Source organism: Antechinus flavipes, chromosome 5, assembly GCF_016432865.1.
Source record: "Antechinus flavipes isolate AdamAnt ecotype Samford, QLD, Australia chromosome 5, AdamAnt_v2, whole genome shotgun sequence".
Classification (NCBI taxonomy): Eukaryota; Metazoa; Chordata; class Mammalia; order Dasyuromorphia; family Dasyuridae; genus Antechinus; species Antechinus flavipes.
Genome location: NC_067402.1, coordinates 141,621,221 through 141,693,309, shown reverse-complemented (window position 1 = coordinate 141,693,309; position 72,089 = coordinate 141,621,221). Strand labels below are relative to the sequence as shown.

Here is a 72,089-nt window from a genome sequence, read left to right as displayed (position 1 = left end):
AATTCACAACCTTTACCATGCTTAAAAGCAAAAATCAGTGACTCAGAAGAGCGTGATGGTAGGAAATTTCTAACAGATGAAATGAGCTTATCTTGGCAGCATCCTATTCCTTTAGAGATAGCCACACACAAAGATATGATTTTCTTTAAGAAAAATCAAAATATGTAATAAAAAACCCCACACATATAAAATAAATTGGGGAGAATCTTCCTTTATAAAATAATTCATGTAAGATTTCTTTTATATAGCTTTATTTCAAGTGATTCAATTAAAAAATAAAATAATAAACTACTCTTTGTAGCAATTACTTCAAGTGAGATTATACAGATATAAATAAATGCATAACAATACCTCATCATCAGAAAGCACAAATATTTATTTAAGAAGTGGGCAAATATTAAGCATGATCCCAAATTGGGGGGGGGGGGGAATAAATAATCAATAAAGTGTCAGACTTTCAGGATATTGTTGCAAAAAAACCTTGAATTTAATAGAAAAATCGACATATAAGATCTGGGGAAAATATCAGGTTAGCATCAAGGGATTCAATAAGGATAAACAGTTTATGCTTTTTCCCATGGAGATGTAAATCATATATCTAAGATTATCATTAATAAGTGGGTAATTTGAAAGAAATATGGGGGTAGAGTTGCATATGATGTGATTTTTAAAAAGCAAAACCATGTAGGAAAAGTTTTTTTTAAAAAAGTAATTAGATTATATGAATGAGATGTGAGAGCAAGAAGTGACAGAGAGGAATTAGATGGGGGGGGGGGGTGAGTTCTCAAATCATACGTTGGGAATGGGTTAAAGCGGAAATAATACATACATACATGTCTGTATAAAAGTCTTCTAAATTTATTAATAAGAGGGGGAGAGAATAGGATAAGAGAGAATATGGAATGATATGTAGATAAATGGGAGTGGGAAAAGGTATATAGATTAATGGGAATGGTATAAAGAGGGAGGGAAAGAGGGAAGGAAAACTGGGGAGAAAAGGTAAGGGAGGAATTCTTGGCATGCAGGTAATAGCAAGGTAAGGTAACAAGGGTAGAAGTAGAGGAATCAGCAGGATAGGAAATAAGAGAATCACATAATAATAATAATAATTAGGAGTAGAATTTATTAGAAAAAAAAACATGAGCAGTAATCATGGATCTCAGACAAAATTAAAGCTAAATTAGATTTAATCAAAAGAGAAAAACAGGAAACTACTATATATCAAGTGCATTAATCAATATTGTTTTAGACTATTTAAAACAACTTGATAGAATAAGGTTGAGATATTGCTGTGGTATAGAAAATGATGAATTGGTGAATTTAGAAAAATATGGAAAGACTTGAATCTAAGAAGGATGAGATTATCTACCTTCAGAGAAACAGAGGACAAAAAAGTATAGTACAATTTACAAAGATGTATCTGAAATGTATATGTGTATGATCATAGATATCTATGTGTATATATTATATAAAAAGACATCTGTGCTTAACTGTATAACCTGCTTGGGGGAAGAAAGGGGGAAAAAAAGAATAAAGTTAAAAAGTGCATAGCTGAGAGACAACCAGATAGTACAGTGTATAGAGTACCAGCCCTGAAGTCAGGAAGACCTGAGTTCAAATCTGATCTCAGACATTTAACACTTCCTGGCTGTGTGATCCTGGGCAAGTCACTTAACCCCAATTGCCTTAGGGGCAAAAAAAGCACATAGCTGTAAACAAAAGAAAACCTATAAGAAAGCAAAGGTGAACAGTTCTGAATAGAATGTATAGTATTTGTTATATATGCTTTCTTGAATTGGAATTTTATTTCATATTTTGAATTTTATATTGTTGTGTACATGATTTTTTACTATTTTGTATTTAATTTTTTGTATTTCTATTTTACAATTTATGAATTCTATTATATTTTATAAATAAAAAGATTTTAAATTCTATTTTAATTATTTTAAATAAATGCACTTTTAAAAATTTTTAAATGGGCAAATAAGCTCTAGAAGGTATAGGCTAGAATGAAAAGGAAGTCACCATCCTAATCAAGTGATATCTTTCTAAATAAGAGCCTAAGTAAAGCCATTCATCTTTAGGAAGCTGGTGTGAAGAATGGATTCAGGGTTTAGGCTCTTTGCACCTATTCCCAACAGAAGAAACAGCAGTTTTAATAACACTGTAATCATTACCTTGGATGACTTAAAAACAAGCCATAAAATTTTTTTCCTGATAGACTTTCAACTTTCTAGATGAAAGTTTTCCTTGATTGAATATGCACCATGGTTTTTCTACTTTTGGACTGGATAGAGGAGGACCATAAAGACAACCCAATTCTTTGTCTATAGTAGGTTCTTAATATTTGAAGCATTCTTAAAGGTCATCAGGGCATGGCTCAGTTCAAATATCACCTTCTAACAGATTGTCTTGATCTCCCAACTGATAGTGCCTCTCCTGTAAAATTATCTTGTATTTTTATTTTAAAGTATGTATGTCCCAGATTTCTGGGTCGGGCAGTGGAGTCAAGAGGACTTGAGTTCAAATATTACCTCAGACATTTCACTAGGTGTGATCCTGGGTGAGTCACTTAACCCTGTCTGCCTTAGTTCCTCCTCCATAAAATGAGCTGGAAAAGGAAATGCCAGTATATTTTCCAAGAAAACCCCAAATGGAGTCACAGAGTCAGACACAGATGAAACAACTCAGCAACAATGACAACAATTCACACACATATACAACACATACATGTTGTCTCCCCTAGTAGAATGTAAATTCCTCGAAGTCAGGGATTATTTGTTTTTTTTTTTTTTGTCCTGGTATTTCCAGTTCAGCACATAATTAGTGCTTAATAATTACTTATTGATTGATCATTTCCTTATCTGAGTAATGAAATTGGATTAAATCAAGGGTTCTTAATACTATTTTGGTCACAATCTGGCATATAGTAGGTACTTAATAAATGTTTAGTTAAACTATCGTATTCCTTCTCAGATTGATGTTTTTAAATGTATTCAACAAAATACACAAGGTTACAAAGGAGATCAATTACACTGAAGTGTAGCTATCAACTTTTTTTTTAATCCAGTTCTCATATTCCAAGTAAAGAACCTCTGGTTTATTTATATATATATTTTTATAATAACTTTTTATTGACAGAACCCATGCCAGGATAATTTTTTTACAACATTATCCCTTGCACTCGCTTCTGTTCCGATTTTTCCCCTCCCTCCCTCCACCCCCTCCCCCAGATGGCAAGCAGTCCTATATATGTTAAATATGTTGCAGTATATCCTAGATACAATATATGTGTGCAGAACCGAACAGTTCTCTTGTTGCACAGGGAGAATTGGATTCAGAAGGTAAAAATAACCTGGGAAGAAAAACAAAAATGCAAATAGTTTACATTCATTTCCCAGTGAAGAACCTCTGGTTTAAAAAAACAAAAAGCCCCCAACAGATGATATAAAAGGTCCCTTCCAGAGATATGGAAGATATGGATAAGTTTCATGTAATGAGAAGAATAGATGTGTTGTGATCTGCATTAATGCACAGGGATTTCCATATCAGTAAGAGCTCAACTCCTTCAAATTAAGAAGATCTAGAACTAGCACCAAATCAGCAAAAAAAAAAAAAATTAAATGTTGTTGAGAATATGGTCCTGACTCTAAGTACCATTTAAGTTCAGAGGAAAAAGGTATTTTCAATCAGACACTTATGAAGTGCACACTACTGCCTAGCACTGGAACAGGCACTAGCATTACAAAGACAAACACGAGACATTTCCAGCCTTCAAGGATCTTACATTCAACTAAAGGAATATAATCTTTTCATGGATATATATATACATATATATATATATACACAAATTCATAGATATATGCTTGTATGTATGCATTCATGTATAGTGGAAAACTAGCCAATGAGCCCAGTTCCCATTAGCTTTTGCAGAGTACCATCCTCTGTCCTTATTTGTCCTTCAGTCTTGAAGACCACCATGATATCGGGGAGATGATGCTATGATATGCATGTGATTTGCATTTTTTCCCCTCAGGAGCCTCTGGGTCCAGATATATATCAGGACTGCCTGAGGATACAGTCAGAGATTGTGGTCTCTTAAGTACAGTATTTCATGGATCTTAGTTTGACTGAGACAACACCCAATCTTGATCAAGGCTAGATAAGAAAGAAATGAGGCAAAGAATTGCTTTTTTTTAACCTAGTTAAAAACCAAAAAGTTATCCGTTTGGAAGGGGAAAAACCCCAATTATTATTATATCCTATGTTACATTAAAAAGAAATGCACAGTGAAGAGAGAAGGCAGTAATAGGTGAAAATACTCCTTGAATATTACTCTGGAGCTGGAACTTGAAGGAAGTCAAGATTTTAAAGAAGCAGAAGTAAACTAGAAAAAGATTAAAGGGATGGAGGATCTGAGCAAAAGTAGGGAGGTGAGAGATAGAACACTAAGGAGCCCAGTATAGCTGGAACATAGAATTCATGAGGGGAAGTAATATGCCATTAATCACTCTTAAAATAGGCTCTTTGTTGTTTAGTCATGTCTGACTCTTCTTGAGCCCATTTGGGATTTTCTAAGCAAAGATGCTGGAGTAATTTGCCATTTCCTTTTCCAATTCATTTTACAAAACAAACTGAGCCAAATAGGGTTAACTGTACTCAAAGTAACACAGCTAGGAAGTTATCTAAGGTTGGATTTGAACTGAGGAAGATTTGCCTCCTTGATTCCAGGACTCCGTGTCTATTTGCTGTGCCATCTAGCTGCTGTACGATAGACTACAGAAGAGCTCTAAATGCCAAAGAAAGGTGTTTATATTTTACCCTAAGAGCAACTTTTCAAAATATACTTTTTATAAATAAATAATTAATTAACATCAGAAATACTTCATTTCTTGTCTAGTAAAAATAGAACCATTACAGTACCTAAAATAAAGATTTTTGTTTTGAAAGACCTGTGAAGAAGCATGCACAATCAAACACACTCTGAAACATACATTCACACACTCAAAGAAAAACATTCAGAAACTGGCAAATTTAACAATGGAGTCTCATGTGTCCAATATAACTAAAGGATATCTTGCAAAATGTATTGTAGAGCCCACTACCAATATTAAGTTAATAGTACTAAAGAGTAAAAATAATTATGATTGACATTTAACTTTATGTGACATATCCATCTTTTTTGGAAAGAACTCCTGGAAATGATTCTATTTTGATGAATAAGAACCACCTACCTCTTCATAAAGCAGGTGAAGGTTAGTCTATAAAGCATAAAAAAAAAAAAATGAGTAATCCACAATGTTTAATATAGAAAGTAAATTGGGTGTAAGGAGCAAGCTGTTATCACTTCCTACTCTTCTGTGTTTTTAAAAAATGCCAAATTCAGAAACTTTTCCCTTTACCTATAAAGAGGTGTTGTTTACTCTAATAGAAATCTGTAAAGCTGCTAAATTAATGTCTGCATAACATTTGCTCTTCCTGGAGAGGCCTTGCTTGTCCCTAAGCTGTACACTCCCTTCAAAGTCCATCTCTTTAAAATATTCTTTCAGTGACACTATTTGGCAACAAACCACATTTTCACTGCCACACAATTGACTAAGAGGCATAGAAGATATAAGATTACCCTATGTCTCTTGTTTGTTGACTTTTCAAAAATATTTGTCCCAGTAGAATAAAATATAGCTTTATAGACTCTCTTTCAAAGAAGATCTCTCTCGTGCATGTATCAAAATTATGCACATATATCCTGACAGATGCAACCATGGAGATAATTTTGTTCAACAATCTGTTGAGAATCAGCATCAGACAAGGCAAAAACAAAGCCATAGATTCATCAGAGGATGCCTAGCACAGAATTAAATAGAAATATTCTTTATTAATGTTAAAGTTTCCCAATATTCCTCTTGGAAAGTGATATTGTATTAATCCCATCAAGCCTGCAAGCCAGATAACTGAAAAATCTCACCATTAAGTTAATTGTCACTCAAAAAAGATTGCCTGGTGAAAGTCAGTTAGTTCAATCCCATTTATTAAACTCTTATTATATACTAATTCCTTAGAATTTGTTTACACCTTCCCATCATGCTTTCCTTCCCCAGGAAACTCATCACTAGGAAACCTCTTCATGATGCAAGATTGAATCTGCCTGATATTCACATTTCATCAGTACTCTTTGTCCCTCTGATTGGATCCTAGGTCTGTAGGGCAAGCCATAAAGTCCAGAACCTCTCTTTAAAGAGTGAATTCAACATCCAACCATTCTGGAGAGCACTTTGGAACTATGCTCAAAAAGTTATCAAACTGTGCATCCCTGTAATGGGCTGAGGCTTGAGTTGATGCACTGAGGTCCCAAGCACATGAGGCTAAATAGTAATTGGACCATACTCTATTTATATAAATGCTTGGAGAAAGAATGGCCCCCGCCCACTCTTTGTGCAAGTCCTGATGTGTTGTATAGGAAATGACGTTTTTTGGTGGGTGGAGGCAGGGGAGTGAGAAGGGAAGTGGAAGGAGAGATTGCTGGCTGGTGTCTTGACAGAGCTGCTCGCAATGCCATTGGGACGGCCCTTCAGCTCAGATCTCTCTCTGTTAGCTGGCTTCCTATCGCAGCTGCCCATATTGCTATCACACTTTGGAACTATGCTCAAAATGTTATCAAACTGTGCATACTCTTTGATCCAGCAGTGCTACTACTGGGCTTATACCCCAAAGAGATTCTAAAGAAGGGAAAGGGATCTGTATGTGCAAGAATGTTTGTGGTAGCCCTGTTTGTAGTGGCCAGAAACTGGAAACTGAGTGGATGCCCATTAATTAGAGAATGGTTGAGTAAATTGTGGTATATGAATATTATGGAATATTATTGTTCTGTAAGAAATGACCTACAGGATGATTTCAGAAAGGCCTGGAGAGATTTACACGAACTGATGCTGAGTGAAATGAGCAGGGCCAGGAGATCATTATATATTTTATTACATTATACATTATATTATACATATACATAGTATACATATACATTATATACAAGAAGACTATATGATGATCAATTCTGATAGACCTGGCCATCTTCAGCAATGAGCAAATCAGTTCCAATGGAGCAGTAATGAACTGAACCAGCTACATCCAGTGAAAGAACTCTGGGAGATAACTAAGAACCATTACATTGAATTCCTAATCCCTATATTTTTGCTCACCTGCATTTTTTTATTTCCTTCAGAGGGTAATTGTACAATATTTCAGAGTCTGATTCTTTATGTACAGTAAAATAATGGTTTGGACATGTATACTTATTTTGTATTTAATTTATACTTTAATATATTTAACATGTATTTGTCATCCTGACATCTAGGGGAGGGGTGGGGGGGAAGAAGGAGAAAAATTGGAACAAAAGGTTGGCAAGTGTCAATGCTGTAAAATTACCCATACATATAACTTGTAAATAAAAAGCTATTAAAATTAAAAAAAAAAAAGTGAATTCAGTATAGTTTCCCACCACCTATACTGTATGTGGACTTCTTTGGAACTCACCAATATATGTTTTCCCATCTCTTTTTTAGTTTCCTTTTGTGTGTTGAGGGTAGAGACTATATTTTTACTCATAGCTGTATTTTCAGCTAATAGCACAGTGAAAACATAGTAGATGTTTAATAAGTGTTTATTGGCTGCTTTATTGGTGGCTGGGATAAAATATGGCAAAAAAAAAAAAAAAAGAAAGAAAGAAAAGAGAAAAAAAAGAGATAAAAGAAAGACAGTTCCTGTCTTCAAAGAGCTTACATCCTAATGTCACTCAGTGAACATGTATGATGCATCTGCTACATACCAGACACTGAGGATACCACCCCCTCCCCCCCCAAAAAAATAATAATAATTTAAAAAAAAAAAAAAGCAAAATATCCTGTGCTTTCAAGGGTCTCACATTTAAAGGGAAAAGACAACAAATAAAAAGAGTGAAATGAGATAAAGACCTGAGATGAGGAGGAGTGCACTTGGCTCCTTCCTTAAATGGACAATCTAGAAGTTCTCCAATAATCATCCTCTGTGCTCTCCAGTTAAAGGGTAGGGTCTCAAAGCTTGGGAGATGCTGAGGAGTGAGTTTCTAAGTCAATTCTATCTTTTACAGAGACAACAATCAAGTCCAGGAAATCTGCAGAGTGGCATATGATATGTAAAAAGGAAGCTGAGAAATGTAGGGAAAGGGAAAGGCATTCAAGGACACAGTTAGTGAGTAGGTCCAGGAAATGAGAGGTGGCTGTGTTTAAGTCCTTTCCCTATCTGGAGATTCTGGCAAGAACTCCCACTCTCAGTGAGGAAAGGAGGCTACAGGAACAGAAGGAGGAGATAGCACAAGGGTCAGGTGAAGTCTGAAGAATGAACAAGTGATATTATCTCATTATCTCATTGTAAAAACAACCAACCTGGAAAATATTTGTGAGAGAGATAGTTTTAAAATTATAAAACTACCTGAAAGCCATGATCAAAATAAGAGCTTTCACATCATCTTTCAAGAAATGATCCTGATATTCTGGAATCAGAGGGTAAAATAGAAATTGAAAGGATCCCCCAATCACCTCCTGAAAGAGATCCCAAAATGAAAACTCCCAGTAATATTATAAACAAATCTCAGAGTTTCTAGGTCAAGAAAAATATATTGCAAGCATCCAGAAACAAATAATTCAAGTATAATGGAGCAACCATCAGTATAACAAAAGATTTAGCAGCTTCTACATTAAAGGATTGGAGGGCTTGGAATATGATATTCTGAAGGGCAAAGGATTTAGGATTACAATCAAGAATCACCTACCTAGCAAAATTGAGTATTTGGGAAGTGGGGAGATAGGGGTGGAAATGAATAGTCGGTGAATTAAAAGATTTTCAAGCATTCTTGATGAAAAGACCAGAGCTGAATAGAAAAATGTAACTTTCATATAAGCGATTCTAGAGAAGCATTAAAAGATAACAGGAAAGGTAAATCATAAAGAATTTAATAAGATTAAACTATTTTCTATATGGGAAGATAATACTTGCAACTCATTTTTTTTTTTTCATTTTTAGGACAGTTAGAAGGAATACAAACACACACACACATACACACACACAGCATAGGGAGAAGTAGAATGGGGTAAATTATCATACATAAAAGAGTCAAGAAAAAGTGTTTGCAGGGGGAAAGGCGGGGAGGAAAGGTTAAGTGAGCAAAACTTATCCTCATCTGAAATGTCTCAAATAATAACATACTCAATTGGGTATAGAAACCCATTCTACCCTAGGGAAAGGAAGAGGGGAGAGATAAGAGAATAGATTGAGGAGGGGTGGTCAGAAGCAAAATACTTTTAAGGAGAGACAGGGTGCAAAGAAAGAGTGAATAGAATAAATGGGGGAAAATGCACTTGGCCAAGATTAATTGTAAAAAGGGAAAAGGACCTAAATGTGCAAAAATATTTGTAATAGTTTTTTTGTTTTGTTTTGTTTTGTTTTTTTTTGTGGCGGGAAGGAATTAAAAACTTAAGGGATGCCCTTGCACTGGAGAATTGCTGAATAAGTTGTGGTATATGAATGTAATGGAATATTATCATACTATAAAAAATGACGAGCAGGATGAATTCAGAAAAACCTGAAAGGACTTACATGCACTAATGTTGAGTGAAATGAGCAGAACCAAGAAAACATTGTACACACTAACAGAAAGATTGTTGAAAATAAATTATGATAGACTTAGCTCTTCTCAGCAATACAGTGATACAAAAGAATTCTAACAAACTTAAGATGGAAAATGCCATTCATAAACAGAAAAAAAACTACAGAGATTGAATCTTGATTGAAGCAAACTATTTTCCCTTTTTTTTCTTTCTTGTGGGGTTTTCTCTTATGTTCTGATTTTTCTTTCAAAACATTACTAATATGGAAATATGGTTAAAATGATTATACATGTGTATAATATGTATCAGATTGCTTGCTCTCTTGGGGAGGAAAGGAGGAAGGAAAATTTGGAATTGAGAATTTTACAACTATGAATGTTGAAAGTTATCTTTACATATAAGTGGAAAAATAATAAAATACTATTAAGTGGGGAAAATAAAATAAAATTAACAATTAGTTTTTTTAAAAAAAAGAATCTAAAGTCTTTCAACATGGTGAGTACTAGTTAGTTAATAGCATAATTAAAATGGTTGTATTTTAACAAACAAGAAAATGATGTGAAAATTATTCTTTCTTGTCTGTTTTATCAGCTTCAATGTTGTCTGGACCAGAAACCAAATCCTGTGGATTTTATCCTTTCATACTTAGAACTCCTGCTCTAGAGCTCAGTTATCCTGATTGGGGTTTGCCTTAGTTTCTCACTAGAGCGTAGGCTCTAGTTTCACTTCACTACCTGGCCTTTTCTTCACCAACTAATGCTTACATCAATAAAACAGAGAAAAAGCAAATCAGCAAATTTGGCATGTAACTAAAAAAATCTAGAAAAAGAACAAATTTTAAATGGCAATTAAACACCAAAATGGAAATCCTAAAAATAAAAGGAGATATTAATAAAATTGAAAGTAAGAAAACCATTTAACTAATAAACTAAACTAGGAACTGGTTTGTGTGTGTGTGTGTGTGTGTGTGTGTGAACCCAATAAAATAAATAAACGATTGAGTAATTTTACTTACTCCTTTTTAACATGTTAATTTTATTTAAAGGAAAGAAAGAATTTATCAGTATCAAAACATGAAAATGTAAGCCACCATCAATGAAGATGAAAATAAAGAATTTTACTTTTTTTTAGGAGCTATTTTGCCCAATTATATATCAATAAATTTAACAGTCTAAGTGAGATGGATGAATATTTACAAACATATAAATTACCCAGAAACAAAAAAGGAAATAGAAAACTTAAATAACCCTATCTTAGAAAAAAAAGAGTTTCTTTTTTTCTTGACACAGTTATGGTGCTGATATATATTACCTTAATGAATATTAATGCAAAAATTGTAAAGGAATACTAGAAATACTAGCAAGGAACACTAGTGTGTGTGTGTGTGTGTGTGTGTGTGTGTGTGTGTATCCCCAAAATCATATACTATGTATGAGTAAGTGGGATTTATATCACAAAGGAAGAGTTAATTCAATATTATGAAAACTACCAATACAATTGACCATATCAATATAAAACCCCAATGGAAATCATGATTATCTCAATAGATACAGAAAACATTTTTCACAAAATACAACATTCATTCCTATTAAAAACAAAACAAAACTAACACTAGAAAGCATAGGAGTAAATGAACCTTTCAATACAATGACAAGTAGTATCTATCTAAAATCATCAGCAAACATTATCTATGATAAGGATAAACTAGAAACTTTTCCAATAAGATAAAATGTGAAGCAAGGATGTCCCTTATCACCATGTTTACTTAATGTTGTACTAAAATTGCTATCACAATAAGAGAAGAAAAATAAAAAAGTAATTCAGATAAGCAATTAGGAAACAAAACTATCATTCTTTGCAAATGATATGATGGCATACTTGGAGGATCCTAGAAAATCAACTAAAAATTAGTTGAAATAAGTAACATCTTTAACAAAGTTGCAACATATAAAATAAACCCATAGATATAATCAGCATTTCCAGCAGCAAGAGATAGAAGGAAAAATTCCATTTAAAATAACTGTAGAACTCAGAAACATATGAAACCAATTACAAAACACTTTTCATACAAATAAAGTCAGATCTAAATAACTGGAAAAGTACTCATTGTTCATAGGCAAGATAAAAACAATATAATAAAAATGATGAGCCTACTTAAATTAATTAATTTATCCAGTCTATCACTCTATCAAAAATTATTTCATTGACATAGAAAAAATAAAAACAAAATTCACCTAGAACAAAAAGTCAAAAATATCAAAGGAATCAAAGAAAAATTATTGAAAGAAAGGTGATCTAACTGTACCAGGTCTCAAACTCTATCACAAAGTAGTAATCATCAAAACAATCTTGTGCTAGCTAAGAAATAGTAGTGGATTAATGCAACAGACTAGGTACACAATACACCATAATAAATGATCATAGTAATCTAGCGTTTGATTACCCAAAGACCCAAGCTTTGGAAACAAGACTTGATCATTTGACAAACATTACTGGGAAAATTAGTAAGCAGTCTGGCAGAGACTAGGCACAAACCAACATCTCACCACATATACCAAGATATGGTCAACATGGATACATGATTTAGACATGGGTAATCCCATAAACAAATTGGCAACATGGAAGGATTTACCTCTCAGCTCCATGAATAAATGAAGAGTTTATGACTAAATAAGAGATAGAAGGGATCACAGAAAGTAAAATTAGTAATTTGGATTACATGAAATGTAGCCAAAATTAAAAAGAAAGAAGGAAGAAGAATCTGAGATGGTGGAGTAGGTCACAAAATTCCAAACTCTCCAGATTTCCCTCACAAAAAAGACAAAATTTACCTCGGGGTGAATGTAGAACAGTCAAAATCAAATAAGAATTGAGGCCCAATGATGACCCTCCCGGGAAAATTGGAGATGATCCAAAGAAAGATACCTGGACTGGGGTTTAACCTGTGTGAAGTGTAAACTTCTCTAGACTAGTTCCATTGAAACAGTAAGTGATCTAGGTTTGGAGCTATCTGGGTTGGAATTTAGCCTTTTCTCCAGCCACAGGAACTTTCATCTGTCAGGCAAGACTGAAGCAACTCCCATGATAAGGAGTGCCAGGCCCCACTGTGCAGCTGAGACATGGCCCTGGGCAAGAAGGACCGAGTACACACTGAGAGCAGAAGCAGTAGGCAGGGATGCTGCTAGCTGTGGGCTCTTAAAGCAGGGTTGAGTTTTTGGTTTTTAGCTCTAAGCCAGAAGGGAGAACTGAATGAAGACTCCTCACCCTAGGACTAGAAGTGATTACACTAATGAGCTCTTATTTAAAAAAAAAAAAAAAAATGGAGGCAAAAGAGAAAGAATCCAACCACAAAAAGTTATTATTGAAATAGGAAAGACTCAGTTCATCTTCAGAGGAGGATATTGAAATAAAAAGCCTCTTCTATCCCATAGAGTAATATCAAATAGTTACCTGATCAAAAAAGAATTCATAGAACTTAAAAAAGACTTTTAAAAAATCAAATGAGAGAGATTGAGGAAAAACCAAAATAAATAAGAACAATCTAAGAAAAACAAGAAGAAAACCAACTAACTAGAAAAGGAGAGCCAGAATCTCAAGGAAGAAAATGATTCCTTGAAAACTAGAAGTGGGCAAGGGGGAAACCAGCAAAAGTTATGAAACCAAGAAATAATAAAACAAAATATAAAGAATGAAAAAATAGAAGAGAATGTGAGATATTTCATCAGAAAAACAAGAGATTTGGAGAAGAAATTAAAAGGAAATAACAAAATAAAGATATAACATAAAAATAAATTAAGGGCATGTAAAGATAATTGATAGCAATACCTTTTTTTTCCCAAAGAAATTCAAAAGGATACACTAAAAATAAAGGACAATTTTTTTACCTTCTTTAATATATGAAGGAACTTTAAAGTTCCTTTTAATTCTATATCTATTAGCCTATGACTTTTCATAAATTATTTAACAGATAAGCACAGAAAGAGTATTCTAATAGCAAAGAAGAACTCAGATTCTCTTAGAAATTTCTTTTTTGGTGTAGGTGACTTTTTGATATTTCACTTTTTACTTCCTAAAGCCTATCAGCAAAGTGGTCTGCTTCATTTATTACACTAAATCATCTAAAATCGTAATTGGCGATTTTTTAGATCATCTAAATAAGTAGGTAGGGAATCTCTCACTGATTTTCAGAATGTGATATGGATCATGCTTATAAGAAGAGATGTATGCACATAGGCACAAAATATCTGTGTCTAAGTATATAGATTATACTAGAACCACGAGTAGGGGAAGGGAAGCATTCAATCAATCAAAAAAAAAAAAAATTGAATAAGAACCTAATATGCACCAGGCCCCAGGAGAATGGGTGCGTGAGAACAATTTGTTCCAATTAATTTCTGTGAAGGTGGCTGAAGCAGGTCACTGTAGGTCCCTTAGAATTTAGTCAGATATGGAAGACACCAAGGTCATCCACTGCATCCCAAACCATTGCCAGTCATCCCAACTTTCGTCCTGTTTTAAGGAATCTGGAAGAAAGAGGCTGATAACTTTATGCAGCTCTGCCTCACTTAAATGCAATTCACAATCAAGTAAAGACATCATTTCTTAATGTTGTTATCTTATTTGAAATTGAAGAATAAAGGATAACAATAACTAAGACATAGCTGGTTTGTGATCTTTATTAGTAGAAGGAATTCCCTATTCTGATTAAATCATAAAATATATACATACATACATACATATATACATATACATACACACACACCCCATTATTGGTAGGAGAATACTATGGATTGAAGGACAATGTGGTCGAGTAGAAGGAGCAATTCAGAATCATAGGACCTAAATTTTTCTAATTTCTCTACTTACTACTTTGTGTCTTTGGACAATTCATTGGACTTCAGTTTCTATATAGAATGAGAAAACTGTGTTAGATCATTCCAAGATCCCTTATAGTTTTAATTTCTATTTGCCTATTTTTTTTTTGTGAATTGTAAAAAATTTTCTGCCTACAAAGCCTTCTGAAAACATTCAAAACTTCTTTTTCTATTTCTCTTTCTGTTTCTCCCCTTCCCTTTTTGACTGTCTGCTTCTTTCTCTTTTAATTTGTAACTTTTTCCTAAGTGAATGAAAACTATTTTGGGGTTTCAGATAACTTAATAAAAATCTTATTTTTATTGGTATTTTTTGTTTTGATATTACTTTTCTTTCTGAATTCTTACTTCTTAACCAGTGAGCAATTTACTTGTTAGAAAGATTTCAAAAGAGAGAAAAAGCACTGAACTGACCTTTATTGTCCAAGTCATTCTGTTATCATTAGGACAAGTCTTAAATTTCTCCTCTGGAAATTGTCCTGTGCCATGTAGTCTGAAATCTCAATTTAAAGGATCACCATTTATATAGACAGCACGTACAGAGTATTTATTATACCAAGGTAATGTTGAATTCAGACGCCAAAACAAAGTATTCCTCCATTTAATTCATGAAACAGCAGGTGGTGCTAAAATACAGAATTTTACAGACCTAAATACCAGTTCAACAACCAGTTCCAATAAGGATGTTCCTCTTTCCTTTCCCTTCCTACCTCCTAATTCCAATGTGTTCTACTTTTGACCCTACATAGAGCAGTGTTCAATGTATTTTCTCCTTTTTCTATCCTAACTGTGCACATGAATAGAAATATGTAGATGAAGAAATATAGAGAATCAGAAATTTTAGGAAAAAGTGAACACCAGAGAAAAAATTTTATCACTTTTTCTCTATAGCTAAAGCTAAGTATTAACATATTGTGTTTGTTTGTTTGTGTGTGTGTGTGTGTGTGTGTGTTGTGCATACACAGAGAAAGATAGCCAAGCTGTGACTGATATTATCTTTTTTTAAATGAAGGGATCTGACTAAGTGATCTTTAGGGCACAGTTCTGAAATTATCTGATTCTGTTACCCAAACGCCAAAAAGGGGGGGAAAAAAAAATTCTCTTAGACTTTCCTTTTTGTCAACCGGCTTCACTTCACCTCTTGGTGCCAGTCTACCTGGGTAAGAAAGTCCAGAAAAAGATGGAATTTGGGAGAAAAGGCTTATATTCCCAAGCGGCTCTTATATGTTGAACATTCTCTTTATCTTGCCACCTCGAATTAGCCCCCTCCCCCAACTCCCACCCCCGCCCCCAGGTTTCCAAGCCTTGAGCCTATAGGGGAAACTCTGACTAACAACTATAGAAAAGCTAAAGGTGGGTCAGGTACACACTGCCTGGAAGGGAAGGAGGGGCAGGATTTTTCCCCCCTAGGCAGGGGAGTGGAAGAGGCCTTGGGTGGGGACTCCCTCCTTTTCAACCCAGAAATCTGTTTCTCCATAAATAAACACCCTACAGCCTCGTGCATACTAAATAAAAGCACCTTAGGGGCCTATCCCCAGGGACATTCCGGGAGGGGCAGTCTTAGGAGCAGGTGAGATCTCTGACTGTCCAGTAGAGAGCAGGGCTGCAGCAACCTTCGCGTAAGGTGGGTGGGTGAGAGGGAAAAAAGGTGAAGGGAGCTGAAATAAAAGCATCTCAGACTGTTCTGTCGAGTGAGTGCTGGCCACTTTCTTCCTGAACAAGCTAACCTGGACTAAAGCCGATGAGGTAGGAGGAGAAACCAGGGCCGGGGAAGTAGTACTGCTTTTGGAAGTAGGGTCCCAAGAGAGCGAGGACCCACAACTGGCGATTTTCTGGGGGGTTGACTTTCTTTGTCCGCTAACAGGTTCCAGGTCTGTCTCTTCCCTGGGGTGCACTATTCTCTGCTTGGGGCTTGAATTCATGGCTCCCTCTTAAGTTTGTGGGAGTGGGCTGAACGGTAACTTCTGAGTGCCGATTTTCCTTAACACTCCCCTTCTTATCCAGTCCCTTACCCCCGTACTTGTAGCCCGCTGGCTGACTCTTAGAAATTTCAGGACCCGGACAGCGCCTCGTTTGTCCAGAATGGGGAAGGGGACGCGAGCAAAACTATCCCGACTTTCTTGGAGGAGCGAGAGACTTAGCCTGCCAAAGAAGTGTGCTCTCGGTGCTGTCCCAGTTCCCCCGGGCCTTCCTTTTGGGGGGATGGTGTAAGGAGTAGGGAAGGAGGGGGAGGCCCCGGCTCTTTCGCTGCTCAGAACAGCGGCTCTGGAACGGTACTAAAGGATGGTCACTTTCTCTGGTTAGGTTCCTCTCCTCTTTCTCCCTCACTTCCCACCTCCTTTTTTCCTCTCCCAGGAATATGGCAGCTTCAGGCAGGTTGGACCCGGAGCTGCCGGAGTACAGAAACTATGTGGTTTCGAGGCCTGTCTACAACGAGCTCTCTTTTCTGGCGCAGTACGAGCGGCAGCTGCGCGAGCGCCGGACCGTCCGCGACAAACTGGTCAAATGCTGCAGGTAGCGGGACTTCATCCCCCATATCCCGCGCTGGGCGGCACTGCCGCACCTGGGTGCGGGAGAGGGAGTTCTGTGCTCAGTTCGCTGGATGATGTGAGCTAGAGAAGCTTCACGCGGGTGTGGGGCTAGCAGCCTTCCCAGATGAAAACTGGCTGGCTTTTGGCCTTCCAGTTATGTTTGCCCTTCTCATTCCACCTTACACACCGGTGTCTTGGCCGCAGGCTAAGTCTTTTGTTCTCTGTCTTAAATTTCATTCCGCGTCTTGCTGTTCCGGGATCTATTCTCACACCTTTCGGGTTCCCCTCTCCTCTTCCTCCTTTACCCCGCTTGCCGGTCCTCTCCTCTCCCCCCAGCACCCTTCTCTTGCTGTTTCCCACCACCTGAGTTTTCTCTTAAACAATGCTATCTTCTTTAGCCTGGTTTCCCTTCCTTTCTAAGGACCTGGAGAAGGTGGAAGGAGAGAAGGTTGAGGGTTTTTAAGAGAAATCCACCCCGAGGGAGGGGAGTCACTAGGATAATCACCTGACTGGGAGTCCTTGAGCCTAGGACTAAGTAAATTAAATAACAGTTCCCCCAGCTTTGAGTCTCTATCTACATTTTGTAGTTTGAGAATTTTTAGTATCTAAATAATACTATATAATTAGAAAGTGGTTCCAGAATCACAGGAAGGGATTTGAGACTAAAACTATCCAGTCAAACCCGGAAACTCCAATCGATGAATTAAATCTAAACATGCAATCCTTAAGCCAATGGAATAAATAGAAAAAACTGAACTATTGCCAGATTTTAAAAGAAAAGGAATGTTGCAAGGGACAATAACATGGAAGTCACTTAAGCTATTCATCAAGTTTAGAATCTTGTAAAAACTGACATAAAGGTAGTGTTTTGTGCCAAGATACACAAAGCAAGTTTACTTAAAGGGGAAAAGTAGGCGCCTGGGTTAGAAATGTCAAAACTTATTTCCTATTAGTGAAACGACCATAAACTATTGGAACTTTTTTTTAAAGAGAATATTAAAAAGAAAAGAAAAGAGGGAAATGAGGTACAATTGGAAGAGCCTTGGCTTTTTAGTCTCAGCCCTATTCAAATTCTTGATTTGTCACATATCACTTGTGTGAATCTGGGCAAGTCAAACATTTTCAGGCCTCAGTTTTCTCACTTATAAACTGTAAGGTCAGGAATGAATAGCTTACAGTATCTTTCCAGTCCTGAAATCATGATCTCATAAAAAGATACTTGCACATGTGTTTTCTAATACCCTACCTTCTGTTGAACTATCAATTCTAACATTCAAGGAGCCTGTGATTCCATGACTGAAGTAGTTCTTGACAAATGCATGATGAAAACTTCCGTGATCAAAAGGAAGATGTGGTGAAAACACATTTTTAATAGAGATTGGGTTATTATTTCTTCCTAATTTGGAAGACGGTTTTTTCTCAGAGTTAGATTAAAAACCTAATTTTCTCTCATTTTGGTAGTTGTTCCAGAAAAAGGACGGTTCGGCTACTAAAGTCCTTTTTCCCCATCTTGGAGTGGCTACCCAAATACCGAGTAAAAGAATGGCTACTTAGTGACACAATTTCTGGGATTAGCACTGGGTTTGTGGCCACTTTACAAGGTAAGGATTGACTTTTTAATGTCTGTTCATAGCAATCTCACAGAACTTAATATAATCACTGTAACTCTATACCCACAGTTAAGGAACTCAATTTTATCCTTAGAGATTTAAAAGAAAAATACAGAACACAAAAAAAGAGAAGCATTTCTAATCCAACCCAGCCTTATGGTCCTGCTACACAGAGACTATTAGGTAAACAATGTAAAGAGCAAAGTTTTCCAAGCATAGGTAATCATTTGAGGCTCACAACAAAACTGTGAGGTATTTCCATTAACTCCCATTTTACAAATGAGGAATCAGAGGCTGGGGAAGTTTAAATGATTTACTTGAAGCCACACAGCTAGTAAGAATAGAGGTGGTATTTTTAACTTACTTGGATCAACTCTTCCATTATTCCAAACTGCCTCAGAATTTTCCACTTACTCTCTTCCCCACCCTCATTCCTCATCTCTAGATAGATGTACTTCACTTGACCACCAGTCAAGTTGTTTCTGAAAAGTGAATTTATATAAAAACTAACCTTATTATCAATACTGGCCTTTTATTATAAATTTTAAAATGATTCCCATTGGAAGGGAGAAAAAAAAATCTGTTAAATGGGGAAAGACCTGTTATTTTTACTGGAGGATAAAGATCTCTGATTCTATGCTTGAATACATGCACATAAAAAAGTTGCTACTTTCTCTATTTTGAAGATGTCTAATAGCTAAGTCTGCAATATCACCTTTTGTCTCCAGAGTTACTACAAGAAAAGCACATTGAAAACCTCAAAAATGGAGATTTCATATCAATAGAAGTTGTTATTACTATTTTACCATATCCTAAAAATTCTACAAAGTTTTCAGGACATATAACAACAAAGTTTCAGTCTTGAATTAGTTCTCTAATTAAAATTCATTTAAATCAAATCTATCTACAAAAAAGATCATTGCAAAGTATTAGAATAGCAATGCTACCTGAGAAGAACATTTTTTGGTAGTCACTTTCCTATTCCACATGTTTTAGAATACTGAATTCTATATAATATTCTCTAGTATGAATGATATAAGGATAAAATTTCCATGTCATTTGATGCCATGAATTGCTAGATTTTTCTTCTTCACTTGATAAGTAGAATTGGGGAATTAAGCTAGAAAAAATTTTTGCCCCACCAGGAAACATTTAACCAATGATTAAATATACATGGAGGTGCTCCAGGTTCTGCACTGAGGTTCTGTGATGCATAGTCCCTCCAGGCACATGCTTGTGAGTGTGAACTGACCTGGGGAAGATGTCAAGATTGTACAAGAAAAAAACAAATTAAAAAAAAAAAAAAAAGACTGCAAAGATTTTTGGTATTCTTGGGATAATAGGACTGATGTAATCTAGAAAGGACCTTGTTTTTTGAGGCACATTTTTTTAACTCTTCTCACCCTATATAAGGAGTTTTCCCCACAGGTTTAGGCAGCATTTCTGTCATGTTCAATTGGGTGTTTTTCCTTTTTGCCTAGAGATAAAACTTTTTTCTCTATAGGAAGGACACTGGAACTGTAATTGGGCTCATAGAAGAGGATTGAGTTCAGTCACAAATGTGTGTTCATCTGCAAAATTGGTTAGACCATTTGAATTAAGTTAACTAATCAGTTCAAAGAATTGGATTAACTCCTCTAACTCCTTAACCAGTTAAATGATTAAATTTATTAATAATTTAGTCAATCAGTAGAATAGGTGATATATTTAAATGCAACCCATATTTTAGTCAGATTGGATTTTTTTTTAGTGATACAAATGATAGAAGATCATTCATGGAGTTAGGAGGAGGTGGGTTTAAATTTTAACTTTCACAGAGACACTGAATTCCAGAGCAACTTGGGTTCAAACCTTATCTCTAATTACTGACCTGTACAATCCCTCTGAGCTTCAGTTACTTCAATGTTTAAAATGAAGAGAGTTGAACCAAATAGTCTGTAAACTCCTGTCCAGCTCTAGATCCAGAATCTTATGAGCTCATGTACTGGTGTGGAAAGAGATAAGAGAAACCTTTTGTGGTGTTCTCTTCTTTTTTATAATATAATCGTTCTCTCTGGGAGCAGACACTTTGTAAGGATTCCAACAACCTTTCTATTTTTTTGGACCAATTATTTAACTTTGCCTGGTCTTAGAGGGTCACTAAAATTTTCAGTTATAGAGGACTCACCAATCTGCACTAGTGGAAGGAATTTCCATACAAGGAGTTTACCATCAATGAAATCCCAGCTCTGGACCTTATATCCAACATACCCACAAAGTTTTATGTAGATAAAGGTTTATTGAGACTTGTAAGAAGAGAATCCTCGTCAATTGGGGAATGACTGAATAAGTTGTGGTATATAATTTTGATGGAATGCTATTGTGCTCTAAAGATGTGAACAGCAAGATGATTTCAGAAAAACCTGAAAATATTTACATGAAGTGAATGAGTAAAGTAAGAAGAATCAGAATATTGTACATAGTAACAATAATATTATATGATGAACAACTATATATGTAACTTAATTATTCTCAGAAATTCAATGATCCAAGACAATTCTGAAGGAATTGATGAAAAATGATTTCCATTTTTAGAGAAAAAAACTGATGGAGTCTCAGTAGAGATAAAAACATTTTTTTTACTTTGTTTTTCTTGGTTTTTGGAGGAGTTTATTTTCTTTGACAATATATAGGAATATGTTTTGCATGACTACACTTGTATCACCTATATCAAATTGTTTGCCTTCTCAATGAGGGAGGAGGAGAAGAAAGGAGGGAGAATTTGGAACTCAATTTTCAGAAATGACTGTTAAAAAATTGTTTTTACATGTAATTGGAAAAAATATTAAAAGAGACTAGTGAGAATTATTATTGGTAGAATGCACTTTTTCAGGCATAGAAGATATGTATAATACCAAATTTTTATGTTTGTAAATTAAACTATTTTGGATGTACTTTCAGGTATGGCATATGCACTATTGGCTGCAGTTCCTGTTGGATATGGTCTTTACTCTGCTTTCTTTCCTATCTTGACATATTTTATCTTTGGAACATCAAGACATCTCTCAATTGGTAATTATGAATATCTCTCTATGTATTAGTTTAGCATGGACAATTGAAAATTTGGAGAATAAATCATTTCTGGGAATTTTCTTTTGGTTTTCAGTTGACTGGGTTTTAGTGACAGTCAAATTAGTTGTGTATTGTTTCTATTTATGAAACTGGTAATTCTTTGGTTTGGAAATGCAACACATGTTGAAAGAAGTAATAGAATTTCCAACTTCAATAGAACTAATTAAGAAGTGGGAAAATTGAAAAAAATGAAAACAAACCTTTCAAATATCAAGAAGATATTTCTTTTGAAATCCAGGAGTATAAAACAGAAACATAGTGAAATCTAAAATACACAGTGTTCCACAAGTACATTAGAATTGTGAAGCTGAGTGTCACGTGAGGACCAAGGGAAAAAATCATTATTGACTAGGATTAGGGAAAGCTTCTTGGAGGAGATAGAATTTGAGTGAGTCATCTGGTTCAGTAGGAGTTGTGGGAGGAGTAGGGCTAGTTCACAACATCCTACCCCCACCAATCTGAGCTTCTAGCCCAGATGCCTAGAGTTTGGCTGGCCTAATCAACTTGCTCCCACATCCTGCGACATAAGTCAAGCTACCATTTAGTGAAGTATTTGTGCATTTCTTAGGTAACTTGCATAAACTCTATTACCAATTTTTTATAAAGTTCCTACTTTTTTTATATCACTGTGTGAAAATAGAACTTTCCCCCAAATATTGTGTGGTTTTTCTTGAGAGATATTTTGCATTATATGGGAATGTATGTGCAACATCTATAGAGCTTGGAAAGATAGGGTGGTTCCAGATGGTCAAGCTCACAAGATTGGGCAGGTTTTTGCATGCCAGGTAAAGGAGGCACTAGAGAACCACTGAAGATTATTGAGCACAGAGGTTAAGTGAGTAGATCTATTCATAAGAGAGATTGTTGTGGCTACAATATGAAGGGTAAATCAGAGAGAATTAGGCTGGAAGTGGGAAGACTGGACTGGAAGCTAATGCAGTAAAACATGGGGGATGCATGAAGACCTGAAGTAGGTTGTTACAGCGTAAACAGAGAGAAATGGACAGATGTGAGAAATGTGGAGTGGAAGGAAAGGAACTCTTGTTCTGCACCTAGCACAGCACTAGACACAGGGGCAGCACTTCATCAAAAAGGTTATTGACCAGGCTACAACCTAAGGAGATGAGATAGAGTGGTACAATTTTTTAAAAAGTGAAGTATCAAAGTTTGACCAAAACAATTTTTGGAGCTAGGTTTAGCTCTTTCCCTTTATGTAACTCCAAAAAGGGCTCCTTCCTTCTTGTACTAAATTTTTAAATTTTTTTTGAAAAAATGTTCTAGTAAATAAAATATTAATGCTGATTTTCAGTAATGCTATTCAGATTCCTGCCAGCTTGTTGTATGTCATCACCTGACTAATTCTTTAGCATTCCAAATTCAGTATGTCCCAAACTAACTCAACAACTTTCCCACTTTTCACTGTTGAATTTCTTGGTTCTATTAATGGTACCACTATTCTTCCTAATCATCCACAGTAAAAATCTTGGAATTATCCTTGACTCTACTCTCCAATTCCTTCCTGATTTTGTCAAGTCTTTATATTTCTAAAATCATTTGTATGTAGCTTCTCCTTTGAAAGCCATACTTACTACCATCATTGTACATTTGGCCTTCTATTTGAATTTCTTTAATATTTTCTTGCCTGCTTTTTTCTTCATTTTCCTTGAGGGCAGAAGCTGTCTTTTTCCTCTTTTTGTATCTTCACTATTTAGGATAGTGCTGGCATATAGTAGAACTCAAATATTGATGGTTGATTTTTTCATCTCCAATCTTTTCTTTGGTAGTTCTGCCAACTTAATATTTTAAAGCATCAGTCTAACCATGCCATTTCCTAATACAAATACCTTCAATTACCTAACAAATAAAATTTAACCTCTTGAAGTTTAGAGTTAGGTCTCAGGGACCATCTAGGCCAACCCGTTCATTTTACATATGAGTTAACAGAGGCCCAGAAAATGTGATTTGCCTAAAACAATATTGCTAAGATTGAATACTATGTCCTCTTATGGTATCAAAATTGTGACTTTTAAGAATGTTATTTCTTATTAGCCAATTTGAACTTTTTGCTATTCCCTAAGTATACTTTATAATTTTCTGTCTCCATACCTTTGCACATACTCTTCTATATTGGGCTATTGCAAATTTGGAAAGTGTTTTTTAATTAAGTGCATAATAGACATAAACTGGGATAACTAGGTAGCACAATGAATAGATTTGGAATCAAGAAGACATCTTCTTGAATTTAAATCTGGCCTCAGATACTTCCTAGCTGTGTGACCATGGTCAAGTCACTAAACTCTGTTTGCCTCAGTTTCCTCATCTGTAAAAATGAGTTGTAGAAGGAATGGAAAACCACTCCAGTATCTTTGCCAAGAAATCACCAAATGGGGAACAACCCAGAAAAAGAGATAAATTGTCTATTTTTGGGCAAAGAATTTAGTAGTTAAGCAACTGGTGAGGGAAAAGAAAGCTGTGGGTTCATTTTCTTTAAGTTTTTTTCTAGTTCTGGATTTTTACATTAAAAATGTGTCTTTGTGGTAAAAAGAAAACAAACTGTACTCTTCTCATTGCTCATTATCTTATATTGAACTCTGAAAAACTGAACAAGACATTGGGGTTAACTCATCCCCAGACAGATCAAAACACAGAATGAAATGAAAAGTGAGCTCATGGGAAGGAAAGAAGTATATTATAGAACAAAGTGAAAATAATATCAATGTATGTGACTTGAAGAATTGGGTATTTGATTTTTTTGGCTGGATGAACAATATTTTTTCTTAACTAAGATGCTGGTTATTTGACATAATGCTGATAATAATGTATGGCTATTTATAATTCTTAATTGGCTAATAACAAATTAATTACTGTAATTTCCAGGACCCTTCCCCGTGGTCAGTTTGATGGTGGGATCATTTGTGCTAAGCATGGCTCCTGATGAACATTTTATCATAATGAATTCTAATGGTACAGAACACAACATTACCGGAATAGACTTTGCTGCCAGAGATGCACAGAGAGTGTTAATTGCCAGCACCCTCACTGTTTTAGTAGGCATTATACAGGTAATGTATATTTATGGCAAATACATTTAAGTCATGATTAATTTATTAAATAACAATACTGGACAGTCACCAAGATATGAATGGCCAGAGTTTAAATGCAGCCTCGGACAATTAACAATTAACAGACAATTAACAGCTGTGTGACCCGTGGCAAGTCACTTAACCTCAATTGCTTCACTAAAAATAGAATAAAATATTTTTAAAAAGTTAAAAATTAAGTTACAGATGAGTTACCAACACTGTTGGTAGAGGGAATTTCCATACTACACTAATGAAATCACAGGTCGAGAACAAAAATTCTATTTGGTTTTGTACAGCTATTTTTGTATTGGATATGATATGGATTGTCATCAAATCACCATGGCTTATTATTATTGGAACTGTGTTTGAATCCTGCTTCTTACCCTTACTGGAAATATGATGGAGGGCTTGTTTAAGATTTCTCTTTGACATATTATGTTCTTACCATAACTGGTATTCACCTATTCTCTAAGCCTTAATTTCTTTACCTGTAGAATGGGTGTAATATTTGTTAAGTATTGCCTCACATGGTTGTTATAAGGATAAAATGATACTGTATGTGAACTTTAAGGGCTAAACAACATGTCTGATCTGTGTAATCTATTAAATTTAATAGCAGTATTTAATCTTTCAAAGCTTAAAATTGCATTTCAGCTTAACATTGCAGTAAGATTTTCAGAATATCCTTCACAAATATCGGTCATTTTTATTACTAGTAGTATGGCTCAGTCATTTAGCTTTTCTGAGTCTCACTTTGCCTATAAAATGGGGAGAATAATACCTGAAAAACCTATTTCACAGAGTTGTGAGATAACTGACATATCTTTTTTATAAAATAATTATAACTTTTTATTGACAGAATATATTGACAGAACTTTTTACAACATTATCCCTTGCATTCACTTCTCCGACTTTTCCCCTCCTTCCACCCCCTCCCCAGATGGCAAGCAGTCCTATACATGTTAAATATGTCACAGTATATCCTAGATACAATATATGTGTGCAGAACTGAATAGTTCTCTTGTTGCACAAGAAGAATTGGATTCAGAAGGTAAAAATAATCTGGGAAGAAAAACAAGAATGCAAATAGTTCACACTCATTTCCTAGTGCTCCTTCTCTGGGTGTAGCTGATTCTGTCCGTCATTGATCAACTGGAACTGAATTAGATCTTCTCTTTGAAATGACATATCTTTTAACGCAAATATTTATCAAGTACTTACTAAGTGCCAAGTAATGGACTAGGTGCTGGGGATATATATATATATATATAATGTAAATATGTATGTATAAAGACAAAATTATTTCCAGATATGAGTCTGTAGCACAATATAGTAAAAGGACTACTAAGCAATGCTAAGCCACAAAAGACCTGTCTCAAATTTATTAACTATCTACCATGGAAAAACCATTGAACTTTTTTGGCTATCCCCATTTTATAACATTTCCTGGGATTATTGGAAGGATAAAATAAGATAGTGTATGGAAATAACTATAAAGTTCTATAAACCTGAGCAGCACTATGTAAATATGAGCACTAAGCAAAATGTTAGCATTTTTTATTTCTATCTCCAAGAAAACTATTTATTTTTCTTTCTCTCTATATTAGTTGGTATTAGGAGGCTTGCAGATTGGGTTCATCGTTCGCTATCTCGCAGATCCACTAGTAGGAGGATTCACAACAGCAGCTGCCTTTCAAGTACTTGTCTCACAAGTGAAAATTGTCCTCAATATTTCTACAAAAAATTATAATGGTGTCCTCTCAATAATATATGTGAGTATTTTTGCTTTGTTATTTTTTATTTTATTTTATTTTTTATTATAGCTTTTTATTTACAAGTTATCTGCATGGGTAATTTTACAGCATTGACAGTTGCCAAACCTTTTGTTCCAATTTTTCCCCTCCTTCCCCCTACCCCTTCCCCCAGATCCAGATTGACCAATGCATGTTAAATATATTATGCTTTGTTATTTTTTAATCCTGATCTCAAGTAGTTCTCTTTGCCACTATCAGTATGAGGAAAGACAGTGGCAAAGTAGATAAAAGACCACATTTTTAATCCTATTTTCAGGTGCTAGCACATGACATTGGGCAAGTCCTTTAATTCCTCTGAGTCTTAGTTTTTCTCTTTTGTTAAATGGGGATATTTATAGCATCTACTTGTGAGGACTGAATGAGAAAACACTTGCAAAATGCTTAGCAAACTTTAAAGCATTAAGTAAATAAATATTAGCTATTCAGTTGGTTGGTTGCTTAATTGATTGGTGGTTGTTTTTCATTCGAGGACCAAAATGACATCTCTACGTTAGAATCAAGTTAATGTGCCTAATTATGGATGATCAGACTAGTATGAGTTCTGGCACACATAGGTGAGACATAAATAGTCCCTATGGACATTTGAGGCAAGTTCTTTAACTTTGAACATTTTGCCTGTCTTTTTTTTCTTTTAAATTAAATTACTATTACATTTTAAATTTAATTAATAAAAATTAAATTACAAAACGTATCCCTTGCAAAACATTCTGTTCCAATTTTTCCCTCCTTCCCTTCATCCCCTCCCCTAGATGTCCGGTACTCCAATACATGTTAAATATATTACAATATATGTTAAATCCAATATACTTGCACGTCTTCTGAGCTAATTTAATTCTGCTTTGCTCCCAGAACATAGCACTTTTCTCTGATGCTGGGCAGTCCTGTGCCAGTGTCTCCCATGTCATACAAACAATTCTAAAATTCTTAAAAGAGATCTTGAGGGTGCTTTTGTATTGCCTTTTCTGACTACCCTCCGAACACTTGCCCTATGTGAATTCTCCATAAAATAGTCTTTTTAGCAAGCATACATTTAACATTCGAACAGTGTGGCCGGCCCAAAAGAGTTGTGCTCTCTGCAGTAGCAAAGCTTGGCAGTTTAGTTTGAGTGCAGGCTATGTTCAGAGAAGACCAATTCCTCTAGGGTAAGGACTGCTCAGGACTGTCACAAAGGAAAGAATGGATGAGGTCGGAGAGGGTAGAGACAGGAAGACTTAAGTAGTCTTATGCAACCATCCCAGAATATGAGAGTAGAGAGAAGGCAATGGAGCTAAAAGATGGGCAGATAGAAAAATATGCCTTGATAAATGATTGTATGTGAGAGGTGATGGGGGAGTAACAGACAGAAATGATGTAATCAGAAAGGAGTAATTGGTTTTTTATTGTTTTATTTGACTCTTTATCTGTGCCTATTTGGGGCATTGCTTCAATAAATTGGTGATCTCATCAATTGTGGGTTTCTGGAGATCATAACTCTTTTGTTCTTTTATGCTCTTTTTATTCCTGGTGACTCTTTGCTTATAATTCCAGATATTCTCTCAGGGTATTGTGATCTTTGAGGTCTCTTAATGTGAAAAGATCATTGATGCACAAGTTGGTAATAACCAACTTGTGTTACGTGATTGATCCAACTCCATTTCCAGTCATACAAGAAATTCTTTCATGTAATTAACTATAATACAGATATTTGATAATTATGATCTATTTATGCCCAATGTGCATCTATCCATTGTCATTCATGTGGCAGAGAGACTAGGATAATACATAATTCAGTGTGATGTAGCATCACCAACAGATTGTTAGTGTTAAAAATAATGGATTTTTGTTTCATTGGGAAACCTGGGTGCTTGAAAACTCTTGCAGTTTCCCCAGTTCAGCATATCTACATAACTTCTACACTGCCTAATTCTGGTTTACTCTTTCATTCTTCTAACCCCTCACTTATCTCCCTGTCATATTCTTCAGGTCAGCTTGTCTCTGTTCCTAAATCCCCTGGCTTCTGAACCCAGGATATTGCCCTGTTTATAAACTTAGGAGGAGGCCATTCGCTGATCTCTGTCCTGCCTGACTATCCAGGTGTCTTTAACAGTCCAATCTCTTATGACTGCAGATGTCTGGCAAATAGAAACACTTTGTCTCCAGGAACTTCATTTCAAACATGGCATGATTACAGATGCCTTTTGAACAAAGAGATGGGCACTAAAACAAGAATAAGATTGTACCTACATTGCATAGATTTATTACATAGGCTTAGTGGTTTATGTGAGCTAGTTGGGAACAACAGCTCAGAAAGGAAATGTAATGGCCAGACTACAATGTCTCTGGGCACTTATTGATCCTACTCTTATTCTCACATTTATTTTCTTTTCTTTCCACACAAGTACATTTTTCACCTGTTGTCCTCCTCTTTATTGAGGTTGGATGGAGGTATTTAATCTTACTGAATAAGTTGTATTCTTTTGATGTGAATCAGGAGGCCTCGAAGCCCTTTCAAAATATCTTTTGTGAGTTAGGTAACATTGGAGAATAGAACTTTGCATCTGCTGTTATCAGTCAGGATCATTCACCTCAGAATCCTTCTACAAATTCAAAGGAGTAGTTGTTTCCTTAAGGGAAAACTGGAAGATTGTTGTGAGAGATTTTCTTCAGGAATGTGACTAATTTTAACTTTGTCTCTCTCTCTCTTTCTTCCCCCTTCCTTTTTCCCTCCTCTCTCTCTCTCTTTCTCTCTCTCCCTCCCTCACTTCTTCCTAATTTTAACTTTGTCTCTCTCTCTCTTTCTTCCCTCTTCCTTTTTCCCTCCTCTCTCTCTCTTTCTCTCTCTCCCTCCCTCACTTCTTCCCTCTTTCTCTCTGTCTTTTCTCCCTCTGCCTTTCTCTTTTCCCTTCCCTTCCTCTCTTTCTCTTTTTCCCTCTCTTTCTTCCTCTTTCCTCTCTTTCTCCCCTCTCTCTTTTTCTGTATTTTTCTCTTTTTCTTCTCTTTGTTCTTTCTCTCCATCCCCTCATCCCTCTCTTTCATCATTAGCTTTGTGTCCTGCAATACCGACAGCAAAACATAATGAAGACAAAGAAATTGAAGGGGAAATATGAGACTTGAATGAGGGAAAATATCTTTAAAAATGCAATTCAAAAATACTAGAAAAATTAGAAGCAGGGTGAAAAAGAAAGATAAAGGAGGCACTTGAAAAACTTTCCTCAGAAATTTCCCAAGAGAATGATTAAAAACAAAAAGAGTGCCTTGGCTATAATCAAAATTATTTCTATGCATCTTGCTCATTTTGTTTATTTTGTTTTTGCTGGGCAATTGGGGTTAAGTGACTTGCCCAGGGTCACACAGGTTGGAATGTAATGTGCCTGAGGTCAGATTTGAACTTAGATTCTCCTGACTTCAGGGCTGGTGCTCTATCCACTGGACAATCTAACTGCCCCATCTTATTCATTTTGAAGAGCACCAAAACTGTAATTTTATTGCCGTGGGACACTTGAAGAAATATCTTTTATCAATGTAGAAAAGTATCCACTATGCAACTTAATATTCTTTAAGGGTATTGAAGGGTTAAATGACATCCCTAGTTATATAATTAGTATGTATCAGAAACCAGATTTTCTGTCTGTCTTCAAAAGTTAGTAATCTTTCAATCTACTATGGCACACTATTACTTTTCATTGTGATTAGTATGTAAATAAAATCCACAGTCTCTTTTTTAAAGTTATAGGGTTTTTTTGTTTTTTTTTTTTAGTTATCAAGGACTTTTTATTTCTCTTACTTTCCTGTTTCCACCGTGGAGAAAAAGAAAAGAAAAAGAAATACAAAACCTTTGTCAGGCAAAACAAATTCTCACATTGGCCAAATTCAAATATCTTTAACTATATCATGCTAAATATTATCCTGTGATTTCATTGTCATGAGATGGACAACATTCTTTATCATTGATCTTCTGAAACCATGTTTCAACATTATATAATCAGAGTTCTTAAGTTTTTCAGAATTATTAATGCAGTATAACATAAAAAATTTCTTTTGGTTCTGCTCATTTCACTTCATATGAATTCTTGCAGGTTTCTCTGAAACCATCTCTCTCTTTGGCTTTTTATAGCACAGTAATATTCCATTACATTTATCTACTACAATCTGTTCAGTCAGTAGAGCATCTCCTCAGTTTCCAGTTCTTTACCATTGCAAAAAAAGAACTACTATATATATTTTGATGTGGCCTTTTTTTCTTTGATCTCTTTAGGATAAAGGACTATTAGTATAATTGCTAGGTCAAAAGATGTTACAAGTTAATGCCTTTTCGGTATATTACTTTCTAGAATGGTTAGTGCTAGTCACTACTCCACCAACAGTGCTTCAGTGTACCTATTTTCCCATAGCTTCTCCAAAATTTGTCATTTTCCCACTTCTCATGAGTTGGAACCTTAGGGTTGTTTTCCTCTAATAAATATTTTCCTCTAACAAATTCCTCTAATCAGTATTTATTAAAGGAACATTTTTTCATGGCTATAAATAGTTTGGATTTCTTTCCTAGAAATCAGTTTGTTCATAGCCTTCAACCATTTATCATTTGAGGTTTAGTTCTTATAAATTTGAGTCAATTTTTTATATATATCTTAGAAAACCTTATAAAAGAAACTTGCTGAAAAATATTTTCCCATGTAACTTCTTCTGCCAGACTATTGTCCAGTTTTCCCAGTCATTTCTCAGATATATTTGGAATGATCAAATTTTCTGAGTCAGAGATCTTTTGAAAAATGAGGCATTACTTTGTTGAGGATAGTTTTATAATTGACATGAGAGCTGTAAGTACAGAATGTCATTTGGAAATGGATAAGCTACAATTTACAAGGTGTTCCAGTTGCTTTGGCTTGATTTTGAAGGAGGCCTGTAAAACAAAGACTTATTCAGACTAAGTGAAATGAAGTACCATCTTCCACTGTTGAGTGAAGATTCTGTCTCTGAAATAACTGAGTAAAAGCATCTTGATCCATAATTCCCAAAGGGCTGACTTTGACATTACAAAGCTCTTAATTATCTTTGAGTTTTTCCCTTTTCTAATTCTCTTGAAGAGCTTGCTCCTTTCCCTTCAGGAGTGTCCTGTTTATAAAACAAAACTAGTTTTTCTCGAGCCATCTTATCCAACCCTAGGGGAAAAACTAGTTTAAAAATTCTTTAATTCTAGTAAAGTTGGTGCCTGCCTCAAAAATATTCCGATCTCTTTACAGTTGAAGATCTCTTTACAGTTGACACTTGGACTTGGAATCAGAAAGCCTAGAAGGTCTTTGTTCATATCTAAAGATTCTGCTACTACTTCCTGTGTGATCTTTATTAAGTTACTTCATTTTCTTTGGGTCTCATTCTCCTCAAGTGACATAGCCTTCTTCAATGTCCCTTCCAGGTCTAAATCCTATGACCTTTTCTAGCCCTAATTCTGTGTGAATCATGGCATATTTCTTAGCGTATACAGATAGTATAATTTTGGAGATTGGAGATCTTTTTTGCTTATAAATTGGCATAAAGTCATAGATAGCTAGAGCTGGAAAGGATTTGATTAAAAACACTAATTATCTCAAAGTTCCTACCATCTGTATGCCACTTTATAAAATGTTTTCCACACAAGAATTCTGAGTCAAGGAACACAAGTGTTATCCATGTTTTTTTAGATGTGGAAGTTGACTTTTTAAAAAGCAAATTGACTTGTTCTTATGCTCCCACAGCTAATTGCAAGAATCAAGGTTCAAAATAGTCTCAGTACCTGCTATGGGCCAGGGCCTCTAGTCAGTTTTGTTGCTATAAAGACAAAAATAAAACCATCCTTGTCTTCAAAGATCTTGATTTATACATCTTGTAATTCTCATTTCTCTCCTATACATACTAAGCCAATTGGAATATTGTGACATTTACCAAAATTATTCAGGTTCAAATAAAAGTTTTACCTGAAATATCATTCAATTGACATTATGGGGTTTAGGGTGTTTTGTTTGTGTGTTTGAATCATCTAGAGAACTATCATAATCTTGTGGTCATATATGTGATCATAACTTTAATTTGAATCAAAATTTCTATGCCAAGTTTGTGAACATGCTGGGATTTGTACCCTAGTTCATGACCCCTTGTCACCAGATTATCAGTGTAGGGCTCTAGATAACACAATGGATAGAGCACTGGGCCTGGGATCAGGAAGATCTGAGTTCAAATCCAGTCTCAGACATTTACTGTGTGACCTTGGACAAGACATTAATTCTATTTGCCTCAGTTCCCTCATGTGTAGTGAGTTGGATGAAGAAATGGCAAACCACTATAATATCTTTTCCAAGAAAACTCCCAATGGGTTCATGAAGAATTGGACACAGTTGAATAACAGTAACATCTCTTGTTAGGACCCAGGACTCTATTGCTAAAGTCATTTCTGTATAGCTTAGAAAAGATGTATTTAAAATTTTTTAAAATTATTTTGAACTTGACAAATATTCATAAACATGTACATTTCCACATGCAAAGAAGAACAGAAAAGACAGAATTGTATATAAAACTGTAATCTTTAATTATACACAACTATTTAAAATTTTTTAAAAATTCTACATGTTTGTGTCAAAGCAGTTCTGTCAGTCTGTGTCTTCCTATGAATTCCTTTCTGTGCTTTGCTGTTCATTTAAGAAGTGTGTCACTTAAACTTTTTAAAGCATTTTCACCAAATCCCTACCTTTTTTTTGCAGTTCTTTTCCTTCAAAAAATTTTTGAAGTCTTCCCTATAAAAAATAATCATAGTTGAGCAAAACAAATACACATCTTGTTTGTATCTGAAAATGGATGTCTCATTTTGCATCTCTAGCCCCGGCCTCTCTTTCAAGAGATAGGAAGATTTTTCATCACTGGTCTTCTGGAGTCATGGTTGGTTGTTAGATGGATCAGATGTCCTATATTTCAAAGTTGTTTTCCATTACAATGTTTTAGCCATTGTGTGAATTGTTTTAACTTTTCACTCTTCAATCTATGTCAGTACTTTCAAGCTTCTCTGAATCTAGAATGTTAGCCATTGCTTATGGTTTAATAAGAAATCTGATGCATTGAGCTACCTCTGTACAATGGTATACACACAATGGTGTATATAGGAAAATAGCATTTAATGTGATGGCATCACAGTGCTCACATGAGTTTCCAGGTTGATGATCTGTGACAAAAGGGTTATTTTTTGCAATAGAAAAAATTAGCATGGGCCAGCTATTATAGGGAATATAAAGAATCTGGTAATACTTAAAATATTACAGACAGGAAAAAAAAAAAAGCAGAGCTCCTGGGCATATACCAAAAGAATTATATAACCAAATAATTATTTTAATACATTCTGAATTATAATTAACTTAAATGTAAAATAGTTACTAAGCAGATTGAATTGGTTGTAATAATGTTCACTGTTAAACTTTTAATATAATTTTTAAATTTTCCTTTTTTTATAGACTCTGGTTGAGATATTTGAGAACATTGGTTCCACAAACATTGCAGATTTAGTTGCTGGACTGCTTACTATCATTATCTGCATGGTTGTTAAGGAAATAAATGATCGATTCAAACATAAAATTCCTGTTCCTATTCCTATAGAAGTGATTGTGGTAAGTAGACTATTTATTTACATAGATAGTGGCCATATGGCAAGAGGAGAGATTTTTTAAAATCAGAGGGTTTTTTTCCCTCTCTTTCTCTTATTTTTCTGCTTTATTTTAGACAATTGTAGCTACAGCCATTTCATATGGAGTCGACCTAGAAAAAAAGTACAATGCTGGCATTGTTAAATCCATTCCAAGGGGGTGAGTAGGGTATCCTTCTTTGGCAATACTAATATGTTCATCTTAACTCAATATTTTCCATTTAAACAGAGCCCTTTATTGCTTTTTAGGAGTGTATTCCTTCAATGTCCCTGCTCACAGATGTACAAATCTAAAAGAAATATTCACTTGGATAAAGAGTGAAGGAACTAGAATATCGTCCAGACTAGAGAGAGCTCTCTTTTTTTGAACATAGCTTACAGTTTCTTTTTTTTCATTCTCTTTTAAAAGTGCAGAGACTTAGCTAGCTCCAGAGTTCTGATTTGGGCTTGTGTATGCACAGGGCAATCTGCTCTGGTTAATATGGGTCAGAAACATTGATTATAACTTGCAGAAGGTGCTAAAGCTGAGGCTATTCTAGATAGCATAGTGTCCTGGAAAGAATCAGAGAATCTGTTTTCAAATCTCAGATCAGCCATTTCTTGTTTATGTGGTCTTGGGGAAGAAATCACCTCTCTGAGTATCAGTTTCCCTATCTATTACATGACAACTGCTGAGGTCCCTCTGAGGTCTCAGTTTGTGTTTCTGTGGGCTGAATTTTGTGCTTAGTTCATTCTCGTTTGAAGTTTATATTTGCAGCATTGAAATTTTTGGATGACATCCACCAATTAAAATGGGGTTGATAGATATTTCTTCAAGTTGGCGTGGTAGGAAGAGTGGTAGCCTAGGTATACATAGATAGATCTCTATTCTAATTTGAAAGTCTTTCATAAAGAATTCAATAATCTTGAAAAAGTCTCCTCATTGTCTGTGTCTCAGATAAAATTAGGGTAATTACTTATGTCCTATCTTTCCCATTGGCTTGGTAGGAAGAGAAAATTCATGGCCTACTAGCCAAAATAACCTAAGTCAATCAAATATTTGGCCCAAAGTAAGATACAAATTTCTATATAGCTGCAGAAAAACACCTAATTTGCTATCCAAGGAAGGTATTCAGGTAGGGAAAGGGAAATACTATAGCAGCAAAGTCTTGGTGGCTTTTTGAAAAAAGAGGATGAAAAAGGCTTGGAGATGTTGGTAGATTTTCTTGAAACTTGAAACATGGCTAGATTTTTCTAAATTGTGTTATGCATCTTTCTGAAGTGAAAAAAAAAATAACAACTTGTTTTTCTTGAGTTCTCTAATGTTCATCCAAAACAGCCAAAATAAATATGACACTTAATAAGGAAAGAAAATATTGGCAAGCTTCTAACTTTTCATGTTTGTGGGATTTAGATCTTGCTAAATCATTCTTAAAGGATTGATCTTAAGAATGGTGGTGAGGGAATTTTTCCTGAAGGAAAAAATGAGGTAGAATTCATTTGCATTTATGGGAAATCTAACTGGAAAATATTGAGCTACATGAGGATCCATCTATATTAATCTCTCTTTGGACCCATTTCTGTAAAATGATATGGTTGGATTTCTTTCCACACTTGACATTTCATGGTTCCTTAAGCTTAAAAGCTTAGGAAGGATTTTTCAAAACTGTAAAGTACCCTAAAAGTTTTAAGAGTATGCTATTATTTGGCATTTGGAATATAATATCTATAAGGGAGAGTTTCCCAGTGAGATTTCAGCGAAAGCTGAAAAGTCCATTGGGACTAAAGGACTAAGATTGGAAAGTCCTTGGGATGTAAAGTTGACCTTCCTAGAATGGGCAGGATACTTCATTTACAAGGAAAGAAATAGCGGATTTTCCTTCTGGTCATAGACTGATTTTTAGTTTTTGTGCCTTCTACACATATACATAAGGTTTTCAAAGGATAGCTGGAAGGTGAAACTGATTGAATTAAAATTAATCACACTAAGGCTACTTGGAGTGCTGAGGGAAAGGACTTTTGAGTCTGCAAGAATTTGTTAACCAGGGAGCTAAGACTTCTCCCATCTCCTGCCTGCATGTGACAAATCACCCCACAGCTGAGAATGATGGAAGCAAAGGGGAAAAGTTTCCATTGATTCCAAGCCAAGAGTCCTCTTATTATCTGTAACACTCCAACCGAAAAGAATGCAGTCCTACCCAGTTAAACTAGTACCTGAAGGTGGAAAAAAGACTAATGCTCTTTGAGCTCAAAAGGCCAACCAATTAACTAACCCAACATCTCTGCCTGGCAACCAGAGCCTGGTGAGAAGCAAACAGGGCTTCCAAGTGACTTGTTCTACCCGCTCCAGTGGCAAATTGACCTAGATAGTTGGTTCTTGGTCTGGCTAGTCCAACAGAGTTCCCAGCTGCGCCATTAATTGACTCATCCATCATTGAAAACATGCCCTACAGTGAACTGGGAAGAACCTCTGGAGAGAGAAAGGACATTGAGGCTCCTCAGTTTGAGAGCTGTGAGTTGTTTTGCCCACACATGTTCCTTTGTATCTTTGCACTTTTAGGTTAATGTCAACATTTATCCTTTCTGAGATTCTGGGTGTATTTGTGGGAGAGAACCCCGGGGTTGGGGAAAACACCTTGTAACTATTGTTTTTGCTAAGAGATTTACGGGGTCTACCCACGGATTGTTACAGGCAGATGCAGTAGCAGGGATCTCCTGAGCATGGTCAACCAGCGATACCCCTAAAACCTGACAATAGCAGTAGTAATAATTCTATGGAACCAATCTGCCAGTGACATTGGGAGCTAGGTGAAATGGGACTTGTAGGGGAAGTCTTGTAGATAATTTATCATTTAATGGAAATCCAATCTTTTGTTTTCCCCTGCAATTATTCCTTATCTCCAAATGATTATAGAAATTTAGCATTTAGAGCTAGAAAGGCTCTTAGAGCCCATCTGGTCCAATCCCTATTGTTTTATAGCTGAGGAAATTGCAACCAAAGAAATGACCTATTGAAAGTCACTCAAAGGAAAAGGAGCAGAGCTAGGGTTCTGATTTTAAATCCACTGTACTATTTAATTGCATTCTACGTCATTTTCTCATTCTTTAACCATAACATGATGAAATTTTTCCTTCAGCTCTTAATCACTGTTATCGGGTTCTTTCCTTACATCTTTTTTTCTTTCTTCTTTGCCAAAAGAGGCAGGGTACAGTAGATAGAAGGTTGGACTGGAGTCAAGAACACTTGAGTTCAAATCTGGACATTTACTGGATATGTAACCTGGGTTGGTCATTTAATTTGCTTCCAGCTTCAGTTTCCTCAATTATACATGAGAATTGTAACAACGCCTAACTTACAGGGTTTGTTGTGAACATAGAATGAGATAATATTTGTAAAGTATCTGGCACAGAGTCTGTACTAGACAAATGCTTGTTCCTTTTCTTTCTCTCTCTAACTAATGATTATTCTTTTCTAGATTTCATTCCCACCATTCTTACTAGATCAGTCACACTGGAGATGGTGGAGGGTAGGGGAGAAAGTCACCTCAACAAATCAGCAAACATTAAGCATCTAGTATATATGTGCCAGGCATTGTGCTAAGCCTGGGGAAGATAAAAGAAAATAGCCTCTGCTCTAAAGGAACTGGCAGTCTAGTGGGAAAGATTGTTGGAATCCCAGTGTTAACTCAACTTGAAACAAGGTGATAACTCAAAGGAGATGTTAGAATCCTAGTGTTAATTCAATGGAATTGATACAATGCTTGTGTTCAACTTGTGTTAACTTTGTAACTGTGAATCTCCCATACTTGTGAACTCCAATGAGAACTTAAATACTTCATGTTTATATGAGCTCTCTAAAGGTGTGAACACAAGCATTGTATCAATGAGTTAACACTAGGATTCTAACATCTCCCTTGAGTTATCACCTTGTTTCAAGTTGAGTTAACACTAGGATTCCAACAAAAGATAATATGCAAACAAAGAAAAATGGTAGTTTCAGAGGTTTTAATGAAAATAAAAGGGACTTAAGAAAGGCTTCAGATCAGATTAGAGAGCACTTTGGAAGTCAGAGTTTTATATTTGATCCTCTAGAAGGTAATAAGAAGCCACTGGGTTTTGCTGAATGAGAGATGACACTGTAGGATCTACATTTCTTTTTTATTGTTGTTTTATTATTTTTCAGTCTTGACACTTTTTGGGGTTTTCTTGACAAACATACTGGAGTACTGTGCCATTTCCTTCTCCAGTTCATTTTACAGATGAGAAAACTGAGGCAAACAGGGCTGTGACTTGCCCAAGGTTATTGTTACTAGTAATTGTTTGAAGCCAGATTTGAACTCGGGAAGATGAGTATTCCTGACTCCAGGCCTGGCACTTCATCTACTCCACCACCTGGTTACTCCCAATCTACAAATCAAATTTGTATCAAATCAAAATCAATTTGACAGTGGAGTGAAGGGCTATCAGGAATAGGGAGGAATCTTGAAGGCATAGAGAAGGAAGGAGAAAAAATTTGAACTCAAAATCTTACATGTAATTAGAAAAAAAAATACTATTTACATTAGGAAAAAAAAAGAATCTTGAAGGCAGGGAAACTAATCAAAAGGCTATTGCAATAATTTAAGAGTGAGTTGATAAAGGCTTGTGTCAGGCTGGTGGTAGAGACAAAAGGGAACTTTCACAGAAGATATCTTGGAGGCAAAAAGTAGAAACTATAGGACTTGACAAACGATGGGATATTAGGGGAGGCAGAGAGTTGAGGAATCAAGAATGACATCTGGTTTGTGAGCCTGGGTCACTTGGAGGATGATGTTACAGGAAAATTGAATGGAGAAAGAGGAATATAATGAGTTCTGTTTTTGATACAATGAATTTAAAATGTCTGTGAGACATCTAGTTTGCAATATTCAATAGACAATTGGAGATAGGAAACAATGTTAAGAAAGAGGTTAGGGCTAGACAGAATGTTTTGAGAATTCAAGTGAAATAGGAGAAAGATACAGACACAGATAGAGACAGATAGAAAAAAAAGGGCCAGGGAAGGAGGGTGTTTGTGGCTTTTAGACAGGATCTGGTTCAGATACAGCAAAGGAAACTGAGAAGAAGCAGTCAGATAATTAGGAAGACGGTTAAGAGAGAGCAGTGTTACAAAAATGTATAGAGAAAACAGTATCAAGAAAACAAGTTTGATCAATGGTGTTAAAGGCTTGCAGAGAGGTCAGGAAGTGAGGAAAGGCCATTTAGCAATAAAGAGGTCATTTGTAATTGGAGAGAACAGTTTCAGTGGAATCATGGGGTCGGAAGCCAGAATGTGAAGTAAGAAGGCAGTGAAAGGAAAAGAAATTGGAAGCATTGATTGGAGATGACCTTTTATTTTTTGTTGTTTTTAATAATAGCTTTTTTTTTTATCTTTTTATTTTCAAAATGTAAGCAAAGATAGTAAAGATAGTTTTCAACATTCACTCTTGCAAAACCTTGTGTTCCAAAAATTTTCTCCCACCTTTCCCACAGACAGCAAGTAATCCAACATAGGTTAAACATGTGTAATTCTTCTATACACATTTCCACAATTATCATACTGCATAAGAAAAATCAGACTAAAAATGGAAAAAAATGAGAACAAAAAGCAAACAACAAAAAAGTGAAAATAGTATGTTGTGGTCCACATTTAGTCCCCACAATCCTCTCTCTGGATGTAGGTGCTCTCTCCATCACAAGTCTATTGGATTTGGCCTGAATTACCTCATTGTTGAAAAGAGCTATGTCCATCAGAATTAATTGTTGCATAATTTTATTGTTTCTGTGTACAGTGTTCTCTTGGTTCTACTCACTGTGTAAAGTTTAAACTGGCATATTACTTTTCTCCGAGGTGCTTTTCCTTAATTGCAGTTGGAGACCTTAATCTTTTTAAGCTAAGGTCTTTTCCAGGTCTCAATTTATGTGAAGCAACACTCATTCAGTGATTAAAGGCTAAGTAAGAATTGAGATTCCTTTGCCTTAACAAAAGAATTAGTCAAGGAGGGGAAGCGCTTGCTACTGCATCTTGAGTCATGTATTGCTGATCTATGTATTGCTATTAGACTCAGATTTTTTCTATAGGAAAGAGTGGGATTGATGACTACATAGCTCTGTCTCACTCAAATCAAGACATCATCCTCCTGATCCTCATTGAACTGAAAGACATTTAACAACAACAACTAAGATTTTTAGGGCTGATAGGAGAGGAGCCTTGGTTGTGAATTGGGAATAAGGAGACAAACAACAATCCATTTATAGGATGATGTTTCTTTCTTTTTTTTAATTATAGCTTTTTATTTTCAAAATATAAGCAAAGATAGTTTTTAATATTCATCCTTGAAAAATCTTGTTCCAAAATTTTCTCTCTCCCTTCCCCCACCCCTTCTCTAGGCAGCAAGTAATCCAATATATGTTAACATACACAATTCTATACACAATTATTATGCTGCACAAGAAAAATCAGATAAAAAAGAAGAAAAAGAGAAAGAAAAAAAGCTAGTAAATGGCAACAAAAAAGTGAAAATATGTTGTGATCCATCTTTAGTCCCCATAGTCCTCTTTGTTTTCTCCATCACAAGTCTATTGGAATTGGCCTGAATCATCTCATTGTTGAAAAGAGCCAAGTATCTCACAGTTGATCATCACATACTCTTCTTGTTGCTGTATACAGTGTTCTCTTGGTTCTATTCACTTCACTTAGTATCAGTTCATATAAGAATTTCCAGGCTTTTATGAAATCATAGGATGAAGTTTTTTTAAGAGAATTTCAGTAATCAGTATTTAGATGAAAGAGACTAGTTAAGACTGAAATCCCTTACAGGTATGTCCCATATTATACTATGTAGGTTTCTCCTCTGTCTGAATGTTAGATCATCTACAAATTTCCTGGGGAATAATAACTTAGCACATGATCTCAGAGAAAATGTGATATTTTCTTTGTTGTGAAGATAGTATATTATAAAATTGGTAGAACAAACAATCGACCTTATCTCCTTTAATCTCTGAAACACTTGGGCCATGATATGGATTTTTACAAAGAAATGATTTCTCACTAGACATCTCAGTCATTCCATTCTCTCTATGTACATATTAAATACCTCTTGTCATATTGTAGAAGTATGTATTAAAACCTAAGAGAATTCAGGGAAAAGGCCTTTTCAGAAGGCCCAAGTGTATTTAATAAGTTGACATAGTACTTTATGGTATCATGGAAAGAGCGAATTTACAGTTAGGAGTTATTGTTCAATTGTTCTCAACTCTTTGTGATCCCATTTGGAGTTTTTTTGGCCAAGATACTGGAATGGTTTACCATCTTCCCCTCTAAATCATTTTATAGGTGAGAAAATTGAGGGCAAACAGGAATAACTGACTTGCTCAGGGTCACAAAGCTAGGATTTGTCTGAAGCTAAATTTGAGGTCTTTCTGACTTCAGGTCCAACCTTTTATTCACCTTGCCACCTCACTATCTCAGGAGATTGAATTTCAAATATTGGCTCTGATATTGACTCATTTTCCTCATATCTCAAAAGGGGATAGTAATATTATCTTTCTCAAAGGAGTTGTGAGAAAAGATTTGCAGACCTTAAACCACTATGTAAATGTGAGTTATTATTTATTAGGTTACTAAGTCCAGATTTTGCTTTTTTCAGAGGTACAAATAGGACCATAGCCTATGGGAGTCTCCAAAGAATTAATTTTAACCTTAAAGAAATTAACCTTTATGAAAAGCAATAATAAAAATAATGTGAATAAGATATAGTTTTAGAATATCCCATATTTCCATATAACATTTGAGTTATACTTTTATATATATTGTACATGTGACTTTAGAGATTATTTGGCAAGTTGAAGAGATATTATTAACTGTAGGCAAGTGAGATGAATGCTTTTTCTTTTTTATAACCCAATAGGTTTTTGCCTCCTGCTATTCCATCAGTAAACTTGTTTTCTCAGATGGCTACTGCTTCATTTTCCATTGCTGTGGTAGCCTATGCAATTGCTGTGTCTGTAGGGAAAGTCTACGCTACCAAGTACGATTACACCATTGATGGGAATCAGGTATGTTTACTCTTGTTACAAAACAACATTTTAGAATTGGACCTTTGAGCAGAATTGTAACCAGAAATTTTTGTACTCGGGGCAAAGGCCACAAATTATGCCAGGACACACACCATGAAGCGTGTCCTTGTTTTAATAAGGTACAAGGTCAGGAAAGGCAGTTTGTTTCCTGGAAGATGATAGAGGCAGAACATCTAGGGTACCAGGATTCTGCTATTGAGAAAACTGTCATGAGGGTCAAAGGATGGTAGTTTCCTATTTTGACTAATTAGTTTAATTAACTAGGTTAATTAACTAAAGCACTATCAATACCCTTGGAATCTGATGCTCTTAATACTTTTAAGATTATTATTGTTATTATTGTTTGAGGTAAGATGACCTGGGTCTGTGATTTCATTGGTGCAGGAAATTTCTAATGAGGAACGTCTGATTACCAGTGCAGACCAGTACCTCTTCTGAAACTTAAAATATTAGAGAATTAAATGGGACCCAAGGAAATTAAATAAAAGTGTCCACAATTATACAGTTAGTATGTTTTGAATGAGGGACTTGAACTTATGTCTTCCTTACTCCAAGATCACCTCTCAATTCACTAATCCATACTGCCTTACTTTGGAGCAAACCTAATTTTTAAAATCATTTATGCACTCAGATCATGAATAATGTATGCATTTATCATTCTTTTGAACACTTTACCTAGCTCAAAATCTTCTCAAAGTATGTTATTTTTTAATAAGCAGTATTTTCAATGCAGCAATTTCTGTGAATGTCAAATAAGATTTAAAATGAAAGTCTCTAAATGTGCACTTCATTGGATGGAATAGAGTAGTTATAGTATTAGAACTGAATACTCCCTAAAAAAAAAAATTACAAATAGGTTTACAAGTAGTATATGTTTCTGAAAAAACAGCAGAGCAATGAGAACAGTTGAAGGATGGGTGATCACTCAGAAATCTAGTCTTTTCTGTCATAACACAGTTCATGGCAAATCTTCAGCAACAGATAACTCCAGAAATGAAAGCTGCAGGTAGGCTAATAGCTTACTGAAAATGAGATGAGTGACTTGTAATAGCATGAAACCAGGGTAATGAAAGGACTATTTCAGCACAGGGTCAGTTGTTGTCCATCATTTCAGGTTTCTAAACTGGAAAATAATTGAAAATAGGGAGGTTTTTCTTAGGTATCAATTCAGTTCAACCTTTAAATATCTTGCTGCTTCCCAGATACCTTCAACTATGGCAGTTCTCGTTTAAAATAACTTCAGTGGAAAATGGCATGGATTTGTTGATTGCAAACATTCAGTTTAGTTGACCTGGTTTTTATAGGATAGTACTGTGATGGGTGGGAAAGGTAGGATGTGTTCAAATGGGAAGTATCCCTTTTCTGTTGTTTTTTTTGGGGAAGCTGATTTCTTTTTAAGCTAGAAATTTTTCAAAGTAAATTTGGGAGCCTCTGGAGGAGTTTGCTGTGCCTAACATAGTCTCTTAAAGAATGTATTTATAGTTTTGCAATTAATCACTCTTTCTTCTAGGAATTTATTGCTTTTGGGATCAGCAATATCTTCAGTGGATTCTTCTCCTGTTTTGTGGCTACCACTGCCCTGTCACGCACTGCTGTTCAAGAAAGCACTGGTGGGAAGACACAGGTAATGAGACTTCAGGTTGGGAAAAACAGTAATTTCCATTCATTATCACAAAGAGCAAGTTCAGGCCAAGCACCAGCCTGAAGGGAACAGGACTTTTCCTGGTTTTTGTTCAAGTTGTCTGTCCAGCTTCCTTGCCCTCACACTTAGAACTTCTGAAGGATTTATTACCTTGCTGGGATAGTCACTTTCCTGATTGTGTTACCAGATCAGTTAGAAAAGATGCTATTTCTTATTTACTTCCGTTCTGTCGAAGGATGGGGCAGCCAGGTAGAGTTCCTAGTACCTGTGTTCCAATTCAAACTCAGACTCACTGGCTGTTGACCCTAGGCAAGTCACTTGTCTCAGGTTCCTCATCTGAAAAATGAGCTGGAGAAGGGAATGGCAAACCACTCCAGTATCAAGAAAATCCCAAATGAGTCAGGAACAACACAATTGAAAAATGGCTGAACAGCAGCAATAGCAACTATCTAGGAAAGAAGGGATTGGTAGAAACATTTCATGGTCTGTTAATTTTCTTTTAATTATCCAGGAGATTAAAAGCACTTCAAGATTGTAAATAACATAAGTATGCATATTTTTAAATCAAAAATTTTATTTTGCTTTTATCAGTTAGCAAAAATATAATTTTTTCTTTCTCCCATCGGAAAAGAAAAAAAACACTTGTAGCAAATATGTAATCAAGCAAAACAAATTTCTGCACTGGCCATGTCCAAAGGTATATATTTAATTTGGCATCTTGAGTCTATTTCCACTCTGTCAGCTAGTTGATAGCATTCTTTATCATAGAACCATACTTGATTATTGCATTAATCAGAATTGTTAAGTCCTTCAAAAATATTTGAGGTATGTGTAATTTTTACTCCAAAGCAAAGCAGTCTGGTAACTTTTATGGACTGGACTCATGATTTCATTGCTATAAGGAACTCTTTCTACCAATATAAATTGACATTTGCTCTATAATACATGCAATTTATAGTTGGCCCAGGCTCACACAGATAGGATGCGTCAAAATCGGGCCTTGAATCCTCCTGCTCTTGTCTCTGCCTCTGCCTCTCTGTGTATGTATTTATTCATGCAAATGCATATGCATATAGTTTATTTATGAATCCAGTCCAAAGTTACCTGGGTTTTTAAAGTAAGCAAAAGCAATGCACGAGATTCAGGATGGGTCTTAATCATTCAGGAATTTTCTTCATTTTAATGTTTTAGAGTTTCATTGTTTTTCCCCCCTAGTTTTCATGACACAGCAATGCTATGAATTATGAATTAGAATACAATGACTCCAGAGAAAAGGAAGAAAAATCCAAAACGGAATATTAGAAAGAAATGGAAAGGAAGTATTTCTATAAGAAAGAGAAGTAAAACAAAGTCATAGCATCATAAATGGCTTTAGAGCTTAAAGAGATCTTTGATGTCCTAGAACCCAACTCCCTTTCATTTTACAGCTGAGAAAATTGAGTATCAGAGTGGTGAAGTGAACTGCTTTGAGATCACTGCCTAAAAAGTCACACAAAGGTCAAGAAATTTATACAATATGTTAGAGCCTTAATTCCCTCATCTCCAAAAATGCACTTTCTTCTTTCCTTCTTTCCTTCCTTCCTTTCTTCTTTTCTTCCTCCCTTTCTTTTATCCCTTTCCTTCCCTCTTTCTTTCATAGTGATGGAAAGAAAACCAAATTTGCTTTTTAAGCTTCAGTTTTCTCACTTTTAAAATGAAAATAATAACTCTTTTATTATTTACCCCACAGAGTTTTATGAAGAAAATATTTTCATAAATCCTCACACTATAAACATGTTATTGTTTGCCTGGAGGTGGCTTTCACTTATTTCCATCTCTTCTTATAAAAAAAGATCTTCACATCTGAATTTGAAAATTGTTAGGGGACTTTTTTCCCTAAACTTAATGTTTATTGTTTTGGTTTTTTTTTTTAATATTTCCCCAACTTCTTTTGTCTCAACTTTGAATTTTTTATCTCTGGAATGTTTGTCACTTGGGACATGAGTCTTTAGCCTTGAGGGAATATGTAAAATAACATGGCCCAACCCAAGAGGTAGAAAAGTTTTAAGTGGAAGATAACAAAACTGGAGTTAGGAGATATACTATAATTATTTTAGATAAAACAATCATTCATCCATCAAGAATTTATCAGACACCAGCCATGTGCTAAGAATTCTGCTAGGTTATTAAATATGACACCTGTCTGCATGTGGTAACAAAAACAAAAATTGAATTAATTCCCATCCTCAAGGAATTTATATTCTACTGGGAGAAAACAACTTGTCCACAGATACAGTAAGGCAAAATATATATAAAGTAATAAATAAATAAATAAATAAATAGATTATGTAAAATGCACATAATATATACATATATGTGTAACATATATAATATATAAAGTAGTTTCTGGGTTCTGGAAGAGCCCTAACTGAGGAGATCAGGAATAGCCTTTTGTAAGAAGTGACCCTTTAGCTGGAATCTTAAGGAGAATTACAGATTCTAAGAAGTGGAAGAGAAGGAAACATGGGGGCACAGACAGGAAGTGCAAAAGTATAAAAGACTAGATAAAGCATGCTTAGTATGGGAACCACAGGTCCTCCAGCTTTTATGGACTATAGAGGGGTAAAAGGGAAGAATGTGAAATCAATCTAAAAAGATGGTGTCCTGCCCTGCCATTTATTATCTCTATGATCTTGGCCAAGTCATTTCTCCTTTCAGTGTGTTGAAATGGCTTATCTCTAAGATCCCTTCAGACTCTCAATATCTTTCTCTGTTTCTGTTGAAATCCTATCTCACTTTGTCTATGAAATCTCTATTGGACTTCTTGGAGCTACATATTACTTCTGAACAGAGGTCACAAAGGTCCCGAGTTCAAATTCCATCTTGAATTTACTGAATTAAAATTGTCCTAATTTTAGAGGGAGATGGATTTTTATGTGATCTTGGTAAAGTCACTTAAAAGTGATCAGTTTCTTCTTTCAAATAAGTTGATTATAATGTCTGAGGTCCTTTCCAGTTCTAAATCTATGCTTTTATGTTCCTATGATCCTAAATATTTATTGTGACTTGTGCTACACAATCAAGTATTTTGTTACATATAATTCCAGAGCGTCATGTTTCAAAGGGACTTAAAAACACGTTCTCTGGACTATATAGTTAGCTGATAGTAAAGCCAAAATTGCTGATTTTTTTTCTTCCTTGCTGTTACTTCTAGACTCATAGTAGCTGTCTCCACTAATAATGTCCTGAGTAAACTACCTTCCCTTTGGCAAGAGTTCTGTGAGATAATAGTATTCTTGTAAGCTGATATCCCTTTCCACACACAGGCATGTATTATATTTAGAAATGGAAAAGGCCAAGATTCTAGGAATGAGGAATGAAACAAGCTTAGATATTGTTCAAGATTTAATTACTGAAATATATACTAAGTTCTGAGGTTTAAAGGCTGAATGCATGGACTGGGACTCAATAGACAATGTCTCAAAGGGACCATGCAGTTCCCTCCATGATTGTGACTGCACATCTCCTGTAACAGCACCCCTCAAAATCAGGCCTTTGCTTTTTTAGGCCTGAGCTACACAACAGCTTGTTTGAATTTTATATATAAATCACGTCCCTGCTTGGTTTATATTTGTCTAAAGAACTATCTAATAACCATCAGCAAAATGCATTTGTCTTGAGTGTGCCTGGATTTACATTTCTTTTCTTGAATCTAATGTATCATCAAGAGTTCTTAGAATGTCAAAAGGTATTTAGTGAAACTCATGATTGGCCTTTGGAACAAAAGAGTTAACAGAAGCATAATTTTTTCTTCTGCCAAATTTCTGGGTACTGCTTAATATTTGTTTCAATAATGACAGCAACTATAAGTTAAAAACAAAAGACCAAAATGTAAGGTAGAGAACAATTATACACACATATATCCAATCATCTCATTTGTTGATTGTTAATAACAATTCGCGTTTATAGAGTACTTTAATAACTACTAAAAATAGGGCAAATATTATCCCCATTTTTAAAAATGAAACTGAGGCACTACAGAATTTTTTCCCCATAATCATATGGTTAGTAATTCCTCATAACAACCATGAGGGGTAAATGCTGTTTATTTTACAACTGAGGAAACTGAGGTTGGTTTAGGGACACTCAGCCAGGAATTTAGGGCTTCCTGACTTCAAGGCCCAGAATTCTATTCACTGTGTCTTCTCTAGCTTGATCAAAAGGCTAAAATCCTTATTTTTCTGGGAAAGGTATCACATTAGTTCAAATTCTTTGTAAGATACAAATGATTGATACATCCTTTCCTGAAAAAAGAAGGGGAAGGAGAAGAAAGAAGGGGAGACTAAATGAAAAAGCATGAGTCTCAGGGAGTGCAAGAGGAGATAAAAGGACACAAAATTGGCCATCATACTGAAGACAAACTTTACCTTATTCATAATATCCAGAATAACACCCCAGAATAATGTATTGAAAGGGTCCTGAGTTCAATTCTAGCACAAATTGTGTCAATGAAATATTTAAGTGAAAACTCCTTAGATTTTCTGCTTTTTTTTAGCTCTGTAATTTCCCTTTATCCACCTCTTCTAATAGGAAAACCTGGGAAGTAGATGCCATCCTCTTGCTTCTTCCCTTTGTTGTCTGTTTTCCTGTTTCCTTTTCTTTCAGACTTTCTATTGCTCACCTCTGCTTAGACCCAGCTGCCTAAATGGGTGCATTCCACCTATTCCTATGTTTTCAGCTTCTCTTCCAACTCTTTTTCAACCTTAAAAAAGTTTTTCAAGACAGAAAAGGTAAAGCTTTTGGGATCTTTATTATAACAAGCCCTGTTATAGTCCACTAGTCCATATCATGATCACTATTGTGCTGAAGGCATTTTAAGAATCACTGTTGGATGGTTTCACTTTATGAGCAAACAAAATTTGTAGGACTCTTTGTACCTATGATAGAGTTAGTTGGTAAATATTTTTGATTAGCTTGAGTGAATTAGAAAAAAATTACTTTATAAAATGTGGTTTTACTATTGTTGGGATGAAAATGATGATGATGATGATAATAGTGATGATGTCCAGATTCATTTCATCAGAGTGAAGGAATTCCTAGAGTGTAAGCACGGTTTGGTCAAAAAATAAGGAATTTTGTATAAAAACCAAGATTCAAATCCCTTTCTACCACTGAGACATTGGATGGGTTGCTTGGTGTTAGCCTTCATGGTTCAAATTTTTATTTTTATCTGTAAAATAAAGGTGTTACATTTCTATTATGTTATAATCAATCCTCTTTGCAATGATCAGATTGCTAATTTATGGCTCTTAGAGATTTAAAGTGATTTGCTCATAGTCATTTAACCATTTAACTAGTTCTAGAATCATCTTATCTATACCTGGAAAGGACCTAGGGTGCCGTATACTTTATTATCTTAGTTTTCAATATATTTCATCCAATATTGATGAAGTGCCTATATTGGCTGGGCACCAGAGAGAGACAAAGGTAAAAACACTGGTCACTTTTATTCTGCAATGAATAAATAAATTTGGTGCAAAGTTCTTCTGACTTTATTGGCTAAGGACATTATTATAATCTTTTGTCCATTTGGGGATTTGGAGCAAGTACCTTGAAGTTCTGGATTAGAGATGATGGCAAGCAGAATAGACTGAGTCCTGTAGGATAAGTAAGAAAACTGTTCCTTCTCCTAATAAGAAGTCTGAGATTTGATTTGGATATTTCTCAGTTTCTATAGTTACTATAGCTTCTCTGTCCAAATGACAGGCTTGTTTTTCTCCTCCATCTGTGTTTTGTGCATAATAGTAACAATAATCATGCCTTCTTTAATAGTATTGAGATGTGGGGAGGGAAAGGGAAGAGTTAAAAAAAAGAAAACATTACTTTCATTCAGTACTTATAAAATGGCTTTCTTGTGTAGAGAGATGCCCAGAAGGCATCTCCCAAGACTGTTGTTTGTGGTGAGTTTGGAAACCAAGCAGAAAAAACAAACCACATAGATTCATATCAACACTCTTTTTCAGGTTGCAGGTCTCATCTCGGCCCTGATCGTAATGGTTGCAATTTTGGCTTTGGGAAAGCTGCTAGAACCCTTGCAGAAGGTATGACTGTTTTTTTGGCCCATCAGCTGCACAATTTTCTTGTCACTGGTCGGCAACCGGGAAGAAATAGCAAGAGATTTAAAAATCATCCCAGCGTCTCAGTGAATAACGTGGCCTTCCCTTCTCTTGGCAGTCTGTCCTGGCAGCTGTTGTCATTGCCAACCTGAAAGGAATGTTTATGCAAATATGTGATGTTCCTCGTCTGTGGAGGCAGAATAAGATTGATGCTGTAAGTCCCAGGTTGCCCATTTCTTCTGAAATCAGTCTTGGTTCGAGTATCTGCTACCTGGAAAGCCCAGCACTGAGTACTCAACTTGGGAAGAGCAAGGCTAAAACAAAAGCAGCAAAACGTCTCAGGATGCTTGCTGTATTTTTATGATCTGTTTCCATTAGGAAAACTCTGAGACCTCAATAATCATAAATCTGATACCAGAAAGTAAAAAAGGCATCCTGATTACAACCCCAAAATGACCTCAGTTACTATAAAAGAGATATTAAAAGGAGGACGGCTGAATCCTTTTAAGTTTTGCTGTAATTCAAACAATGATTGGAAATACTTCCTTTAAAGGGTCACTTCCCATTTTGTGCAAATAATTTAAAAGGGGAGAAAAGCCAGGACAAGATTGACAGTAATGAGGTTGTCTGCATGCATGTGGGTGGAGATGCTCCTTAATGTTCATACTGTTCTGGAACTGATCTTGTTATTTTCTCTGCCATAGTCTGGATTCGTTTTTCCCTTTAATGGCTGAGTTGTAATGTCTCTGCTTTCATGTGCTTCCCTAGATCATCTGGGTGTTTACATGCATGACATCCATCATCCTGGGCCTTGACCTGGGATTGCTTTGTGGTCTCCTGTTTGGATTACTGACTGTGGTCCTGAGAGTTCAGTTGTAAGTACTAGAGAGAAGTTTTTTCGATGAACCTAACAATGATTCCGATAGTGTTTTGATAAGTACTGGAGAAACTAGCTCCTATTAAGTGCTATCTGCAAGTTACAAAAGGTAGAGCATCCCTAATGTGACAAAAGATATGAAATATAGTTGTTTGTGTCTCTTGGCATATTTCTACCTATTCAATGGAGACCAGTGGGATTTTTTCCACTACTTAATAAGACATTTTTTCCCCAATTATATGTAAAGATAGTTTTCAACGTTGACTTTTATAAGATTTTCAGTTCAATTTTTTTTCTCCTTTCCTTTCTCTCTCCTTCCCCAAGAAGCAAGAAAATTGATAAAAGTTATAAATGCATAATCATATTAAACATATTTTTACACTAATCATGTTATGAAGGAAGAATTGGAACAAAAGGGGGAACCACACAAAAAAATGAAATTAATATGCTTTGATCTGTATTCACACTCCATAGTTTTTTCTCAGACTGTAGATAGTATTTTCCATCATGAATTGTCTTAGTTCTCCTCTCAGTATTACAGTGATCTAAGATCTAAATCTGTCAAAGTTGATCATCGTGCAATATTGCTGTTCCTATGTACAATGTTCTGGTTCAATTCACAGAATTTTGAAGAAGGGTTGGGGACATAGACTGAAAAAAAATAATAATTTTTTTTCAATTCTACCAATTCTGTTACAATAAATTCACTGCCAGTACAAGCAGTGTGTATATGTAAAATGGACATAATTGGAGAGAGTCTCGAAAAGAGTATCACAGAAGGCATGAGTAATGGAAAATAAAATTGAGGAAAAGGTAAAGAGCTCATTTCTTTCCTTGGGTTCCAAGAGACTGCTACAGGTATGATCTCTTGGGCTGAAAGTAGAGATGAGTCTTCAATTCAGACTCTTCAATAAAAACAGTCTCCTCACTCCATCCTATGTGCTTGCCTCCTCTCATCCTGGTGGCCAAGGTTGCTGTGGGATGTCTTTGGCCCAGCACCATCCTTATCCCTCTGTTCAGGCCTGATGGCTTCCTCCACTTAGCACTCTATTACCTTCTGTAAGCACAGTATATTTACTACTGTGATGCACTAAATGGTTGCTTAGGGACCTCAAACGGCTTGTGTGCCCTCCGAGAGCATCATCTAATGTGCTGTTGAGAGATATATCAGGGACCAATCTAGGAAGAATCTGGCTTTACAATTCTGGAACTTCATAATTCTCCTCAGTTTTTCCTTTATTTTGTTTTTCTTGGTAATTTAATTTGATTATGGGCTTCAAGCTAAGAGATTGTTACTGAGGAATAGAAAGGGAAACATAGCTGAGTTGATCTGGGCTTTTAGCCAGTAAGGAGCAGTACCTTTCTTTGACATGGGATTTAATTTCCACTAATTATAATACTGATCCACTGAGTCCATTGTTGAAAGAATTCAAAACAGAATCCTCTTTCTTTGGGAACTGCCTTTGCTATCTGCTTCTCGTCACACATGAGAAATCATGGAATTTATCTGATGGTGAAGGGGCCAGTACATCCATAGTCCAATTGATAGAAAGAACTAGAAATAGAAGACCTGGAAATCTATTTGTGGCCTTCCCAGGCCTTCTACTTCAAACAAGCAATCAGCTATGTGTCAAACACTGTGTTGGGTCCTGAGGATACAAGCACAAAGAATAAAAAAAAACCCATTTGCAAGAAGCTTATCTTCTAATGGAGGAGACAGCAAGAACACATACAAATTTATTTAAGAGAAATATAAAAAGAATAAATACAAATCTGTACAAAAGTGGCTAAATACAAAGTAGTTTGGAAGAGGGAAGGCATTAATAGTTTAAGGAATGGTTTCATTTCAGTAAAAATAGATGTGACACTTAATAAGGATATATGATTAAAAAGTCAACTATTTTTAACTCAAGTAAATGATCAGACAACATCTTACCATTCTCACAAATAAATCTTAATAGAGTATAAACCAAGTGAAAAATATACTAAGTACTTCCTCAAGACACTGAAGAAACCATGCTATTGGTCAACATTTGACTTCAGCAATTTTCTTTAATTGTTTTTTTTTGCCAGTAAATGGAGGGGTTGGACTAGACAAGAGTTAGGGCCACTTTATGCTGACATACTTCATTTTGGGGATTGTATGAGGAATACAATCACTGCCTTTAGAGAACTTTGAACCTGTTTGAGGAGGCAGCCATGTCTCATGGAAATGATTCCAGATTTCAAGTCAGGAAGCAGCCAAGTGTACTGAAAGGGATCAGGGGAGTCAAGTGGAATTCCTTCCTATCTGTATGATTTAAGTAGGCTTAGCCTTTCTGGGCTCATCTAATAAAAAAAGAGTTTGGAATAATGACCAATAAGTGTCTTTTCAGTTTAAATCTATTACCCTAGACAACTAAAAAAAAAAAAAAGAAGAAAAAGAAAAAGAAATAACAATAAAAGGTAATGTATACTAAGTGGCAAGGAAATTTTAGGGCAAAATGTGTCAACACAATTCACAGAAGGGAGCAATCAGCTTGGAGTGATTCAAATCTGATTTCATCCTCTTCCTAGCTCTGTGGCACTTGGGCAAGGCATATTAACATAAGTCTCAGTTTCCTTTTCCATAGGATGGGGATAATAATAGCTCTAATCTTCTGATATTATAAGGATAAAATGAAATAATAATAATTATAAAGTACTTTGTAAGACTTCAAAGTCATATTCAAATGCTAAGCTAATATAATTTATTCAAACATACTTTAAAAAATCTGTGGTTTTGTCATTGTGAGTACTAGTACCACTAACATAGATTATAGATCCATTGTGATTAATGGATGGTTATTATTGTTGTGTTTAAAAAAAAAATCGTTATCTATTGGCCACACTTCTGCTTTCTGATTTAGATAAGCTGGACTTCAAAGGATAAATACAATTCATTGCTGGTCTTATCCTCAAAATTTGCTTTAATAGGTGCCCAAAGGTACCTTCTAAAGGAAGAAACTTTAAGAACCCCTAGCTTTGAGAATTATTGTCATGAGTTATCAAAGATTAATATTAGTGGTGATCTTGAAGTGTATACAACAATATAACAAGGGAATCCTTTTTTTTAGTCGTAAAAAGCTGAGATGTCATATATTTTCATGCCAGATATTTGGCTCAGAGTTAGAAATAAGAAAAAGTTTCAATCTTCAGCAGCCAAGTTTGAATTTTAAATAACACAAAAATGGGCTCTGGTATTTAAGGGCTGGTTGTAGATATTTCATTCTGTGTGACAAAGTACCTTGACCATGGATTTCTTTTTCTTAGCCCCTCATGGAATGATCTTGGAAATGTTCCTGGTACAGACCTCTACAAAAGCCCCAAAGATTACAAGAATGTAAGTCGCTGGGTATGACCTTCTCCATCATGTTTTAGTTTAAATTTGTGGGATGATTACATGTTGCTCTCACAAATGATCTGAGTATGTTATTTTAGGTACTTCTACCAGTTGAACAATTTTAATTTCTAGCCTTTCCCAACAAATATTCTTAAGAATTTTTTAAAAGGGGATATCCAGGGTGTCTTTAATTTTGAAGACACCCTACAGTTTGTAAGCTACTTGATCTGATGAGGAAAAGAATTGAAGTGGAAATCAGGAGACCTAAGTTAAGGTACCAGTTCTATTATTTATTGACTGTGGTTCATGATCCCCATATGGGATCTTATAACTAAATATTGCAAAACTATGAAAACTATGCAAAACATAATTATTTTATACATCCCGGGGTCATGTAAAAATTTCTTGGATGAAAAGGGATCCTGAGTAGAAAAAGCTTAAGAAACCCTGGACTAGGTGAGTGATCTTGACCAAATCACTTTCTTTCCTTGGATCTCTATGGGCAATGGTCAAAAGTTGTAAAGAAACCAATTTAATCTTGATATTATGAAAAGTTTTCTTACTAGAAATATTTTAAAGTAGAATGAACTGGCTCAGGATATAGTGTGTTACCTCAAGTTATAGTGAGTGCTTTGGAAATCTTTAAGTAGAATTTGTTAAGTTCATTTTAGTGGAGATTCCTTTTGGCTTTGAAGTCAATTAGATGACAGATAAAATTGCTTCTAGCTCTTCAGTTTTCTGCCAAAAAAAAAAAGTGTCCTTTTTCCCAAACTGTGAAGTTAGAGAATTTCTCCTAGATGATATCTAAAGTCCTTTCTTTAAACTTTAAGGTTCTATAGAACCTTTTGCTTTTGATTCTTCAATTATGTTGCCTTATTACCCATGCTAAGTGAAAGACTCCTATTGGATCTCTAGGACTCAGTTTCTTCATGTCTCTAAAGAGAGTCATCATATATATATATATATCTGGTTAAAATTAAAAGTGCTCTATACAAAGAAATGAAACTCTCTGGAGTACATGTGAAGGGTTGCTCTTAGAAGTCCCTGAGGCTTTTTATACTAAATGCATAAGGCTTGGAAATTAATTAATGGCAAAAATACTATTCTTTTCCAAACTGCAGGTCGATGAACCCGAAGGAGTCAAGATTGTTAGCTTTCATAGTCCTATTTTTTATGGCAATATTGATGGCTTTAAAAAATGTCTCAGATCCACAGTAAGTAGTGTCATTGGAAATTTATTTTATTTTCTGATGGTTCATTTATCAAACATTTAGTGTACACTTTGCATAATATCATACCAGTGGTTAAAAACCATAAGAACACAAGACTCCCACCTCCAAGTAACATCAGTTGATTGAGGAGGCAAGAAATTCAGATTATAAAAAATCTCAAAAGTAAATAGTATAAGACATCTTGATCATTTCAACACGCTCCCTCTTTCATTTTCACCCTTTTCTTATCAACTGGCTTTTTCCCTTCTTCCTTTAAACATTTCCACAACTCTTCCATTCTTAAAACAAACACATTTTCAGTTCTACAATCTTCTCAAGCTATTATTCTAATTTTTTGTTTTCTTTCTCAGTCAAACTCTAGAAAAAGCTATCAGTACCCTTCATTTCTACTTTCTCATTTCTTACTCCTCAGTTTCTTTCATTCTGGTTTCCATTTCTATTTCTTTGTAAACCTGCTCTCTTCAAGGTCACCCAGTGGTCTTTTTACTACATTGTCCTTCTGTATGTAGCATGACAGTGTTGACTACATACCTTTTTTTTTTTTCCTGGATCCTTTGAGTTTTGTGACGCTGCTTTGTTAGAGTTCTGTCATTATCAGTTGAAACATCTCTTTGCAGACATTCTTGAACATCATCATCCACATTATTCCCTTTTCTTCATCCCAGGTTTTATAGTAGACTTTCTCTTTTTTCTATTCACTATTGATTCTTTCAAAATGATCTCTCCTTTTGTTTTCAGAAACTCCCATGAATTCAATTATAATCAACTACAATTTTTTTAACTAATAGTTTGTTTTTCTCCCAATCACATGTAAAAGCAATTTTAATCTTTAAATTTTGAAAAAGAGTTCCAAATTCTCTTTTGTCCTCCCTTTTCTCCCCCCATTGAAAAGGAAAGCAATTTGATATAGATTAAACATGTGTAGTCATGCAAAACACATTTCCATGTAAGTCATTTTGTGAAAGAGAACATAGGCCAAAAATACCCTCAAATAAAGTAAAAAAATTTGATGTGCATTTAGGGTCCACTACTTTTTTCTCTAGAGATGAGCAGTATCTTTTAACTTTGTCTCATATCATTGTACTGTTGAGATCCATGGTAGATCTTTATACAATATTGCTGATACTGTACAATGTTCTCCTGGTTCCCCTGTTTCTCATTTTTTTATCATTTCATATAAATCTTTTGAAGTTTTTTTGAGAGCATCCTGCTTGTCATTTCTTATATCACGCTAATATCTCATTACAATCACATATACAACAACTTGTTCAACTATAATCTCAATGCAGATGATTCCTAAATATTCAGCCCACCTCTTCTGAGCTCTAGACCCGTGTCTTCATCATTGGCCTAGAATTATCTCAAATTCAACGCATATAAAATTGAGGTCAGGTTATTTTGTTGCTCCTATCTTCATGTCTCCTGTAATCACCCCTTTTTTTCCCCACACATACTTCAATCGCTCTAGTTTGGGCCCTTATTATATAGCACTGAGACTATTACAATCATCTCCCAATTGATCTCCCTTCAGCTAACCCTTTCCTTTTCCAATCCATCCCCCATACAATTGATATTCTTAAGAAATACATCTCTCCATGTCACTCCCTTACTCATGAAGCTTCTGTGAGTCCTTATTGTCCCTAGGACAAATGCAAACCCATCTGTTTGGCATTTAAAGCCCTTCACAATCTGTTTTCAATTGATTTCTTCAGGCTGATTATACATTACTCCCCCTCAATGCTCTGTGGTCTAGTCAAACTGGATTACTCACTGTACACAACATTCCATCTCCCATCCCTGCATCTTTGAATGGGCTGTCCTCCCCTACTGCTCTCCATGAACCCCATCCTTAGAAGAGACCTTTCCTGATTCTCCCCAATTATTAGAGCCTTCCAGTTATTTTATTTTTTATGCCTTTGATTTATTTATCTGTGTACTTTTTCCCACTCCCACTTTAATCTTGAGAGGAACCTTGCCTGGAACATAATACATGTTTAATAAATGTTTGTTGAATTAAATTTATAAAAATGGTGATTCAGATGTTTTAAGTTAATTCTTTATTTTCTTTTTTTTTCTTCTGTGAATAATTTATTTTTTTAAATAGTTTTTTATTTACAAGTTATATGCATGGGTAATTTTACAGCATTGACAATTGCCAAATCTTTTGTTCCAATTTTTCCCCTTCTTCCCCCCCACCTCCTCCCCTAGATGGCAGGATGACCAAAACATGTTAAATATGTTAAAGTATAAATTAAATACAAAATAAGTATACATGTCCAAACTGTTATTTTGCTGTACAAAAAGAATCGGATTCTGAAATAGTGTACAATTACCCTGTCAAAGAAATCAAAAATGCTGGTGGGCAAAAATATAAGGATTGGGAATTCTATGTAATGGTTCTTAGTCATCTCCCAGAGTTCTTTCACTGGGTGTAGCTGGTTCAGTTCATTACTGATCCATTGGAACTGATTTGGTTCTTCTCATTGCTGAAGATGGCCAGGTCCATCAGAATTGATCATCATATAGTCTTGTTGTTGAAGTATATAATGATCTCCTGGCTCTGCTCATTTCACTCAGCATAACTTCTTTATTTTCAAAGGTTGGGTTTGATGCAGTTCGAGTTTATAATAAGAGGCTCAAAGCACTGAGGAAAATACAGAAACTTGTCAAAAAGGGACAGCTGCGAGCAACAAAGGTAACGATAAGCTAGGTTTAAAATCTGCCTTAGGCATTTTACAATGTAACTCAAGGCAAGGTACTTATTGTTATAACCCCAATTTCATCATATGGAAGTAAGTAATGAATGAATGAACCAAGAAGTAGTTATTAAATGTTTACTATGTACAAAGCACTGGAGGCACAAAGAAAAATAAGATAATCTCTGCCCATGAGGTCACTTTTTGATGGAGACAGCATGTAGAAGGTTTCAGTTACAAGTCAGATAGAAAGATAATGTGGTCTTAGAGCTCAGTGGCAAAGTGGTTGGTCATGATTTTTTTTTTATTAAAGCTTTTTATTTTTCAAAACTTATGCATGGATAGATAAATTCTGTGACATTAACCCTTGCAAAACCTTGTGTTCCAATTTTCCCCACCTTCGCCCACCTCCCTCTCCTAGATGGTAGGTAGTCATATGGTAAACATAGTAGAAATATGCATTTGCAAATATGCAAACATGTTTATACAATTATTTTGCTTCACAAGGGAAATCAAATCATACTGAAAAAAAAAATGAGAAAGAAAATAAAATGGTAACACATTTTTTTAAAAAATCATTCATTTTGGGTGTAGAGCCATTTGAAAGTGCCATGGGCTTTGCCAATAGGAATTTTCTGGGTCTTCAGCCGTTGTGGCCACTGAGGAGACAGAGGCTGTACAACCTGCCCCAAAGGTTGCCTCTCGACATGATGGCTGGGCTGAAAGTGGGACTGTAATCTCAGATAATCTGGAGGCACTAAAGCTCACCAGGAAGGTAGGGACTGAGATTATGACAGTGGTTCGATTCAGCTGACAAATGGGACTTGTGAGAGTCAAATCAGACAGTGTTTGTAAAATATTTTGCTTTTGCTTAAAGTATTATTCCATTCTCTTACTTTTATTTCTCTTAAATTTATTTGAAACAACTTTGCAAAGAAACTTACATGCAATGTTCTTGGAATTGCTTTATTGCTTAGAACGGCATTGTCAGCGATGCTTGTGCCATAAATCAAGGTTTTGAGCCTGATGAAGATCCAGAAGTCCCGGAAGACTTGGACATCCCAACTAAGGAAGTAGAGATCCGAGTAGACTGGAATTCCGAGCTTCCTGTCAAAGTGAATGTTCCCAAAGTCCCCATTCACAGCCTGATCCTGGATTTTGGAGCAGTGTCCTTCTTGGATATTGTTGCAGTGAAATCTTTACGAATGGTAAAGTTTTCTTTAATTTGTACAAAACATCCTAGCTACTGGTTTGCATACAATTTTCAGCTGATTCATTAATGTGGAGCTTGGGAATCTGTGATAGAGTAAAAGGAACCCTGCATTCAGAATCTGAAAACCTGGGTTCATATCCCAGCCCTGCACTCTGCTTAGCCATGTGAGCTTGGACAAATCACTTGATCTCTTGACCTCACTTTCCTTATTTGTAAAAAGACCATTTACAAGGACTAAATGGCCTCCAGCAGTTTTTCAAGCTTTAAAATTCTGCAAGCAACTTGATCCTTGCAAAACCTTGTGTTCCAAATTTTTCCCTCCTTTTTCTCGACCCTCTCTCCTGAACGGCAAGTAATCCAATATGTATGTTAAATGTGTTTTTAAAATATGTTAATAGCATTTTCATTCTTTCTGTTGTTGTCTGTTTGTTTTCTTTCTCATTTTTTTTTCCTTCTTGATCCATTTTTTCCTATGCAGCAAGGTAACTGCATAAATATGTATACATATATTGGATTTACTATATATTTTAACATATTTAATGTGTATTTGATTACCTGCCATCTAGAGGAAGGGGTAGGAGAAAGAAGGGGAAAGTCTGGAACACAAGGCTTTGCAAGGGTCAATGTTGAAAAAATTACCCATGCATATGTTTTTAAAATAAAAAGCTTTAATAAAAAAAGGGAAAAAATAAAAATAATATGTTAAATCCAATATATATATATATAAAATTATCTTGCTGCACAAGAAAAATCAGATTAAAAAGGAAAAAATGTGAAAGAAAACAAAATGCAAGCAAACAATAAAAAGGGTGAAAATGCTATGTTGTGATCCACACTTAGTTCTTCTCTCTGGGTGTAGATGGCTCTCTTCATCACAAGATCATTGAAACTGGCCTCAATTATCTCATTGTTGAAAAGAGTCACTGGGACTACTTTTTATGTGGAGAGTAGCAAGATGAAGATTATCTAGGATTTAGAGGGCCAGATACTAATGAAAAACAGTTTTCAGAACAATTTGATATCAGAACAAGTAATAAATCAAGAAAAGAGTTGAAGAGCATGCAATTAATTATCAAAGGGCAGAAATAGATAGGAGATCAGAAATCCAGGTAGGAAGGCCACAGATTAAGAAATTAAATGAGCATTAGATTTTATGATGGGCAAAAAGTCTGAAATCCAGGTGGAAAGATAACTTAGGTCGAAGTTCAAGCAATAAATAGTGATATAAACATGAATATGAGGTGAGCTCTGGTTCAGCTAGAATTCAATTGACTTTATTAAATGTTTTTCAATGTGCAAGATACTGTGCTAGGTGTTGGGACTACATATTACATTCTACAGAGGGAATATCACAGTTCTACAGATGAGTAAAAAGAAGATAACTTAATAAGGGTGGGAGGAGCAAATAGAATCAGGAAAGCCTTCCTACAGGAAGTGGAGTTTGAGTATTGATGGGAAACCAGGGACTCTAAAAATTACAGTGAAAAAGAAATATATTCCAGGAACAAGGGAGAGCCTTTGCAAAGGAACACACCAGGGGCAGCTAACACCAGAACTGGAATCAGGAGGACCTGAGTTCAATTCTGGGCTCAGATGCTTACTAGTTTGCAGATTATTTTAGAAGCAGTATGGATTGTTGAATGGCACAGTGACATGGTCAATTTTAGCTTTAGGAAGATTATTTTAGCATTATGTGCTAGAAGAGGGGAATGATTTCACAGAAATGAAAAGGTACACTAAAACTGATTTTTTTTTCAGTACATTTCTATATATTAAGTATGAGCCAGCTGAAGAAAGCTTTTTATTCTATGGGAAAAAAACCAAAACACATAAAAACATACACATAAAACATATAGTTAGCCTTAATGTTAGTTGACCTTTCAGAAAAAAGGGAGTAAAAAAATATATTTTTGTTTTTCAAAAACATTTATTTATTATCTTTTTTTAAATAGCTTTTTATTTACAAGATATATGCATGGGTAATTTTTCGCATTGACAATTGCAAAACCTTTTGTTCCAACTTTCTCTTCCTTCCCCCTACCCCTTCCCCCAGATGGCAGGTTAACCAATACATGTTAAATATGTTAAAGTATAAGTTAACATTTACTTATTATCAAAAGAGTTTTGTTGGAAATTACTCGTTCTTGCCTGGAAAAGGCAATTATCAGTTTTTTTGGCTGAACATTTACATCTTGGAAATTGACAAGTACTACAAATCAGGACTTGAATTATTATTTTGCTGATAGTCCAAACTTAAGAAAGTGAAGAAAAAGTTAATAATGTAGATTAAAGTTTAAAGTGTATGAATATTTTCAGAGAGCTAGTTGCTAAACACTTGTTTATTACATATATATTATATATATATATTAGTCATACTTATTAAACATTACAGATAAATGTCTAAACATACAACTGCAAAAAACAAAACAAAAACAAAAACACTCTGAGCTGCTATCTCTCCTTCCATCAGTGTAGGTTATATAAAGAAAATTGATCACCCCTCAGCATGATACTCACTCCAAAAGGTCTACCACTATCTATATATTTACTTAAAGTCCCATTGCCTGTGTAAATTTCTTTAATCTGAAAACATACTGGAATCACCAAATTTCACATCTGGCGTAGATTTTAGTGGCCATCCAGTCCTACCCATACTTTCCATACATCTAATGAAAAAAATGCCTATAGCAACATACCCAGCAAGAGCTTTACTGCCTTCTGAGGCTATCCATTCAAGTTTGGAACAGCTCTGTTAGGAAGTTTTTCACTTATCAAGCCTAAATTTGACTTTGGGTTACTTCCATTGCTCCTACTTTTCACCTGCTGGATTCAGGCAGTTAATCAGTCAATTAGTTTTCATTAAATGTTTACTAAGTGCTGAGTACAGGTAATACAAAGGCAAAAATTATACTTGCTCTCAAGGAGCTTGGCATCTAATGGAGAAGGCAATATGCAAGCAACTATGTGCAAATAAGATATATACAAGATAAATTGGGGTGGTGGGGAAATTTCAGAGAGAAAGCATATTAGTGATTTGAGAAGGACTTGGAAAAGCTTATTTTTTTCTTTTTCAATTAATAGTAGTTTATTTTTTTAAATTACATGTAAAGATAGTTTTCAACATCACTTTTGTAAGATTGAGTTCCAAATTTTTTTTCTTCTCTCTACTTTCCCTCCTTTCTCTCCAAGACAGCAAGCAATCTGATATAGATTATACATGTATAATCATTTTAAACATATTTCTATATTAGTTATGTGAAAGAAAAATCTAAACAAAAGAGGAAAACCACAAAAAAATAAACAAAAAAGGTAAAATAGTAATCAATCTTCAGTCTCCACAGTTCTTACTCTGGATGTGGATGGCATTTTCCATCCTAAGTCTATTGGAATTGTCTTCAATCATTGTATTGCTGAGAAAAGCTAAGTCTTTCATAGTTGATCATCACATGATCTTGCTGGTTCTGCTAATTTCACTCAGCATCAGTTATTCTAAGTCTTTTCAGGTTTTTCTGAAATAAGCCTATTTGTCACTTCTTATTGAATAATAGTATTCTATTATACATATATCATATATCATAATTTATTCAGCCTCCACTCAGTTTCCAGTTTCTTACCACTACAAAAAGGGCTGCTACAAACATTTTTGCACATGTGGGTCCCTTTCCCTCCTTTAAGATCTCTTTGGGAAACAGATCCAGGAGATACTCTGCTGGATCAAAGAGTGTGCAGTTTTATAGCCCTTTGGGCATAGTTGGTTAAGGCTTCTTTAAGAATTTGGGAACTTAGCCAGGAAGCCAGAGAAATCAGGAGATGGAGATGAAAAGGATAGTTGCAGTTTAATAATCCCACTTCCAGATGATAAATTTTTTAAATACTTAGGTCCAATATAAAACCCTTTTCTCAAGATTAAATATGCTCAGTTCCTTCAACAATTTCCATATAACATGAATTTGAAGTGTTTTGCATCCTGGTTGCCCTTCCTATGAAAGCTCTCCATACTTTTCTAATTATTATTAACCCATTCTAAAATAAAGTGTTCAAGAGGGACCATAGCACTCAAGATATCACCTGAGCAGGATGAAGTTCAGAAGGAATATTACCTCCCTTTTCCAAGAAATGGTATTCCTCTTTGTGAAACTCAAGCCATTGTTATTTTTAACTGATGTATCACATTACTGACTTGTATCCACTAAGATTTCTAGAACTTTTCCAGAAGAATTGATGTGTGGCCCTGATTTATCTATCTTGTGTTTGTAGAGAAATTTTTTTTTAATTTTAAAAATTATTTTTGTAAAGTAAAATTCTTGAGCAAGATATTACATTTATCCTTATTAACTTTTATCTGTTCAGTTTTTTAACATTCCAATATCTTTTTGCATCCTACTTGTCATTCATTAAATCAGTTATCTTTCCTAGGTTTCCTATCTTTCCAAGAATTATTTATTTGTGGAACTTTTTGGAACCATACAGTACTTTGATTCTATAGAAATGTGTCTATGTTAATTCACCCCCATAAGAACCATGTATGAATTTACATCAGCATTGAAAAATTCCCCTTTCTTTTCAGATTGTAAAAGAGTTCCAAAGAATTGATGTGAATGTATACTTTGCTTCACTTAAAGGTAAGTCAATGTATGTGTGCATATATCTCAGCCCCCCTGGAATTTGGAAATTTTGTCTATGTGAGTACCTTTTTGAATGTGTAGTGTTGGAATTGCACTGAAACTCATGTTCTGGTGAATGGATTTCAAGAATAAGAACTTATAAACGGGTGAAATGTGGGCAGGGATGGCCTTCCCATCGAATGAATATATTTCTCCTCATTCCCCAGACTCTCTTTGAAGAAAAGCTTTATTTTGAAGAGGTTTTTCTTGGGACAGGGGCACTTTTGATATGAAATAATCTACTTTTTCTTCTCCTCTACCATATTTCTCTCTAGTTAACATGTATACTTTTTTTGTTCTATATTCAATGCAGTTTTTATTCTATAGTAATACATAAGAAGTAGAAGACATGGGCCCAGCTCTCAAGAACCTTATAATATTTTGTGGGGGAAGAATATACAGGCAATTTTGCTATAATGAATGTGTTCTCCAAAAGCTCTTCACTGTGGAAAATTATGCATTAAGAACCTATGGAGGAAATGGAGTTAAGAGCATGGTGCTCAAAAGCTTTGTCAGTGTTACATTAAAAAAGTACCATAATTCTTTAAAAAGTAGTATAGTTTTGGTTATATATATATTTATATATAATATATACAATATATTTTATATATTTATATAATATCTATTTATGTAATAATAGTAATTATTATCTTTTTTAAGCTGAGGCTATTGGGGTTAAGTGATTTTCCCAGAATCACACAGCTAGGAAGTGTTAAATGTCTGAGATCACATTTGAACTTGGGTCCTTCTGACTTCAGGACTGGTGCTCTATCCACTGTGCCACCTAGCTGCTCCTTATATTTATTATTTTCTATTAATTCACATTAATATAAAATATTGAATACATATATAATATATATCATAAATATATTAATATATGCATTATATATACATATAAAGTAGTATAGTTAGATGGTCTCAGAATGGAGGCAAGATGATGGAGTGAGACACAAACAAAAGGGGAGGTCTGGCCAGCAGTGTAGAGCAAAGAAAAAGGAGTCTGAGCAGGAAGTCTTAGGGCAGAAAGATATCAGGAGTTAGAAGTGGGAGCAAATGCACCTGGAAACTGTTGCTCGTTACCTAGTTCTGGATTCCAGATGCAGAGGTGGAAGGAGCAGTTAGTTTGCAGCGAGCTAGCTGCGCGCTGAGCACGGCGTGAGGTCCGGAGCCGGGAGCAGAGCTGCTCCTCAGCTGGACCTGACAGCCCAGCCCACAAGCCTGCAGTGCAATAAGCAGGAATGTGTCTGACCAAAGGGGAAGCAGCGGTCAGGCCGTCTGACCATAAAACCTCCAGCAAGACTCTTAATTGAAACTCAACCCCGTCCAAGCCAAGAGACTCGCTCTTGAGTCGAGAAGTTGCAGAGCTCAGACCAGAGAGCAGGGCAGACTTTCCTGAACGTGGGTCACTTGGGGAGTGCTGAAAAAATCCAGACTGAATCTGAGAGCAGTAGGAGGACATCCAAGCACTGAGCTCGAGCCAGACACTTCCCCGCTCCCTGTATCCCCCTTCTCTAGAAGGGAGCAGAGTCCGACTCTAACAAAGTCCAAAATCAAGAAATAGGCTGGAAAAAGGAGCAAAGAAAAAACCAACCTCCTGTAAAAGCTGTTTCGGCCAAGGGGGACGCTCGAGATCCAGGAGCTAGAGTCAAGGTCTAGGGCCCCGGGCTGCTGCTCCACCTGAAGCCTCAGGGCTGGAGGCCCCGCGGAAGGGGGTGGGGCAGGTGAAGGGGTTAGAAGTGACTCAGACCAGCCCTTCTCTACTCACAGCTCCTACTGCAGCAGAAGATGTACAATAAATATGGCCTTTTACCTTGACACAGACCTGAAGTTTGCTTGTGAAAGTGGGCATCACAAGGGTTGCAGCTTGTAAGTTATTATGGAGTGAGCCTGTAAGTTATGATGAAGTGGTGCAGTTTTTTTGTGTTCTTTTGCTGTTTCTGGAAGAAGAGATATTGCAAAAGCAAACTTAAAATCTGAGGTACATAGTTGGTCACTAGAGGCATGGCTGATTTGCAGTTTCGTCAATATTTTTCTGTTCCAGCCCTTTACATGCCATAATTCCTTTCAGTGGGATGAGGGAACTTAATTGGGCAGGAGTCTTGATCACATAGGAAGCAAACAAAAAATATTAAGAAAGCACTATATAATTAAAAAGTATTAAGAAAGCATTATATAATTATGCTAAATTTGTACAGAGAGCTAATATATATATGTGTATATATATATATATATATATATATATATATATATATACATTGAATTATTGAATGTAGTGTTCATAAAGGAGAAGAAAAGCTTAGGAAAGAATGTTTTTGGTCAGAAAAAAATGTATCACGGTTTCTGTGTGAAAAGTCAATATTAGAGCAATAAGCAATAAGCTCGGTACTAATTGGGCTTGGTACTGCATAAACATCACGTGTTAGGAGAGTGTAAGTACATATTTTGTGTTTTGTAAAGACTTACCTATTTACATGTTGTGTAATCACATTGGAAGAAGGCAGGGAGTGTTTTTTCTCATTTCTTTGTATCTTCAGAACTTAATACAGTACCTGGTGTATAGTAAGCACTTAATGCTTGTTGATTAATAAAATATTTTATTTTCTTAAAAGTATTTGTTGTTCTGTTTTTTCCATCATCATAATTATCTTTAATATTCTTACAGTCCTTCCCTTTTCAAAGAATCATCCCACATATCAAACATTCATTATCTTTAGGCAGGAAGTACATACTTTTCCAGCTCAAAGGCTATGTTTTTGTTTTGAGAGAGAATGTGAGAGTATGTGTAATTATTTTTAGGACTACTGCCAGTCAACAAGTATTTATTAAATGCTTACGAGGTACAAAGTGCTGTGCTAAGCCCTGGGGGGAATACCAAAAAAAGGCAAAAATATGATCCCTACCCTAAATGGGCTTACTTTCTAATGAAAGAATTGACATGCAAAGAATTACATTCATGTAAGCTATGTAAAGTTTTATTTCTGGTCAATGTTTGAAAAATATACTTGTTTCCTTGGAAATACAAGTTTGGATATATGTATTGACTTGTTATCAGAGGCAAGAATATATTAATAATCTGCTTTGGTGGTATGGAGATGTACTCTCATTACTTTTAACTTAAATGTTTTTCTTTTTTATATTTCATTCAAAGACCATGTGATAGCAAAGCTGGAGCAATGTGGCTTTTATGAAGATAATATTATAAAGGACATGTTCTTCCTGACTGTTCATGATGCTGTGTTATATATACAGAGTCAAATGAAAACTCAAACTGCAGAAGACCCTATCTTGGAAAAGGTAAATGTTTAATTCCTGTGCCTTTCTTTGAAAGAGGTATAAAGCTTATGGAAACCATTTGCTCAAATAAGACACTGAGATTCAATGTGCTATGTTTAACCATATGTGTTTAAAAAACTGGGCATCAATCATATATTGCCTTCTCAGAAGAATTCATGTGAAATTCAGGTTTGCAGATAGTTAAAATATAAATGAAGATGGAGTTAAAATATCTTTTATTTGGATTAAATTAGAAATGAGCTCAAAAAGGGTCTACTATCACATAGCCCAGGTGGGAAGAAACATAAGGGACTGTTCAGATTTGATATTGTTTTTCCAAAATAAAAGAAGTCCACTTTTTTAAAGAGCTTCCATATTTTGTGAACTTTCCCACTAAATACATAGGGGATCTGGACTCTGAAAAAAATCTTTAGTTTGGTCTATCTTTAAGAAGACAGGTATATTATATAATCTCTGCATCCCGAATCCTGTTTTTAATTCTCCTATCCTTACTAAATTTGTTTAAGGAACAGATTATATGTCTCAATGAGCTTACTTTTAATCAGAACTGTATTCCTCAGACCTTATCCCTGTTTTAAGGGCATCTTTGTTTGCATCTTTATTATCCTTCTTGGCATTGTGGCAAGTATTCATATTAAATACTTGTTATTGACTATGTACTTCTTGGTTTTTTACTAAGTGTTATTTAAGCAAAATTTGCTGTAGACTAAAGGATACAATAACCTTTTCCCTACATGTCTATCTCACTACAGTGCCTCAATGATGGCTAAACCCACTTCTAACTTTTCCAGTTTATCTTCATTATTTATGTGTGAATTTATAGCTCTTCAGTCATGTCTTTAGCAGCAAAATTAACTAGGTTATTAGAATGAGTAATTACGTGCTCAGTGAGTATTAAACTTTATTCTCTTTGTAAGATTCATCTGATACAAGAATATAAAGATCCTCTTGAATTAATGGACAGAGAGATGATTGAAGATGGTCTTGATGTACAGGATGAGGTATGATTATTTTTTTCAAATAAATCACTTTATTTTGTAATGAGTTGAAAAGTATTCATAATACTAAATACAGTTTCTGATTGGAAACTGACCAAAGAGAAATATCTACAAAAGATATTCCAAGGAGTCATCTGACTCTGCTTATATAGTTCCAGTAATGAATATCTCCTTACTCCACAAGCTAGTTCTTCCATTTTTGAAATTTTACTTATGAAATTGAGTTCATTTGTTTTTAAAGAAAACCATGGCTAAAATCGTTGAGTCAATTTTTATTTCTGATTGTTACATGTAACTATCTGATGCAGCTTTGTTCTGAGTGTAAAACTGATAGCTAAGGAGGGCAAAAAGCATGTTACATACATACATATTATTTGCATAAGCAATATACTTCTGCTTTAAGCAGGTATCAAGGGAATCAGCTAAGAAGCTGATAAATCTAGTGCATTAACCACCTTTTAGTAAACTCAGCATAGTTCCTTTAAATAATTTGTTTCCCTGTGTCATTTATAATGTGATTAGATTTACTAAAATTCATTTTGTATTAACTCTTCAGAAACATACCTATTGTGAGATGTATCACAAATGAGTATACTTGAATAAAGTTTATATAATAGGAAATTAGGAAAAGAAGATGTAGATTCCAGTGAATTCAGATTTATCTATCAACTTTCTTTGTTTCTGCAGGCAATGCGTAAACTTGCTTCGTGATGGAAGGCTATTGGAATTGGCAACTCTATGGACTATGTGGCAATATTTGCAAACCAATATTATATTATGCAAGCATTTTCTGTCTTGACTATTTCTTTGAATTTTAAAACTCATTTGTTTTCTATCGCATATTCTAAAAATATCTGTGCGTTTCTTCTCCTAAGACTATCATTGAGCCAGGTCTATAAACATTTGGCCTCTGTTTTGCACAGAATGGCTAATGAGAAAAATGGTTCAGGCAAATTTTAAGAGTATATGCTAAATGTGCAGTAAAGATTCTTCCATGAAAAGGGGTAGCTTTCCTAGTAGTTTAAAGGGGGTGCATATTTATTTCCAGTCTGGGAATGTAAAATCAGTAATAGTGATATATTTGAAATGATTATGATTAATTTTTTGTATTAATCTGAAACTCACAGAAAAAAAGTAACCATTTTTTATTTATCACTGTGGGTAGGTCTGCCTGAAACAAAAGCAATAAAAAATAAAGACCACAAATATTTATACTGATTCATCAACCAAGGGGAAATGACATGATAAGCTATTTTGGTAATATAATCAAAGTGAATCTTTTCCCCCCTTTAATAAATACAAAGTTAGCACATGATAAAGAAATGTTAGTATCTGTGAATAGAGCCTGAACCAGAATTCAGAAGCTATAAAATTGTGCTGATATACTTATAAAAAGGTACTTATGCAAAGAAGTATATGAGAGTTGAAGGGAAGAGAAGTCAATGACAGAATTATGTATGTTTTTTTTGAGTGATAATTTTAAGGAATGTACAGTTAATTAAATCACAATTGAAACAAGAAAAACATGACTGTTTCTAGGTCAACCTATATCACGCTTAAAAGGAAATTTTTATGGATGTATCCATATGCAATTTCTATATATTCATATTACATGTTTGTTTTTAAAAGTCTTTTTGATTTTGAGTTAAATGGTGCAGGCTATTCTAAAATTGTGTGAGCACTTTAAAATTCAGAAGAAGCTTCTATTATATTAACACTTATAGGTACATTGTCATTAAAAATTATGTTTTTAAGATTTCTTGCATTATATGAAAAACTTGCTTTTAGTAAATCCTAAACATATAGTATACAAAACCAAAAAATATATCAACATTCAATATTGAAAATTATTAAATTTGGAAAATACTATCTTTAAAGATGCTCTAAGTTTTTAAAAAGGGATTTTTGTATAGACAGTAGATTTATACATGTATGTACATATCCACACACACAATTTTTAAAAATCTAGATTTTTAGACAACAAACTTCATTATTGTTATGCTTACTTAATAATTTCTGAGTGCCAATGCATTATGTTTTGTAAAAAAAATAGTGGAATGCAATTGGGTCTGTGAATTTCTTTCATCCTAGAATTTAAGGAAATTGCACTTAAGAGAAAAAACGAGCACACAGCCACCAAATTGAGAATATATCATGTTGAAAGATTCTGTGCTTAGCATATATGTGTGAAATTTCCATATGTTTGGTGGCTAAGCATAAATGTCCAAAGGCAGAATCTATCTTGTTTTTCTCCTGAAAAGCAAAGAGAAATAATAATTATAAGCGTTAGAACTAGAAATAGACTTTAGAGAGCATCTTGTCCAAGGTAAGAGAAGACAGATAGATTAGATGATCTACACAAGGTCACATAGACATAGTAGGTAATGGACCTGGGATGTTAACCCAGGACTTCTGACTGTAAATCCAGTGCTCTTGAAATAATTTTTTATTTTTTCTTTATATGCCAGGTCTGAATGGTTAAAATCAAAGAGCATTGCTTAAGTGCCTCTTGAATGAGCTAAAATATATTGTAATGTATGGAATTCTTTTATGTTCCATAGGTCCTTTGCTTGACTTTAAATTTCTTCTGCATCTTGGGCATAGGACATACTTGTTTATTTAGGGAGTATTTTTCTAGCACTAAAGAGCTAGCTTTAAAATGACAATCTTGAGGAAAAAAAAGTATGCCTCTGTTTAATAGGGGGAATATGCAGTTTGTTTTTATAAGGAAAATACCAAAGTCATATATTTTACAGTAAATTAGAGTTTGTAAAGGTTATTGTCCATTTGTGAGCATTGCAAGCTATATATATATATATATGTCCAGTTTTCCAGATAAGTTCTAAGAATGCTCTTTCCCTATGCATTTTTGTGAACAATAAATATCTCTACAACTGTATCTTCACTGAAAGTTTTACTTGAAACTAAAGGCCTATTTTGTTATATTTTAAACTTTTATGAATAAGATTTTGATATTGTAAAGAGACTTAAATAATAAGGAAATCATGTATATATTGAAAATATTTGCACGTATTTTTGTTAATGTAAAGTTACCTTTTAAATGACTGTGATATGTTCTTTAAAATTATTAAACATAACATAAAAAACAAACTTCTTGCTTTTCCCAATTTGCCTTTATTGCTGCCATTCCAGCGTTTTTCACACCATTTTTATACCTACATTCCCATCTGGCTTGTGTGAAATTTCATTTAGAAAAGAGGCATTTACTGCCATGGTTGTTTTTAGATCTTGAATCCTACCTAAATCTGAGTAATCAGTTTGTGTGGTTGTTGAATTAATAATAACAATTTTTGGGAAACTGGATCAGGGCTCATAAGATCCAAGGATGGGCAACCATTTTTTATTAGCAGCTACACTGACTCTAGGAAAAATGAATTATGGTTCTCATAAACTGTAAAAAAGCAGTTAATCAAGTAGGCCTTTTTTTTCTAAGCTTGTAGGAAATAAACATTTATTTCAAACTAAGTACAGAGAACATAAAAAATAGTACATGTTTAATCCTTGTGGCAGGATACATGCTTGTAGAATTAAGGACAAGATTATTTCTTTGGATGATTCATACTTCTAAAAGCCCAAAGCTCAACTCAGAAATCAAGGATATCTCTTCCCTTGACAAACTTAGAAGCTAG

At 35.0% G+C, this 72,089-nt stretch overlaps 1 protein-coding gene across 1 annotated transcript; it reads left to right on the top strand.

The window, feature by feature from the left end:
* The first annotated feature begins 16,132 nt into the window (after positions 1-16,132).
* Positions 16,133-71,550, top strand: SLC26A4 (solute carrier family 26 member 4). The gene is made up of 20 exons (XM_052001326.1): positions 16,133-17,017; positions 18,496-18,635; positions 21,585-21,695; positions 24,633-24,817; positions 26,446-26,610; positions 34,104-34,256; positions 34,369-34,451; positions 42,199-42,346; positions 43,878-43,991; positions 50,012-50,089; positions 50,223-50,318; positions 50,873-50,979; positions 54,273-54,342; positions 55,464-55,556; positions 58,174-58,269; positions 59,248-59,478; positions 64,051-64,105; positions 67,296-67,441; positions 68,359-68,442; positions 69,127-71,550. Exons 1-20 carry the CDS (start codon positions 16,863-16,865, stop codon positions 69,148-69,150), a joined length of 2,334 nt encoding a protein of 777 aa, XP_051857286.1. The 5' UTR covers positions 16,133-16,862; the 3' UTR covers positions 69,151-71,550.
* The last annotated feature ends 539 nt before the right edge of the window (positions 71,551-72,089 follow it).

What these genes read in the sequence shown, in the direction of transcription:
- SLC26A4 (XM_052001326.1), top strand. Translation starts at nt 16,863, where the DNA reads ATGGCAGCTTCAGGCAGGTTGGACCCGGAGCTGCCGGAGTACAGAAAC. An exon ending in TTCCTATAGAAGTGATTGTG is followed by an intron (nt 34,257 to 34,368) that starts GTAAGTAGACTA and finishes GCTTTATTTTAG; the next exon opens with ACAATTGTAGCTACAGCCAT. An exon ending in GACAGCTGCGAGCAACAAAG is followed by an intron (nt 58,270 to 59,247) that starts GTAACGATAAGC and finishes TTTATTGCTTAG; the next exon opens with AACGGCATTGTCAGCGATGC.